Consider the following 72,089-nt stretch of genomic DNA (forward strand, 5'->3'; position numbering starts at 1 on the left):
TCACATCGAACTTTTGCTCAACCTGCGGGACCAAATTGTTAGCCATTATTCCCAAGTCAATATCATTAAATTCAAAGATTCTTTTTACCTGCTCGGCCAGCTCAGCTTGTTCTTTCCGGGATGCTTGTAGCCCAGCCTAAAGTTCTTTGACTTCTCCTTCTCTCTGCTCACTGAGAAGTTTGAAGGCATCTCTCTCCTCAGTAAGCCTTCAAACTTCGGCTTTGTAACGGCTCAGCTCCCCTCGGGATTGGAAAAACACCTCGTGATGAAGCACAGAAGCCTGCAAAAATAAAACAAAATGGATTATACAAGGAAAGAAAAGCACAAAGTATGAAAATTCGCAAAGAAAGTATGAACTTACTCGATTCAGGTCCTGTTGGGCTTCGTTTAAAAGGCAAGGCGCTCCCACCTCGCTCGAGCTCTTCTTCGGAGCCTCCAAGTCACTCGGACCGGTGACATATTCTACCCCGATAAAATAACCACGGAAAAGATCCCTCTCTCCGTGGATTCCCTCCCCGTGACAAGTCTTCACAGCTTGAGCGTCACGTATCATCGACTGGGAAAATGAAGGGAAAGAGGGGGAATCCCCTATCTCTATTGCCCCGAGTAGGTCTTTTCTAGCGCTGCCTCTGTCTCAGGGAACCTCAAGCTCGATTTGCACACCGGCATCCACAGCTTCTTCGACGGTCTCTTTGCCCCGAGGTAAACCATCCTCGGTCCCCCTCGGCTCGGGAACTTGGGTCAAAGTCTCCTCCTCGACCTCATCAAGCCTGGACGGAGCAGTATCAACTCCCACTGATACTGAAGTATTTTGAGTATCGGTGCTAGCCCGTGCACGGGCCACCAGCCCGGAATCACTTTCTTATTCTTCTTCATCCCTTAGACTCAGGACCGACTCCATAGTCACTCGAGCCGCTCTCTTCTTGGGTTTTTGATCCTCGGAGTCCGAGGCCCTTTTTATCTTAATCACCTTCTCCGATTTTGAGATAGGCGGTAAAGCTTCTTCATCACCTGATGGGGGTCTCATAACTGCATCTTTTTCGAGACCTACAAAGAAAGAAAAGTAAGTGAAACTTATATCCGAAAAAATGCTTGAACGGTAAGCAAATCGGTGAGCCAAGAGGAAGGTTTACCATGAGTATCCCACCGGCCCTTTGACAAATCGTGCCATGCGCGGTCGGCATATGTTGACGTCGAAACTAGGCTCCTGACCCAGTTCTCGAGATAGGGAACACCCGGCATCCAAGCAATGGTTGTGTCAAGAAAAACACTAATAAGAAAAGATAAAGAAGTAAAAAAACAACAAAAACTAAAAACGGAATCACACTTACGGTTCATATTCTATTTCTCGAAAAATGGCATACTCTCAGCCAGGATTAGGTCCGAGGTCTTCACTCGAACGAACCGGCTCATCCAACCCCGATCTTTGTCTTCATCTATGCTCGAGGTGAACGCCTTGGTGGCCCGGCATTGAAGCTTTATCAGCCCACCTAGGTAAAGACGAGGGCTATATAATCTTACGAGGTGGTCGAGGGCGAAGAGAAGCCCGTCGATTTTGCTCACAAAGAAACGAAGCAGTATCACAATCCTCCAGAAAGAAGGGTGAATTTGACCAAGGGTCATCTGGTACTTCTTGGCAAAATCGACGATGACTGAATCAAGGGGACCCAGCGTGAAAGGATAAGTGTAAACACTCAGGTACCCTTCCATGTAGGTAATGATCGCCCCATCCGGTGCCGGTATCACGACCTCTTTATTTTCCCAATTGCAATTGTTTTTCACTAGGTCAAGAAGACTTTTTGGAATCAAGCATATATATCTCGATACCGGCTCGCATCGACCAGCAACCGATGAGGGTTTCTCGACCTTAAAATCGGAATCAATAACGCACCTCCCAGGAACAAGTTCTTCAAGGCGTGGCTCCACCACTGTTTTCTCGCCGACCGGTCGAGATGAGGAAGCAAGCTCTTTCTGCGAAACAGTTTTAGATATTTTTGCCATCTAAATTGTTATGAACAAAGAAGAAGGGAGAGTGAAGTATTTGGTATTTTGAGAAGAACAAGCAAAGAAATTCCAAAATCTGAAAATAGAGAGCTTTGGGGAAGACGAAGAACCGTGAAGATTGGAATGAAATGAGATTTGAAGGTAAAAGTTTGAAATTATGAAGAAGAGGGCTATTTATAGATTTCACAGTGACGGTTCAAAATTGGCAGTGGCCGACTATCGACTAACGCGCATTTAATGCCTTGGTAACTGGACCGATGGGACATTTGTCACATACGTTACAATCGGGCTCGACGCAAACGTCAGTATGTATTTAGTCAGAGGTTGAAAAATCATATCGTTTCTCGCCACCTTCTTTTCGAGAAACGAGGGGACTATCTGTATACGGTCAAAACCGAGTTTGCCCTTCGTGTGATTAGTCAAGATTGGAGCATGATGGACTGAGGGTCGTTATTATACTATCGAGCTGTGATGTAAAGTTGGGTTATCGAGCTCAAGATCCAGGAACCGATCAAATACCGAGCTCGAGTCAATATCGAGATCGAGACCCAGAGACCGATTAATATCGAGCCCGAATCAATATCGAGCTCGAGTCAATATTGAGCTCGAGTCCCAGAGACCAATCGAGCTCAAGTCAATATCAAGCTCGAGACCCAGAGACCGACCAATGCCAAGACCAACCAAGATCGAGCCAAGAGACAAAGAGTCGTTGTAGCCGCAATAGGGAAGAGAAACTCGGTGGAAATCAAGGAAAAGCTAATTAACTAATCTATCATGGGATCCCCACTATGTATTTTTAATGATATCCAAAGTATGATTCCTCCACTATATTAAGAGTGGCTATCATGTGTAAGAGGGGGAGACATTCATACATTCTCACATTCAGAGATTATTGAGATTTACATAGCATATAGCAAATATTATCCTTTTTGGGCTTTTGATATTGATTCATCTTGTTCATTTATCAATCATTCTCTACTCAATTTGGGTTTGTATTCATTCCTTTTTACAGTTAATATTCGATATTTTTTTACTTATTTTTCCAATTCGTATTAAGTTATACACATACCCTTAGAACTACGTATAAATTTCACTCTATCCGTTTTTCGGGTAAAGAAGAACTCATTAGAGTCATGTGATTTATAGAATTCTAAAAGACTAGTTTGTCTAGAGAATCATCATAATCCGATTTGTGTAAAAATTAATCAATGATACTTTAAGGCGCGGGATAAGGATTAAAATGGTATTGCATTCAAAGACAGGATGATCGTTCTAATGCCTAATCACCAAGCATTATCCTATTCACCAAATTAATCAATTAGTGAAAAACCAGAAATTGGATGTTACTTTTCCTGTGACGAAGAAAATGGACAAAGAGAGCTGGAATTGGATTGTGTAGATGAAATAAATTGGTGGGGGGGACCTTCCAATCCAAATTACCCCGTCAATGCCAATTTCTAGGTAGAGTGAGATTTCATTTCACAACGTCCACGCAAAAGCTTTTCTGCTTCATCCTGTCTCCTCCCCCCCACATACACCCCTTCTCTCTATCTTTTTTGTTTCATCTCTCTCTTTTTAGAACTGTGTCTGTTCTTTTAACGTATTTCTTCTTTCTTCATTGATTGAGCTGCTATACCTAAAGTACAATACCCCAGATCTGAGTTCTGATCCCATGGGTCACCTCCCCCCTGAGGAATCCTATGTCTTTCCCTCTACGCTTTCTTCTTTCCTCTTCTCCCCTTTTCTATGTATTGAATAAATTGCCTCAATTTCCACAGATCTGAGTCTCTTCCATTGTCATTTTCCTTTCATGTCAAAATTCATCATTTTTTTATTCCCTTTTCCGGTCTCCAAGATATTTGTCACGAATCTCTATTACGAAGTTTCCAATCCCAAAATAAGAAGTTCCCCATTTCAGTTCCGTGCCAAAACTTCTTAATTGATTTTTGGTTTTGCCTGATATCTAACTGAACTTTAACTTTTGAATGGAAAGCGCCGCTGGTGGCAGCGGCAACAGTAGTAGTCTAAGAACATTGATGTTCAATGATAAAATCGATACTCCTAACCTCGGAGATTTCCTCAGAGTCAAAGAAAACAACAATAATATTACAGCAGGTCTTACGCTAGGCGCTGTGTTGAGCAACAAACCAGAATGTTCTTCTTCTTCTTCCCCTGTCCATTCCTCCAACAGAACTCTTCTTGATATCATTCAAGAGGATCCCAACAGTAGCAGAAAAACTCGAAAAACTTGGAAACATTTCAGGAGCAAACTCCGTCTTAAACGTGCTGCCGACACCTGGACTTCTAATATTTCCATTCAACAGGGTAATAGCAATCCGATAATAATGTCTCGTCGGTTGTCCCCTCGGTCACCTCCTCCCCTCGACGCTGTTGCTTACCCAGAGGACCTGCCCGTTGAAAATTTCGGTCAGCGGGAGGTTTCTGCATCTGGGTCACAGAGAATATTGCGAAGAAATTCGAGCAGAAATGAAACTGCAGAAGAGGAAGAAAGTGAAGGGGAAAATGCCGGAGGAGAAGAACCGGTGAGGATGTCATTAATGGCGTTGTTAGCAGAGAATGATGGAGATGGGTCAGCGTATATGATAGGAGATGGAGATGAAGAAGATGACGATGATGAGGAAGAGGTTGATGATAATGGAGTTTCCGTCGCCGGCGCCGGTGTCGGTGCCGGCGGAGAATATAACAATTGTTGTGTGTGTATGGTGAGACATAAGGGTGCTGCGTTTATACCATGTGGACATACATTTTGCAGGTTGTGTTGTAGGGAGCTCTGGGTTCAAAGGGGTAATTGTCCTCTCTGCAACAATTTCATTTTGGAAGTTCTCGACATTTTCTGATCAATTGGAAACCATTTCAACTTCCACAGCTTCAATGTTTAGCCTTCTCGTTAATTTTAATTTATTTTCTCTTCTTCTTGGTTCCCCCATCTTGTTTCAATGTTGCATTCTTACATTGGTCTCTATATCCTTTTCTGAGTTAGCCCAATTTAGTGTCTTTTGTGAATCAGTGATTACTAGCTAGTGAATATTTGTCAGGCATGAATAGGATTATGGTCCTTGGTATCCTTTGTGTATATTGTACCTCTGTCTTGTATGGACTAATATTCAAAGTTTGAATAGAAAATCAGAGAGAAGAAACAAAGGTCTTATTTTGGGTCACATGGACGTTTTTACTTTACCCTCATATATGAATATGAATTTCTGGAATTGTCTTTCTCTTTTGCTTTCTGGAAGTAGGAAAAAGTCGCGGGAGAATAGCTGTCAAGCTTGTGTTGAGAAGGACTTGACAACTTAGTCCAGATAGTGGGACATTTAATAATGTCTTACTCCTATTCCAATACGTGCAACCCAACATGTAATCATTTGTGACAAATCCCTCCACAGCTACCTTACGGTATCTTAAGATATTTTTCTTTTAACATTTAGGTCGATTGGGTGATTTTTGCTCTAACTTAAATTGGTGCAGGATGAAACTGTAATTCACTATATTGTTAACTTCCATCCCTCTGATTAGTTTAATGCTTATGAACATCAATAGGATTAACCATAAAACGGGAATTAAGCAGTTGTAACCATTAATCAGGTCTTTGCAACCTTAATTTGCATCTCACCTTAAATGAGGTTTTGGTAGTCACCTTAATGGTGAAAGGTGCCGGCCAATCATTAAGGATTGTTAAAGATCAAAATGTAAGACAAACTAGTTTTATCATCCAATGAAGCACTGCCAGATGATATGAAATACCAGATGCTTTAACATATTTTTTAATAGCTAATTAGGTATTGGATGAGGAGTTGGTCAACCATCATTAATGCCATCCTCCTATGGTTGGTTTGTTACATTTATGAAGTTACCAATTTTTTGTAAGTTTACTAACGCATGTGCTTTAAATTTGATACCAAGAGTTGTTGCAAAACCACGAAATATACTACAAATAAATACTTTTAACTTATGTCAAAAATATAATATTTATATTACATTTAAATAAAATAAAAGGCACTTCGTAACCTTGAATTCTTTCCCTCCCGTAAAGTCTCCAGAACCCTCCTCTTAGATAGCCCTAGTTTCAGCATTTGCAAGATGTTAATGTTTTATCATTACGACAGGCCTGAAATATAATTAGGCAAAGTGAGATGCAAGACACAATCTGAAACCATATTCAGAGTAAACTCTGATAATTGCTGATGGAAAGTGAAAACTATTTGGAAGCCATCGTCTAGTACTGAAAACTAATACTACTAACATTCATACACCACCATTTAGGCAGATGGGAGAGTAATAACCAACACTCCAAAGCGTTCACCCTAACAACCAACCTATAACCATATAACCACCAAGTAAACAATTAGCAGCATCCAGCATCATAGCCTCCAGTTTGATGTAGCATTGCATCGATTTCATCACCCTCCTCCATCTCCAGCTATTCAACAATTGTAGAAAAGAATGTGAGATAAATATAAGTTGGTTAAACAAGACAAGTTGTGTGAAGTGTTTCAGTACCTCATCAGGAGTTTGCTCTCCCTTAAGCCTGCGGCCATCAAATAAGAACGCAATCGAGTTCATGTCAACTGACTGACGGTCACAGTAAGCATTCATGAGCTTGCGCAACTGTGTGTTACGCTTGATCCTGAAAAACACTTCATGTCCATCCTGCATGCAAGAATTGATGGAAACTACGAATGAAAAAAACACACAATTCAATATGAAAATGACTCCTCAATTCCATCTTCTCATGTCCATCCTGCATGCAAGAATTGATGGAAACTACGAATGAAAAAAACACACAATTCAATATGAAAATGATTCCTCAATTCCATCTTCTCATACTCTCTTCCTCGTTTTTAGGTTGAGGGAGGACACAAACTATGGCAAAAGAATGCCAACCAACGCAATACAAAGAAGCAAATGTTTGGAAAAATGCACATTGGGGCCACATAACATACGACTCAACAAACTCACAACCACGCGATTTAATGAAAGGAAAAAAGAAAGGGAGAGAAATAGGTTAAGTGCAGTTTGCTGCTTCGGAGTCTACATTCCATGCAGCTACTATGAAATACATCTAACTAAACGATATTATCTGTCACATTCGAGCAAGGTAAGATTCAAGCAATCAATGATCCTGGCCCCCTGGCATGGAGGCCAGGTTAATCTAGACAAGTCACTTATTTCCCTCAAGAGTAAATGTGTTAAACTATTACCATTACCACAATATTAACAACCACAGAGTACAGCATGAGAAAGCGTTTAAGCAATTTATCCAGCACAAGAGGGTCTAGAAAAAGAGAAGGCTACATTATCCGACGTGATAAAAAAAAACATTGAATGTGCAATGCTCCAAAAAATATTGCCTATACCAATGACACTCATCATGAGGATAACAGAAGATTACTTTGAAGTTTGCAACAAAATACTAATACATGGAGGGTTTCTTTTTATTTTTCCTCTTGGTTTTATGGTAAGTAAAAGTATTAACTAATACATGTGGTTGTGTTAAGTGAATCTACTTTCCCTTAATTATGGTTTGAGCATTGGATGCATGTTTTCATCCATAGAGGGACTGACCCATCGCTGAGGTTTTCTAAACAGCGTTAGCAGTAGAAGGTAAACAACAAAATCAAATACCATTCCTGTCATCACAGAATAGACTGTGTCGGAAGATATGTCTGCCCCCACACTGAGTGCCCTCTTCCAAGTCCTATCTCTACAGCAAAAGATACTGTATTCCTCGTGGTCACACCCAAGCCCAGTACTCCCACACCTAGCATAGAATACTTCTATCCTCCAGCATCCTATTGACATGTCCAATTAATAACAAGAATCCTTCCATGTCTAAGGAAAAATTCTTATTATCCAGATTCCGGACAGACTATAGACTCAAATCATTTCTTACATGGAAATCAAAGAATGGTAGAGCTAACCTGGGCAATAAGACCTATATATTACTCAAGAACGCAGCTTAGCATGTATATTGAACAGAGCAGATATAAACAGAACAGATAAAATAATATTTGAGAATTTACTGGAACTTGCAATTTATGAGCATGAAATGGAACAGAATGAGACCCAAAAGGAAAGAAGAAAAAAGAAGGTGAGGGCAGAAAATTTAGTGGTGAGCAGAAAAACTGTACAATCAACAAACTAAACTGAGCAGAAACATATTTCTTTTATAAGTTTGTAGCTTACAGTTTTCAACTTGTAAAAATAATCATTATGATGGTTTCATTTAGGTTTTATGTAACTGCCCAATGTTAACCACACAGATTCATAACATACCACAGTAAAAAGAAAAAGAAGAGGGTCACTAAGCCAGCTAAGTTGAGGTTTGGATTACTTCCATCCCACTCATTATTCATTCCATGTCTTGCTTATGTACATGACAAACATTACCAAAGCGGGAAAAATAATGGTATAGGGGGTAAGAAGAGATCCAAACTGCATTTCTCCATTTATGTACAGTACGTTATGATCTACACTAACAGCTAAGAGTGTGGCCTAGTGGTTAATAAAGTGGAAGTAAAACCATAAGGCTTCAAGTTTATACCCCAACGGAGGCAAAAAAACACTGGATGATATTCATCTTTTAAGAATTGGTGGGCAAAATTGCCCGGTACCTATATTGGTGGGAGGTAACAGGTACCCGATAGAATACTCGAGGCGGGCGCAAACTAACCTGGACACTACCTTCACACAAAAACGATTGATTTGCAACAGGTATGAAATATTATAGTAAGAGCCCAGCGGAGCCAGAATTTTCATCAAGTGATGTCAAAAAATAAATAATTAGCTACATTGAAATGTCAAGGGGAGTCAAAGTATAGTAAATATACATAAAATATAAAAAATTATCTAGCAATATAGTGTAATTTTTCAGCGCTCGACACCCCCTTGGTTCAATGTGGCTCCGCCACTGGTAAGAGCTTTATTAAGTCATATTCAAAAAGTTTGGTCTCTTAACTGCTCACACTGCCCAGACCTTCTACCAACTCCCGAGTTTTCCAAACCAAACCTCAGCTTTACATGGTAAATAGTTGTTTTGGTTTTAAATTTATTTTTAAAAAAAATACAGCAAGATATGGCTCGGTTTTGGTTTCTCTGTAAACAAATCTACCCAAAACACCGTACGTACACTCGTACGGTAAATCACAGCTTACAGTGCACAACACCCTCACCAGTGCGTGCAGAAACATGAAATCCATCAGCCCGATTAACTTCATGATTATGTATCATCGAACCACATGCAGATTCAAAGGAATCATGGATTAATAGAATTGCATCCTTTATCAGTATAAAACTGCTTGACTACACGAGTTTTTTCATCATTGCCGAAAACAAAAATAATCACAAGAACTATCCTGAGAACGAAATCACAGCTGTATGCGAGCATATGTACATGAAAATCAACACAGATGGAAGTAAAGAGATAAAAATACATGTTAAACAATTAAAACGTCGACAATGAGTATACCTGACCCTTAACCTTCAGATTGATATGAACCGCCTGATCGTTAGGCTTCTTCTCTTCCTCTCCTGCGCCACCACTACCGCCGCCGCTAGCCGACATGATGATCGCGCTTCTACTATTGTTCTTCCGCCGAGGGTTTTCTTTTTACAGTGAGAATCAAAGCAAAAAAATCTCTTGAGTTGAGAAAATACCCAAAGGGCTCCTTTAATACGCTCAGCGCTTCCTTTTTGCCACGCGCAGAGAAACAACTGTCAAGGGTATTATGGAAAATAGATACACAAAACGGCGTCGCAATCTACTTAACTACACGTGGTAGACGCGAGTGAAGAATTTTGTTATAAACCTGAGAGTGGGAAAGCAAAATAAACTATATTCAATATATATTTGAATTCCGGGCTGTAATGGAAAAAACGAGGGAATCGATGATCTTGACCAGGAAAAGAGGAGAGCACCGAATTGACGGTCAGGATAGGTGCCAGAAAGAATCTGACGGCTCGGAAGGGAAATACGCTTGGAATTTTGTAGTCCCCTGCAGGTTGCCACTTGCAAAAAGGTTCAGATGGATTCTTATTTCTTCCTTATCCATGGTCGATGACGGACCATGGGCATTGTCATTAATTCAGAAAAAAATAAAAAATAAAATAAAAAGGAGAATGGAAGATTTTATGGCTCTAATTATGGGTAAAATCTTATCTGCTTCCTATGTTTATGATAAATTAATAAATACAAAAAAAATTACTATATTTTATATATATTCTTAACTTTAAATCAACTAAGATTAAATTACTTGATTTGATGTAAATATAGAGTGCGAGTAAGTATTTACGATAATCACGTGGCTAGAGCACATAAAAGTTGTATTTCCTGCTAAACATTTTTTTTCCTTCTCTATTGATAACATTTATATATTATTTACAAGGTAGTTGCTAAATTGTTTGTTTGAAATTTATTGTGATCGTTTATAGCCTGTTTGGCCAAGCTTCTAAATTAAGCTTATTTTGATAATTGTTTTTTTCTTATAAGTATTTTTTTCAAAAATACTTTCGGTGAGAAGCGATTTGTGTTTGATTAATTAATTTAAAAAATATTTCTGAATAGTAATTAGTGTTTGGTCAGACTTTTAAAAATTATTTCTAAGTATATTTTTCTCAAAAGTACTTTTCAAAAAGTATTTTTTGAGAGAAGCTACTTTTATGTTTTTCCAAAACTGCTTATGCTTCTACTCAAAAGATTTTTTTTTTTTAAAAGCACAACCAAACACTTCAGCTTTGGGAGAAAAAAAAACACTTAAAAAAAATATTTTTGGTCTTGGAGAAGCTTGGCCAAACAGGCTATTAGTTCACATAATAATTATACAAGAATTATAATACAGAAATTATTTATATGTAGATTATTAATGAAGAATTCAACATAAAGTGTTATATATGAATTACGAGTAAATAATATACACGCCTCACTTTCCGTAATTGATGCCAAAGCAAATAATACTTTTATTGAGGTAATCATGGCCACAGGAGCTCCTGCTTTTTGTCTGAAGTCTTTGGCTATTAATGTAGCTTTAAAGGTTTGCAGAGAATCATCGGTATTGACTTTCTTCTAAACACCCATTTACAAATTACAACCAATAGATTTAGTGTTAGGGAATAAATCTGACAATAGCCATGTACCATTTATTTACAACTTCTTTCTAGAAAACCTAATTCCGTGAAGCTATTGCCTCACAATAAGTTTTAGGATTCTCTTCTATATTTAAAATAGTAAGTATTTTTATTTAATACCTTATCTCTACTTCCTTCTACCAAAAAGACTAGTGCTTGAGAAGAAATAAAATTAGAACCTACATTCTTTCCTTTCTAGTTTTTTGACTTCTCCTTGATTCAACCGGAGGTTCAGTCGCCTTTATTTTATTGTTAGAAGACGAACTAGGATTTGTACTACTTTTTTGGGTTACTGCATCATCACCAAGACTTACTGCACTATCATCTTGATAAAAAAATTATGTATTTTTATTTGAATTATTAAAATCACCGAATAAACTTTATTTCCAAGAACACAACATCATTTGATTCAAAATATATATAGACTCAATGTCTAGTAACATGTATGCCTTTGAGTTTTCAGCATATCCTACAAATATGCTTTTAATTTCTCTAGGTCCTAACTTTGTCCTTTTAGGATCTGAAATTCTATGATAGGTTAAATGACTCTATACCCTTAAGCAATTTAAATTAGGCTTTCTTCCTTTTCATAATTCATATGGTGAGACCTTAAATTTCTTTGAAGGTACTCTAGTGTGCACAAAACAAGCCATTAGCAAAACTTTCACCCACAAATTCGTTGGTAGCTTTGCATGTAAAAGCGTGGCCTTAACCATATCTACCAACGTCTATTTTTCCTCTTAGCAAAACTATTTTGTTATGGGGTATACAGTGCACTAACTTGGTGAACCAAATTATTTTTTTCGCAAACAGAAAATTCATTGGAAAAGTATTCACCTCCTCGATCACTATATAGGATTTTAATCTTCTTTTTCAATTGATTTTCCACTAGTCCTTTGTAATTCTTAAAAATATCAAATGCTTGATCTTTTATTTTTATTAAATAAACATGTGTATATCTAAAATGATCATCTTTAAAAGTAATAAATTAGGCCAAATACCTATACGACCCTTTAAACTTGGCACTAGTTTTCATTTAGACACTTCAACTAAGGCCATTACATATTGTACACTTTAACTTAATAGTGTATGTACCTATTTAACAGCTCTCACTCACCCGGTTTAAAAAGTTAAGTGCGTGTTGTTCACTTTCGGATGACGTGGTGAAACATCGAATTAAAAAGTGACATGTGGTTGTTCCCATTTTCCTTTTTCTTTATTTAAGGCTAAATAATCCAAATTGAAAAAGATTTTAAAAAATTTAAAAACTCTACTCCCCCCTCCCCACACCAAACTCACCTTTTCCGGACGGCTATCTTTTTTCCCCTCTCTTTTCTCAAGCAATCAGCTTTTTCCCTGCCCATTTATGTTTCCATCTCTCTAGCCATGTCCAAACAAAAAATATATTGTATTCTTGGTTGGAAAATTTTCATGTTTGTAGATGTGCAACTTGGCCGTAAAATTTCATATCTGGACGAAAAATGTTGATGCAGACGAAACCGTTTGGTTAATCTCCATGTTCTTAGCTGCAAAATCAAGTCAATCTAAAATTGCTGGGTTTTTCTTGTTGGATTTTTCTATGTAAAATGGGTTCGATATTACAGGGTTGATGTTTGAAATTGCGCTTTTTCTTGTTGGGTTTCTCTTTGCAAAATCAAGTATTGCAAAATCGTTTGCTTGATTATTTTATGAAATTGCCGAGTTTTGTTGTTGTTGTTTTCTCTCAGCAAAATGAGTTTGAGCTATGTTTTGACTTGTAAATAATTCAAATTCAAAGTGAATTCTAAGGTGTCTCTCTGAAATGAAAAGGTAATTCAGAAGTAAAGTTTAACATTACTGCACATTCGAGTTTGAATTTCAAGATCAATCTCAGCCTCTTTTAAAATATCATTTCTGGGTTTTACTCTTTCTTTGGCGTGTACATAATTCTTTAAAGTGAATTGATGAGTTAATCAATAATGGAAGTGAGATAAATCTATAACTCTAGAAAAGAATCTTGTGGTATATGGAGGTAGCGATGGAGAAGATGAAGGATAAAGAAGAAGAATTAAAAAAATTATTTGAAGAAGAAAGCAGAAAAAATACAGGCCAAATATTTCTTCTTCATGTGCCGAATTTTGGGTACAAATCACACATCGTCCCACTTGTCATGAGGTATTTAATAGGTACATATTCTATTAAGTTAAAGCGTACAATAGGTACTGACCTTAGTTGAAGTGTCTAAATAGAAAGTGGAGCCAAGTTTAAGAGGCCGTAAATGACAATTCAATTCACATATATGAGAATGTACAAGTTCAATTAAATTACTTATTCTTTCTATTCTTGAAAAAAGATTTTCTTGGTCGTCTTAGCTTGTATGCATATTTCACATTTTTATCAATATTTTTTATCCACATAATCAATCCATTTTAGACATAAACATAGTTGATTTAAAATTAATATATGAAAGTTTACTCATGCCACAAATTAAATGATGACTCAATCATATAAGCAAAAATTTTAACTTTATTAATACTTAATTGAATATGCCCTTACAAGATTAGCCTTGTCCTATAAATAAACCATTCTTAGAGAAAAATAGTACTATTTTTCTGCCTCTATAATAGCTTTGGGACTTTTCTTACTTAATAAATCGGCAAACACTAAATTCTTCCGAACATCAAGGACATAACGAATATTCATTAAAATCAATTTCTTTTTCGAAGTAAATTGTAATTCGTTTGTTCCTTTTCCAAAGACCTTGGCAGTGTCATAATTTTTCATTGACATTTTGATCACTTGTTGCAAGTTCATTATGTTTGAAGAAACTCTTGTCATTGCACACATAAAATGTAACACCGAAATCATAACCACCACTATGCAGATTTCAGAGTCGTTGACATATTGCCTTCGGTCACCACACTCATATTCAAAGTAGTAAAAGCAGAAATCATAGCAACGATATCCCGAAGAAGAAGCTTGATGTTGTTCAACATTATTTACCCTCTTCTATCCAGCGTTCTCTCCATTTTTCTAATTCTCATGAAATCTGCAATATCTCTTAAAATGGACCATTTTACCATAAGTATAATATGGTCCTTTCTTATTGTAAGAATAATTTTTCCTCGGAGCAGCCTCAAATTTTCTCTTCTTTCTAGCCTTGTTTCTAGATTTTCCAGAATTATTTGCCTTACTAGACTTAACATAATTAACTTTTAAATAAGTTTCTATAGCATATTTATTTTTATGTTTTCGTTTCTCTTCTTCAATTCAAACATATGCTTTGTCAGCTGGTCCACATTAAAGTTTTAGTAAGAATGTAAGAGATTCAGAAATATCAACTTTAAAATCTTTGAGTCTAGAAATCAAGACAAACAACTCATCAACCTGTTCCATGACAGATTTTTCATCTACCATTTGAAATTCAAAAAAACTCATACTAAGGAATCTATCTGTTCCTTATTTCATAGTGGTATATTTATGTTCCAAGACTTTTCAGATTTCTTGTGGTGATTTGAGAGGACGAAACAAATCATATAGATGATCAGACAGTAAGTTTAAAATAAAGCATCTACAGTGCACCTCATCATCTTCATATTTTTTTGCGAGCTACCTTAATTTTGTCAGAATCCTGAATAGTAGATTCTGGTATTGCAAGAAGATCAGAACTCAGTAGATATGCGATTCCCAACTCCATTTGAAAGAACATTAACTTGGCATTCCAGTGGGTGACATTCGAACCATTAAATTGATCCAGTTTGAACATTTCAAACATCTTGTTGAAAATAGCATTACCTCCGGTAGCCTCCATTGTCGTTATTACATTCCTTAAGTTTGTTAGATGAATATTTGCAGAATGCGGGACAAAATAATTAGGCTTTGATAGTGTAGTAATTGTCCTTAAGGAATTTAAGCCTCCCACATTCGTTGTTGCGGGGATTATAACTGAATTCGTCCAAGATTCTACAAAGCCAATGAAATTCGAATATCAGCAAGTAAGTCAAATTTTCACAAGAACAAACTTTGATAGTTTTAGAAAGCAAAAAGAGAAAGAAGAAGAAAGAATTTTGTAGTTGTTGATATGTCTACTTTTTTGGAGAAACAACATATATTTATAATATCTTTAGGAGTCTATTGGAATCAGCAGACACAACTCTTACCAACAGGTTCTTTTTGAACCTTTAGGAGTCTGTTGAAAACAACAGACACAACTCTTATCAACAACCATCTTTTGAAACAAATAGTCACTTTTAAAAAAAAATAAAACTGTTAAAATGTTTTGAATAATTACAAGAAATATTTTAATTAATCGTAAAAGATAATAGGTAACTAAAATAAATTAATTTCGAACTTCTTAAATTGGACCAAGACCCATTGCCCCAAGTGCTCAATCTTGACTATTAATAATATTGTCAAACTGTAGTTTCCCTTCAAAATATCCCTCAAAATATTCAAACTGTATATCTTCAGTTTTTATTTTTCAATAAGGGACAAGCTTCCTCCTCTTAAAGGATAACTCATCAATACTAACTAATCTTAATAATCCCAACTTAGTTAGTGATTAATGTTTTTAGAAAGATTTATGCATATAGCAGGTCTCTTTCGAGTTGAATCTACCACTTGTATAAACTCTCAAGACCTTGTCAAAAATTGATGGTTAGATTATGTTCTATTGAACCACATTTCCTTAATGACAAGACCTTCATGGATCCTTTCTCCTTTTTTTGATTTTCAAAATTATCTGGCCCGCTTTAAATGGCATATGCGGTGACCTTTAAGGCTGCTTGCCTCACATTGTTTCTTTACTTTATGTCATTCTCAACTATTTTTTCAATCTTAATCGCTTTAGTAAAAGGTTTACCAATGGCCGCTAACATGTAATGGAGGTAATCAGGCTCTTAAGGTTGGAGAAAATAAGCATTCATTTCGGTCTCTTTCATTGGTGGTTTGACCCTTGCAGCTTGCTCTTTCCATTCGACTGTATATTTTCTAAAGCTTTTAGTCAATTTCTTCTTTATGTTGACGAGAGATGAGCGTTCTGCCATTATATCAATGTTATATTAGAATTGTTGGATAAAATAACATGCCATGTCTTGATCAATAATCACTCTGATGCAAATCTTGTCAAACTTTTCCCATAATAGTCCATGAGAAGTTCTTATTTGCCTCCTACTCCCCTCAATTGAGATCACTATGATCGTCATACTTGTCATACTTGTGGGTCTTAAAACCAGGTGGCAAATGAACATGAGAAAAATTCATAAATCATTAAATGAAACACTCTTATGGCCTCCTAAGACCTGTATATTTCTCATATTCTTTTCTAGGCTCTTTATTTTTCTGTCTATCTCATCTTGTTCCACATTTTTAATGGGCTTTTTAACCTCAACCGAAAATATGTTCTGAGGAGTATGCTTGTATGATTTAGGACCTTGAAGGTCAGGGAGAGTAATATTAGGCATGTTTGGTGGTGAATGGTGGTTCATTATTTGGTTTTTATACCAAGGTTGAATGTGGGACGGGGAAAGTAGATACAACAGGTGCAACAGTTGTGACAAATGGTTAGCTTTGATAGGTGAATTTTGAGAGTGCATAGTGGATATACCTGGGATGGTGGGAAAGTTAATGTTCGAACAAAATTCTAGCGGATATGACAAATTACTCGCTTCAGAGATTGGGTCCTGGGCTGTAGTTGGCATGGTAAGGTTAATGTTCGAAAAACCAGGGGGAATTGGATGGTGTTGATCTAGTGATCCAGGCTTAATACATGTCTACCAAGTATTGTTTTAGTATTATTTTCTCTTCAGCTGATCCCAAATCTTTCTCAACCAATTGTCCTCGGACATCACCATTATTTGACTCAGTCTCGCTGTTTGTCATTGACCTTTTTTTCGATCTTGTGTTATAGGAATGAGTCGCCAGCTTAAACGACAAACCAACTACCTCTGTCTAATATTATCTTTTAAAATGCCAAACAACAAACATGTTAGGTTCAAGCATTTTCCAGACTAAAATCACATATTTTATGCCATGCACATAACGTTAGTTTCATTTTTAATATGTGGAAGGCTTCATATTTCATCCCGACCTTTGGATAATCCATTTTTATTTATCACTTATCTTTCTTTATTTTTTCTCTTTCTCATTTGACCTCACTTTCTATGTTTTTAAAAAAAATATTTTGATCGAACCCTTTGGGGGTTGCATACGTATAATGTTAGCACATGAATCAGATCATTACGTATTTTAAGAAAATGATAATAATAGTTTTGATTTTTTTCCTAAAAAGCATAAAATATTTTTCATTCGTTTTCAGTTTTCCAAATTATAGTGACATAAAGGAAAATACATAGAAAATGACTCAACAGACTCCAAATACTAAACATGACTGAAATAAGATAAACTCTCATGAAATCAAAAGACTAAGACTAAATGGCTCAAACTAAAAATACAATTGCTACATGAAAAGTCCTAATAACTACAACTATATTCCAATTCCAAAGTCTTTTTGCTTTCAATCACTAGAACATATTCTCATAGCGTTGCTTGCCCCGACTGATCCCCCAATATATGGTGCATCATCTCTAACTTTTCTACAAGATGACGGAAAAAAGTAGGTGTTTGCTCCACAAACTACTCGTAATCCATCCATTGACAATTCGTAAAACTTTGAGCTTATATACAACCAAATCGTGGACCAGTTCTCTGAAGTACTGAAAATTTTGGTCTAGATCTTGTAACTGTTGCTGGCGAGTGGCAGTTGTCTCTCTTATTACCTCGGGAATCAACACAGACACTGATTCCCATGGGGATTGGCCACATGTCTCAAGCATTGAATAAATGTGACTTTTAATATGATGGACTTGAAGAGACGTCTGGCATAAAAGATGCGTTTTCCTGCCAAAAGATTTTAAAAAAAAATATTAGGTCATATCGAAAATATCTAGAAGGAGGGAACTCAGCCACACATGGCACTCGCATACATAGAAAGACCTTCTAGGACTAGGGTAAAGATGATTTAGGGGATATTGAACATCGTGATCGGCCTCCGAGATCGTGTGCCCAAACTCTGCATAAGGTCTTTCAAAAGCAAGGAGTCAAAAATACTAAACCTGCTTGAAGAAACATATATAAAGAAAGGATTCTTCATTTATGATAGAAAATTATTTAAGTAACTTTTCCCCAAAAAGAAACTCTTTCTACCTCGCGGTCAGCTACCGAGGAGACCGTTTCGCGTACAGTTGTCGAGGAACCAGTACTGGAACCCCCATTAAAGATGTTCGTCCCTGGAGGATGCTCAGTGACCGCCGATTTCAAGGTCGAAAAACCTTCCCCAGTACAAGGCCAGTGTGAGGAGGTCTCGAGATATATATGCTCGATTACTAAAGAGGTCCTCCCTATGGTCAAAAGGATTGCAACTAGGTCGACAATCACGTGGTGGTTCCCGGGCCCGATGAAGACATCACCACCCACGTTGTGGGATATTTAAGTGTTTACACTTATCCCTTTACACTGGGCTCATTGGATCCGGTCATCATTGACTTCTGCAAAAGATACGAGGTATGCCTCTGTCAAATTCACCCTTCAATTTAGAGGATCGTGATCCTTCTTCGGTTCTTCGTGAGCAAGATCGATGGATGCCCGTTCACCGTTGACCACCTCATGTGCCTATACAGTACCTGAATCTTTCGGGGGGGGGGGGAGGGCTGATCAAGCTCGCTCGTCGGGCTAGTAAAGCCTTATTCTCGAGCATCGATGAAGATCAGGATCGAGGTTGGCTAGGCCATTTTGTCCGAGTGAGGACCTCGGGCTTGATCCTAGCTGATCGAATGCCCTTCCCCGAGAAGTGGAATATATAACGTAAGTAATATTTTGCTTACGAAATCTTATTTTATGCTTTTTTCCTTTCTTCTTATCGGTGTTTTGTGGTGGTGCAACTGACGCTCGGGTCCCGAATGCAGTTCCTCGACTCAAGGAGTGGGTCGAGGGCATCGTGTCACAAAGGCCGTATTCTGAGTGTTCATGGCGCGAACTTTCAAAGGGCCAGTGGGAGGCCCGTTCTCATGGTGAGATTCCTTTCCCGTGTAAGTAACACCTGAGTTCCTCTCGTGTCGTTAAGTTTTCAATTGTTTCATGTCCTTTTGCAGGTTTATCCAAGGACGTCACACTAAGGCCTCCATCCAGTGGCGAGAACTTGCCCGCCAAGTTCCCTGTTCCGAGATAGGGTGGTGAGAAGAAAAGAAAGAGGGTCCCGAGTTCTACGAGCTCAGAGAAAAAGAAACCAAGGCGAAGGTTGGTGCGCAAATCCAAAGAAAGCACGAGCGCTCGAGCTCCATCTTCGGATTCACTCCATCGGTTGAGGAACTAATCTGAAGAAGAACAAGAAGAAGAAGCCTTCAATCTGGTGGCCCAAGTACCGTCACGACTCGAAGGGCAAGGGGCTTCCGAACCAGAGAGAGATGAGGCCGATCCGCCTCAAGTTAGGGAGGCCGACGAGGAGGCCATGGTCGAAGATTCTTGGGATGTGGGAAACGCCCCGAAGAAGGCACTTGGTTTGATAGACATCACCGAGTATCCTTCGTTCACTGAGTCCATATACAACGAGGCTCAGACGGTGAAAGAACGTCCCAACGAGGGGGCCCACGGAGCAGACGACCCCTTCCGCGACTTTTTTGATGGCGTGGATTCTACCGTCACGGAGGATGTCACCGGGTTGGGTGAGTTGGAGGTATGTATTTACTTATGCCTTTACTTGGCCAAAAAGAAAACCAAAAACAGCCAAAGAGAAAATGGAAAACAACCATAAAAGAAAGTCAAAACATCCACAAGGGGAAAAACATCCCAACAATACCAGATTCTGGTCATTGCAGTTATACTGGAACTTTACTGGCTTCTAGTCAAAAGCAAAGAAGATTGTTGACCCTGAAGTGCTGGGCTAGGGATGGAAAGTGATAGATCAGCTTGATTGTCAATGGCTGGGGGCGCGATTCAGCAGGTCCTTCCTTGGTACTCCCCTTGAGGAAGCAAAGAGACTCTTCACCCTTCGAAGGCTCTTCTCTAAGGGAAGCAGAATCTAGATATTAACGTGCTTCATATACTGCTTTCTCTAACTCCTTAATTTCTTCTTATAAATCGAGGACGCTGGCATTGACACTCTTCAATGTTGATAACTTAGATTCGAGGAAGATAACATTCTAAGGGAGCCTTATCAAGATCTCGGATTGCTTTGTCCCTATCGTTTCGCAACTGTTCCACTTCATCCTGGAGGGCATTAGTATCCTACCATCGTCTGAGGACCAGCTTAAGATGTGATGCCCGTATTTGGGCTCGAGAAAGACCATATGTCAACTGCGTATGCTCATCGGCTAATCGATTCGCATGTGCCTCCTTCTCAGCAAGAGCATCTTCTGAATGTTTGATTCTCCCTATATAACTTGTACCTTATAATATGGGCTCATTTTTCAATGTTTGCAGCTCGCCCTTGGACCATTCTACCAGAAGCTGATAGGTCTCCTTATCCGCCTGCATATCCTTGAACTAAGACTCCCAGTTTCTGATGCTTTTCTTCAAATCTGCCTTTGTTTGCTTGAATTGCAAAAGTCTATCTCTGATCTGGATTGAAAATAAGTTGGCCTTCAGATAAGACAAAGTGTGGTCACGCTCACGAGCCTACTACAACATCATGAAAATGGAGGAGTTAAGAATATGAAAATCATACCCGGAGGGTACAATGAAGGATATCATCTGCGAGATTGGTGCCAGGTTGGTCGTTCAAACTCTCCCTATAAAGGGACAATCAATCCCTTCAACCATGTCATATTTTCCTTCGCTCGATCAAGGAGATTAGCCTAATCCAGTACTATGATCATGACATGCCAAACACCAGCACGAGCCGAAGAGCTAACCAAAGGAGGTTGCAAAATTTGAGGGTTCGATGGAAGAATAGGAGCAGACCTAGGGACTTTAGGGGAAAGAGGCTCTATAGGATCATCTTACACCATGCTCTTCCACCAAAAAAGAAATCTCATCTTTCGTTGGCTCCTCGCTCGAGGACACTATCGCCTAGTCCTTGACCATTGTAAGAGCATTTTCCTTAGGGGGTCCGATCTGAACATGAACTCGGGGACTACCGTGAACATTATTAGGCACTATCCAAAAAAATGGACCGTGGAAGGCTCAAAACACCACTCATCAAAGCAGATACAGAAGAAACCGCCTTCCGCTTCAGAGTAGATAGATGCCTGATCCTTTCTTGAGCAGAATCGATAGAAGTAGGAAGGTCATATAGCACTTAAGGGGATACCTTCTTCAAAGCAATGCCTACGAGGAGTAAAAGAGCATAAGAATGTGGAATGACAGAAGCAAAGAGAGAACTTGCGATACACTCAGCATGATTCCTAGCTCTCGCTGATATCTCAGAGATATGTCTCTAGGATATTTAAATTATTGAGGAGGAAGATAGGATCTTCTCGATCTACTCTTTGATACCGGGCACTTTCACTAGGGCAGATGGGACATTTGTTATACAAAAGTTACTAAATTAGAAGATGAGAGCTAGGAATATGGTTGAAATTGGGAAGGGTATCCTTATTTTTGTCATTCCATCTCTATAAAATAGGGTTGTCTTCAATGGATACCATATCCTAAGTAGGCGTTGCTACGAATCGGTCAAACCAGTCCCTATCATGGTCATCTTCCACGTTCATAAGGGCCCTCGTGCCGCAGCTAATAACTACGATGAGGCCACCCCTGAACGGCTTCAAAACGTACAAATGGAGAAGATGCTAGATAGAAAAATCAACTTTGGCCAGTTTGGCCAAATATCAAAAACACGCCAACAACCTTCAAACATTTGGCCCGACCTGGCCCAAACACATATCAAAGTGTCGACAAAAATCTAGGATTATGGGGTCAAAGGGAGGTTGAAATTTAAAAGTGAAATGGTAAGTATATACAAAAAAACTCACCCGGTGGCTAATAATTCTTTTATATTCTCGAGGAACGTGAACAGCTACATGATTACCCCAATGGAATTCTCGACGAATAAGGAGGACATGGTCTTCGCAAACAAGCAAGCCAATACTGTTGTTACTCCAAAGCTTTGTTTCACAATTTCATGTATGCCTCAAAGTCCAAATGTTTAGGAAGGATATAGAAAACACCAAAGGAATCTCTTTTGAAGGGTTAACAACAGAAGTTCTTATAAAATCATAAAATATTAACTAAGGAATTCTATACACATAAGAAATTTATAACTTGGGTTTTCTATCAGTTCTGTAACTCAACCTCTCGAGCTCTGGAAGACTTTTCGTAGATTGAAGATCAATAAGAATTTTTTGCTCTTCATTTCTTTATTTTTTTGCTTTTATTTTCATTTCTTAATCACATATATTCGCTAACACCTTGGATCAATCGAATTGTTAGAGGCCCTAAAAATATAAATTTAATTATTTAATCTAAAATCAATTTTCGGGTCAAATAGTTCTAGCCCGTATGTCTCCTTTGGTACTCAAAATTATTATTCACCATTGGCGCACTTTAAACCTTTAGCCTTACGAAGCTTACGAGGCCTCGCAGTAGTGGTATGAAAAATTATCTCATGCTTTACAGTCTACATGGTACAATCATTCTTTTAATAATTATTCTTTGTTTACAAGGGGTTCAGGGGATTCATTGGTAATTTTGGCTATCTATGTAGATGACAAAGTCCTTACTGAGACTGATTTAGAAGAAATTTATACTTTAAAACGGTTTCTCCACAATCAATTTAAAATCAAGGAACTTGGGTTGCTGAACAATTTTCTTGGGATTGAAGTGTTGTATACTTCATTTGGGTGTTATTTCATCAAAGATAGTTTTATTCACGATCTTCTGAAAGAGTTTAATTGTGATACATGCACTCTTGTTGTTTGCTCTCTTGAGTTACATGAGAAGTTGAAGGCTAATGTGGGGATCCCTTGCCCAAGCCTGAGGCATATAGGAGTTTAATATAGAAATTTCCTCACTCACACCATACAAGATTTGTCCTTTGTTGTGTAGCATCTTAATTAATTCGTGCATGTAATGACCTGGTACATCGTTATATCTGTTCCCCTATTTGATATTTTCATATGTATATTTGGTGTTTGATGATGATTTTCGGGGATGGTTGGGTTGGTTTCGTAAAGGTTTCAGAGTGATTGGAATATTTAGTTTTATTTTTATAAGCTTAAGTTGTAAGAGTTGACCAAGGTTTGACTTTTGAGTAGACGACCTCAAATTGATATTTTGATGGTTTAAATAGGTTTGTATGGTAATTTTGGACTGAGGCGTATATTCGGATTTGATTTGGAGGTTCCTAGGAGGTTTTGGCTCTATTTGCCAAAAGTTGACAATTTAAAGGTTTGGAGAGTTTATAAGTTTGACAAGGAGTTGACTTTGATGATATCGGATTCAGATTGTTATTTCATAATTTGAAATAGGTTAAATTTTTTTTCATTTGGAACTTGTCTGCAAAGTTTGGATAAAATCCGGATTGGTTAGGCTTGAATCGGACACTCGGTTTGAAGTTTGGAAGTTCTTGAACTTAAGAGCAGCTCAATTTGTATTTTGATCTATGATTCATTAATGTGATGTTATCGCATGTGTTTGGAGGCTTTAGATAGATTCAGATAGTGTTTATAGACTTGATGGTATGATTGGACGGGGTCCGGGGGGCTCGGGTGTGTTTCCGATGGATTAAAGGTTCCTAGGAGGTTTTGGCTGTATTTGGCGAAAGTTGATAATTTGAAGGTTTGGAGAGTTTATAAGTTTGATCGGGAGTTGACTTTGATAATATCGGATTCAGAATGTTATTTTGGAATTTAAAATAGGTTCTTTTGTTTCATGTGGAACTTTTCTGCAAAGTTTGGATAAAATCCGGATTGGTTAGGCTTGAATCAGACACTCGGTTTGAAGTTTGGAAGTTCTTGAACTTAAGAGAAGCTTAAATTGTGTTTTGATCTATGATTCATTGATTTGATGTTACCACATGTGTTTGGAGACTTTAGATAGATTCAGATAGTATTTATAGACTTACTGGTATGATTGGACGAGGTCCGGGGGCTCGGGTGTGTTTCCGATGGGTTCCAAATCATTTTGGTGTTTAATGACGTTCTGATGTTGATGTTTCGTAGCTGCAAGATTTGGTATGTAGGTGTGGCATCGCACCTGCGGATGGATGGACACAGATGCGAAGAGGGTCTGGGAGCTGGAGGCCGCTTCTGTGAAGGTTATTGCGCAGAAGCGGAGCTAGAACCGCATGTGCGAGTGGTCGGCTATTTAAAGTGAAACTTGCAGATCTGAGGTTTTAACCGCATAAGTAGCATCACAAATGCGACATTTGGGTTCTCAGATGCAGAATCGTTGGCAACCTCTTTTGTTTTGAGGGTTTAGCTCATTTATAATTATTTGGAGTTTTGGAGCTCCGTTAGAGGCGATGTTTGGGGAAATTTTTATCACTAGTTTGTGAGTAAGTAATTCTCACTTGAATTTGACTATTTATATTGAATTCCCATCTATTTATTCACTTTAAATCATGATATTTTGGAGAAACAAATGAGGTTTTAGCCTACGACTTATGAAAATAAACTTTGCGGATTTGAAGGTAGATTTAGTCTTGATTTTGGAATCTAATCATATATTTGGATTCGTAGGGTTAAGGGTAGTCGGGATCTACCCTTTGACTATGGTTTTAACCATGTGGGCCTAGGTTGACTTTCGTTGACGTTTTGGGAATTGAGTAAATATTGAAGCTTTATTATTTGGAATTGATCCCTATATCTTTATTTGACGTTATTGAGTTGCTTTTGGCTAGATTCGAGCCGATTGGAGGTGATTTCCAAGAGAAAGGCATTTTTGGAGTATTGATTTGGGTCGTTTGAGGTAAGTTTCTTGCCTAATCTTGTGTGAAGGAATACCCCTTAGTATGTGACTTTATTTGGCTAATTGGGATGTGTGCAAAGCAATGTATATGCGAGTTGACGAGCGTATATGTTGGCGCTATATAGATTTTGACCGTATTGGACTTTAGGCTTCTAGTATGCTTTATGCAAAATACGTACTTCCTCTAATACATATTTTGATCATTTGTATGGTTACGTGAACTACTTAAATCATGTTAGAAATCATATATAACTTTTGATATCCTATTTGAGCATGAATCTTGTTGTTGTATGGCATACCCGCCTAATCTGAGTTGTGGTAGTGTATTTTGCACATGCCTACACCTTAGCATATTGCTTACCTCAGTCCTTGATATTTGTTGTTCATATACATGTATTCTTGTATATGTATATTCTGTGATATGGACTGGTTTGAGAGCATGTAAGTTATAAGTGCGGATGTTGTGATTATTGTACATGAGTTGTCCGTGTAGCGTGTGAATAAGGATTCATCCCCCTAGGGTCGTTCTCTCATGTTTCTCCTTGATAACGTACATGCAGATTATGGAAACTGATTAGTGTTTGGATTTTGTATATCTTCTTTATATGCAAACTTCTTGATGTATACATGCTTTTACTGCGTATCTTAGCCTCGAAATTGTATACATGCCTTTTCTGCATATCTTCTTTATATGCTGATTTAGTTGGTGCAAAGACTCACATTACATATCTTCTCTACATGTCGACTGTGAGCAACCGATTTTCTATTTTTGCATATCTTCTCTATTTGCCAAATTGTTAGATTAATTACCATTCTTAGACTCTAGTATTGCTGTTATACACTCATATATCCATGAACTGTACAGGTTGTTTAGTGATTATCATTGACCGTTCTCTCCACTACTTCACCGAGGTTAGTCATGATACTAACTGAGCACATGGGGTCAGTTGTACTCATACTACACTTTCCACTTAATTGTGCAGATTCAGGAGTTGGACCCAGCCGAGCATTTGGGATTTTTGGTTGTGGCTATGGAGACTCAAGGTAGAGCTGCACCTTGATCGCAATCCCTGGCGTCTCCTTCTATCATTTTACTATTGCATTTGATTCAGACAATGTATTGTATTGTAGTCATATGTTAGAGCTCATGACTTAGTGTTACTAGTTTTGGAGGGAATATTATATTGGTTATTATTTATGTATGATATTCGACTTTTAGACTCCTTTATTTCCATATTATTGTTGTTCTTTCGCTATTGTTTTATGATTGGCTTGCCTAGCAAGTGATGTAGGCGCCAACACGATCAATGGGGGTTTTGGATTGTGATAGCTTGGTATCAGAGACCTAGGTTCATAGGTTCTATGGGTCATCGGCAAGTTTAGTAGCGTCTTGAGGATCGGTACGAAGACGTCTCTGCTTATCTTCGTGAGGCTACCGGACTGTTAGAAAAACTTCTCTTTCTTTCATTCTCTACCGGTTGGCTTTGAATCTTTGTACTTATATTCTCTCACAGATAGTGAGGACAGATTTTTTTAGAGCAGCAGAGCAGGCACCAGTACCCCAGGCCAGGGCCGCGAGAGGCCGAGCTCGAGGCAGAGGTAGGGGTAGAGCACGGGCAGGGATTGCAGCCCCCACTAGAGCAGTAACTATATAGCCACCAGTAGCTCCCATTGATGAGCAAGTTCTAGATTATGTTGAGCTGGTGGGACCAACTCAGGCATAAGAGGGACCAACTGCTACACCTGGACTTCAAGTGGCTTTAGCTCAGATTTTGAGAATGTATACGAGTTTGGCTCAGGCGGGTATGACTCTAGTTGCAACAACTACCTCACAAGCTAGAGGATGAGCCTAGATTCCCATCGCACGCACACGAAAGCAGCTGGATCGTGGGCATTAACTACGGGGTGTTCTGCTGCTGTAGCTAGTCGTTGCAGTCCAGGGTTCTCGTCTATTGCAACCCCATTGACTAAATTGACTTAGAAAGGCCCTCCGTTTAGATGGTTTGACAAGTGTGAGGAGAGCTTTCAGGAGATCAAGACCGCTTTGACTACAACTCCAGTTTTGGTATTTCCTTCAGGATCAAGGTTGTATACTATCTATTGTGAGTCTTTGCATGTTGATCTTGGGTGTGTGTTGATGCAAGACGGTATGGTGAGTGCCTATGCATCGCGCCAGTTGAAGCCCCATGAGAAGAATTATTTGATTGATGTACAAAGTTGGCAAATATTGTGCACACGTTCAATATTTGAAGGCATTACTTGTATGGCATGTCTTGTGAGGTTTACACTGTTCATCGGAGTCTTCAGTATTTGTTCAAATGGAAGGATTTGAATTTGAGGCAGCGGAGGTAGTTAGAGTTGTTGAAGGATTATGATATCGCTATTTTGTATTATTCGGGGAAGGCTAGTGTGGTAGCAGATGCCTTGGGTAGAAAGGCATAGAGTATGGGAAGTTTGCCATTTATTCCAACTATGGAAAGGTCTTCGACTATGGATGTTCAGGCATTGGCCAATAGGATGGTAATATTGGATATTTCTTAGCCTAGCAGAGTCCTTGCTTGTGTTGTTTCATAGTAGTCCTTGTTTGAGCGCATTTAAGGCTCACTAATATGATGATCCCCATTTGTTTGTCCTTATGGACGTGGTGCAGCGAGGTGGTGCTAAGAAGGTGATTGTTGGTGATGATAGTGTATTGCAACTTCAGGGTCAAATTTGTGTTCCTAATGTCGATGGTGCTTTATGAGTTGTTTGGTTGAGTTTGATATGTTATCACATGTCCCGTTCTTACTGATATTTTGTTGGTAAAACGGATTATTCTATATTGAGTTGTTGTTACACGTCCTTTGAGACTGTTGATATTTGTTATGTTATGCTTTTTGTTGTCAGTTTTCTGTTGATATTTTGCACAGATTATTGACTAGTGAGTGTCATAAATTAAAACTCATCACTACACCACCGAGGTTAGTCTTGTTACTTACTAGGTACCGACTGTGATATACTCATACTATGCTTTTGCACATTCTTTGTGCAGATCCGGGTACTTCAGATCGAGCTGATCGATAGAGAGTTGAGCTAGAGTTGTTGGATACTTCAAGGTATTCCTGTTTCCAGTTCACGGGCCTCAGAGTCACCCTCTTACTTCAATTTCTATTGTTTATATATCTCAAAGAGTGATGTATTTTTGAGATTTCTTATGTATTCCATGTAGAGCTTATGACTCAGTATTATCCGATTTTGGGAAGATGATTGTTATATCTCTATTTTGGTTGTGTTATACATTTCTCAGTTTTTATTAAATTTTTAAGTTGTTATGTTCTGATTGATATCGTTATCTGATAGGCTTACCTAGTCTTGGGAACTAGGTGCCATCACGACCCTTATGGTTGAATTTTGGATCGTGACAAGTTGGTATCAGAGCGCTAGGTTCATAGGTTCTACGATTCATAAGCAAATTTAGTAGAGTCTTACGGATCGGTATGGAGACGTTTGTACTTATCTTCGAGAGGCTAATGAACTATTAGGAAATTTCACTTCTTTAATTCATTATCGTGCGAATTGACTGATTTCGGAATTTGAGCCATTGCCTTTCTATTCTCTCACAAATGTTGAGGACACGAGCTTTAGTTACAGATGATGATGCCCTCAAGACCGGTGTTGCTAGAGTACGAGAAAGAGGTAGAGGTGGGGCACGTGCCGCAACAAGGGGCCATGATAGGACCCCGACTGAGGAGCCACTAGTAGCTCCAGTTGGGAGCAGGCATCCGAGGCGTCTGTTGCTACCCCTATACTTCAAGAGACCTTAGCACACTTTTTGAGCATGTTTGGGACCTTGGTTCAGGCAGGGTTGATACCGGTTACACCAGCTACTTTTCATACTGGGGAAGGAGCTCAGACTCCCGTCGCCCATAAAGCACCAAACTCATGTTGATCAAGCTCTGGGTGTTATACCGGTGCAGCTCGTGGTTGCGGTTCAGCCCGAGATTAGGCCAGTTGTATCGGTTGAGGAGCAGAAGAGGTTAGAAAGGTTCCAGAACTATCATCTTCCTCATTTTAGTGGCATGACTTCTAAGGATGCACATGGTTTCTTAGACTAGTGTCACAGTATTCTGCGTGCTATGTGCATAGTGGAGTTGAGCGAGGTCGACCTTACTACTTTCCAACTGACGGGGCCGGCATATAGGTGGTGGCAGACTTATAAGGGGAGTAGGCCAGCTGACGCAACGCCACTCACTTGGTCCCAGTTCATGGATCTCTTCTTGAGGAAGTTCATTTCACAGGCCCGCAGAGATGAGTTGCGCATCGAGTTCGAGTAGTTGCGCTAAGGGAGTATGATTGTTTCTAAGTACGCTATGAGGTTTATAGAGTTATCTTGTCATGTACCTGCTTTAGTTTCCACTATTAGAGAGAGAGAGTTTGCAGATCTATTGAGAGACTCGATTATAGTCTCATATTTGGTATGACACGGGAGTTAGAGACTCAGACTTCATTCCACCAGGTTGTGGAGATCGCTAGGAGGTTGGAGCGTATCCACAGGCAGGAGAGATGGGAGAGGGAGGCCAAAAGGCCTCGAGGTTTTGGAGGATTTAGCAGTTCCCACTCTTTGTTTACCACTCGTCATGCTAAAGGCTTTGTCAGTCGACCGGTTCAGTCTGCACTTCAGGTTACTCGTAGTACTCCAACTAGTTAGAGACCTCAGGGTACTCATATCGGACAACCATCTTTTAGTGCATCTCCTACACGGGGTTCCTACAACGATTATTCTAGTCGTTCGGAGCAGACTCAGTACTAGCAGCTACGCCCGTAGAGGGGTTATTTTGAGTGTGGCTATACAAGGCATATTGCGAGAATTTGTCCTAGACTTCGGAGGGTTGGACCTCGGCAAGGTATTCAGGCTATGGTTCCCGCTCCAGTTACTACTACACCTGCACAACCAGCTAGAGAAGGAAGACATGTGGGTTGCTAACGCCCTAGAGGGTGAGGCCAGGACCGTTGTTATGTTTTCGCTGGTAGGACTGAGGTAGTGGCATCAAATACCATCATCACATGTATTGTTCCGGTCTATCAAAGAGATGCATCAGTTTTTTTATTCGGGTTCTACTTATTCATATGTGTCATCCTATTTTGCTTCATATTTGGATATGTCTCGTGATTTTTTAGGTACTCCTATTTATGTGTCTACACCCATTGGGGATTCTATTATGGTGGACCGTGTCTATCGTTCTTGTTTGGTCACTACTGGGGGCTATGAGACTAGGGTTGACCTTCAGTTACTTAATATGGTGGATTTTGATGTGATTTTGGACATGGATTGATTGTCATCATATCATGCTATTCTTGATTGTCACGCTAAGACCATAACGTTGGCCATGTAGGGGTTGACGAGGTTCGAGTGGAAAGGTTCATTAAGTCATGTTCCTAGTAAGGTGGTGTCTTTTCTGAAGGCTCAACGAATGGTTGAGAAGCGGTGCCTGGAATACTTATCCTTTATGAGGGATGTTAGTGCCGATACTCCTACTGTTGAGTCAGTTCCGGTAGTGAGAGAATTCCCAGATGTATTTCCAGTAGACCTACCGGGCATGCCACCCGATAGGGATATTAATTTTGGTATTGACTTGGTGTCGGGCACTCAACCCATATCTATTCAACCATATCGTATGGCACCAGTGGAGTTGAAGGAATTAAAGGAATAGCTTCAGGAGTTTCTAGATAAAGGTTTCATCAGACCGAGTGTCTCACCTTGAGGTGCTCCAGTTCTAGATAGCTTTATGAGGATTCCATTGACTACAGGCAGTTGAGCAAGGTTACTATCAAAAATAAGTACCTACTACCGCATATTGATGATTTATTTGATCAACTTTAGGGTGCCAGAGTATTCTCAAAGATTAACAAGAGATCGGGGTACCATAAGTTTAAGATCCGGGCTTCAGATATTCCTAAGATGGCTTTCAAGACCCTTTATGAGCATTGTGAGTTCTTGGTGATGTCGATTGGGCTGACCAATGCCCCAACAACTTTCATGCCCTTAATGAACTGCGTGTTTCAGTCGTATCTCGATTCCTTCGTCATTATGTTCATTGATGATATATTGGTGTATTATCGCAGTGGGGAGGAGCATGAGCAGCACTTGAGGATCATCCTCCAGACATTGAGGGAAAAGAAGATATATGCTAAATTCTCCAAGTACGGATTTTGGTTAAACTCGGTGGCATTATTGGGTCACGTGGTGTCCAGTGAGGGGATTAACGTAGATCCAAAGAAGATTGAGGCAGTTCAAAGTTGGCCCAGACCTTCTACCGCTATTGAGATCCGGAGTTTCCTTGACTTAGCTGGGATTATCACCGCTTCATGGAGGGTTTCTCTTTCATTACAACTCCTTTAACTATATTGACTCTGAACGGTGCCCCATTCAGGTGGTCGGACGAGTGTAAGGAGAGCTTTTAGGAGCTCAAGATTGCCTTAACTACAGCTCCAGTTCTGGTTTTGCCTTCAACATAGGGTTTATATACAGTCTACTATGATGCTTCACGAGTTGGCATTGGATGTGGGATGCAGGAGGGTAGAGTGATTGCTTATGCTTCGCGTCAGTTGAAGCCCCATGATAAGAACTACCTAGTGCACGATTTAGAGTTAGCCGCCATTGTTCACGCGCTTAAGATTTGGAGGCAATATCTTTACAGCGTGTCTTGTGAGGTGTTCACATATCACATGAGTCTTCAACACATATTCAAACAAAAGGATTTAAACTTGAGGCAACGAAGATGGTTAAATCTACTAAAGGACTATGATATCACCATTCTTTATCATCCCGGGAAGGCCAATGTGGTGGCCGATGCTTTGAGTAGAAAAGCAGAGAGCATGGGGAGTGTTGCTTTTATTCCAGTTGGGGAGAGACTGTTAGCTTTGGATGTTCAAACTTTGGCCAACAGGTTCGTGAGGTTGGATGTTTCTTAGCCTAGCAGGGTTCTTGCTTGCGTTGTATCTTAGTCGTCCTTGTTTAAACACAATAAGGTACATCAATATGATGATCCCCACTTGCTTGTCCTTAAGGACACAGTGCAACACGGTGATGCCAAGGAGGTTTCTATTAGAGATAATGGAGTATTGAGGCTTTATGGACGGATTGGTGTGCCCAATGTGGATGGGTTGTGGGAGCTGATTCTTGAGGAGGCCCATAGTTCGCGGTATTCCATTCATCCGGGCGCTGCAAAGATGTACCATGATTTAAAGCAGCACTACTGGTAGAGAAGAAAGAAGAAAGATATTGTTGAGTATGTGGTACGGTGTTTGAACTATCAGCAGGTTAAGTATGAGCATCAGAGGCCGGGTTATTTGCTTCAGAGGCTAGATATTCCCGGAGTGGAAGTAAGAGCGTATCACTATGGATTTTGTGGTTGGATTCCCACGGACCTTGAGGATATTCAATGTTGTGTGGGTCATTGTGGACAGACTGACCAAGTATGCATACTTCATTCTAGTCATGACTACCTACTCTTCAGAGTAGCTGGCTCAGATTTATCTTATAGAGATCATTCGCCTGCACGATATGCCAGTGTCTATTATCTCAGATCAAGGCACGCAGTTCACATCGTATTTTTGGAGAGCCGTGCAACGTGAGTTGGACACACAGGTTGAGTTGAGTACGATATTTCATCCCCAAACAAATGGACAGTCCGAGTGCACTATTCAGATCTTAGAGGACATGTTACGACCTAGTGTCATTAATTTTGGGGAACAATAGGATCAATTCCTATCGCTAGCAGATTCCGCCTACAATAACAACTACTAGTTGAGTATCCAAATGGCTTCGTACGAGGCCTTATATAGGAGGCAATGTCGTTCTCCGGTTGGTTGGTTTGAGTATGAGGAGGCTAGGTTGTTGGGCACTAATTTGGTTTGTGATGCTTTGGAGAATGTGAAATTGATTCAGGAGCGGCTTCGTACAATGCAGTTCAGGAAAAAGAGTTATGCTGATAGGAAGGCTCGTGATGTGGCATTCATGGTGGGTGAGAGGGTTCTACTTAGAGTTTCGTCCATGAAGAGTGTGATGAGGTTCAGGAAGAAGGGAAGGTTGAGCCCTTGGTATATTGGTCCTTTTGAGGTTCTTGAGAGAGTTGGTGAAGTGGCCTATAGACTTACTTTGCTACCCAGCTTATCAGGAGTTCATCTGGTATTCTATGACTTCATGCTCCGAAAGTACTATGATGATCCGTCACATATGTTAGATTTCAGCTCGGTGCAATTGGATAAGGATTTGTCTTATGCTGAGGAGCTGATGGCTATTTTGGATAGGCAGGTCCGAAAGTTGAGGTCGAAGAATATTGCATCGGTGAAGGTTCAAGGGAGAGGTCAACGAATCGAGGAGGAAACTTGGGAGACCGAGCATAATATACAGAACCGATATCCTCACCTTTTTGGCACTTTAGATATATTTCTATACTCGTTTGAAGGCGAACGATTTTTTAAGAGGGAGAGAATGTAACGATCCAGCCAGTCATTTTTGTATTTGAGTCTCGTTTCCCCTTTTGAAGCTCCCCTTATGTCTATTTGTTGTCTCCCCTTATGTCTATTTGTTGTTATGTGACTTGCGGGGATAATTAGTTTTGTTTCGGGGAGGTTTTGGATTGATTTGAAATATTTGGTTCTAAGTTTGGAAGCTTAGGTTGGAAGAGTTGACCAAGGTTTCACTCTTGTGAAAATGAACCCGGAATGAATGATGGTTCCAATAGGTTTGTATGGTATTTTTAGACTTAGTATATGCTCAGAATGGAATTCGGAGATTCCTAGGATTAATTGGCTCTTTTTGCCGGGAGTTAGCAATTTAAAGGTTTAAAAAAATTTCTAAGTTTGACCATGGGTTGACTTTGTAGCTATCAAGTTCGTATTTTGGTTTCGAGAATTGGAATAAGTCCATTTTGTCGTTTGGGACTAGTGTGCAAAGTTTGGAGTCATTCCGAGTTGGTTTGGTAGTATCAGACGCTTGATTGTGATTTTAAAAGTTCTTGAGTTTCATTGGGATTTCTATGTGTTTTGGTGTTCGTTTCTTGATCCCGGATGTTATTTTGGTATTTTTAGCTCGCGGGCGAGTTCATATGATATTTCTAGACTTGTGTGGATGTTTGGTGTGGAGCCCCGAAGGCTCGGGTGAGTTTCAGAGTGTTTTGAACTTGTTTTAGATTTGCTGGTTTTGGCTGGTGCTGCAAGTCTCGCAAATGCGAGCACGAGTTCGCATTTGCGATGGATATGTCGTAATTGCGAATGTGAGCTGAGAGTGACAGGCTTCGCATTTGCGAAGCCAACATCGCAATTGCGAAGTGGGACATGGGCAGGAAAGATCGCACTTGCGATAATTTGATCACTTTTGCAATAGAGGCAGACTTCGCATTTGCGAAGTGTTGGTCGCATTTGTGACACTGCCTGAGCTGGGCAGGCTTCACAATTACGATGCCTGTGTCGTATTTGCGACATCTGCAGCTGCGTTAATAAATGAGATTTCGGGATTTAGACTCATTATTTTATATTTTGAGATTGGGAGCTCGGTTTGAGCCAATTGTTGAGGCATTTTTCACCCACTTAAATTGAGTAAGTAATTTTTACCCGGGTTTGATTATTTCTTATTAATCTAGTCTTTGATTTAGCATTTAGTTGATAAATCCATGAATGAAATTGGGGGTTTTTATAAAACTTTTCTAAAAAAATGAAAATTTGAGATTTAAGAGTCGATTTGGACTCGATTTCAAAAACCAAGGACTCATGAGATTATGATTAGTCGAGATCTACCCCTTGACTTGGGTTCTGATCGGGCATGCCCGGGGTCAAATTTTGTTAGCTTTTTGAGAATTGGGAAAAAATCTCAACTTTATTAATTAAAATTGAATTCCTTTGCATTGTTTGATGTTATTGAGTCATTTTTGGTTAGATTTGGGCCGGACGGAGGTGAATTGTAAACGAAAAGTATTTTTTGAGTATTGATTTAGCCTAATTGAGGTAAGTATCTTGTCTAACCTTATGTGAGAGAATTACCCTTAGGATTTGGTCTAATCTGCATATTTGTATTATGTGAAATGACGTGTACACGAGGTGACGAGTGTGTACACGGGCGTATGTGTGGTTTGTCATCGGATTAGACCTTAGGCTATTAATATTCCTTGAACTAGAGTTTTTTGCTATTTGAAACATGCTTTATTGTTGAATACTCCCGCGCTCTTATCTTATTGTCATATTATTGTGCACCTTGTTGTTGAGTCGTTGGATACTTCTTGATGAGACTTTAGGTATTGTTGTTTTGTGGTATTGTGGCACATATTGACATGATATACAGGTTGATTTTTATTGTGTGGAGTATAAGGATGGCGAGATGCGCATGCAGCAACATAAGGGAGGCATTTCATTATGATGTGCATGAGGTGAGATAAGGGTGACTATTTATGTACATGTGACGACATAAGGAATACATTCCATTATTTATGCGCATGCGGCAATATAAGGTGGCTTTGTTGGGAATGTTATGAGATATATCGGGGTGTTCCTTTGTTATTGATCATATGTTGGAACCGAGGTTGATGTTGTGATTGCAAACGTGTTTCTTAAATGATTCGGTCTTGTGCTTTATGAGTTGTTTGGTTGAATTTGATATGTTATCACATGCCCCGTTTTCATTGATATTTTGTTGGTAAAAATGAATAATTCTACATTGAGTTGTTGTTACACTTTGTTGATATTTGTTCTGTTATGCTTTCTGCTATCAGTTTTCTGTTGATATTTCGCACATGTTATTGACTAGTGAGTGTCATGACTTGAACCTCGTCACTACTCCAGCGAGGTTAGTCTTGATACTTGTTGGGTACCAATTGTGGTGCATTTATACTACGCTTCTGCATATTCTTTGTGCAGATCCAAATACTTCAGATCGATAGAGAGTTGAGCTAGAGTTGTTGGAGATTTCAAGGTATCTCTGTTGTTCAGCTCGCAGGCTTCAAAGTCACCCTCTTACTTAATTTCCTACTATTTATGTATCTCAAATAGTGATGTATTTTTTAGACTTGTTATGTATTTTATGTAGAGCTTATGATTCAATATTATCGGATTTTCGGGAGATGACTGTTACATCTCTCTTTTAGTTGTGTTATGATATTTCTCAATTTTTATTAAATTTTTAAGTTGTTATATTCTGATTGATGTCATTATGTGATAGGTTTACCTAATTTTAGGAATTATGTGCCATCGACCGTAGATTTTTGGGTCGCTACCGGACTTAAAAGGGAGCGGAGTAAAACAAAATTTCCAATCTGCTTGACACGTGGTGTTAAGAGGACAGATTTTTAGAATTGATTTGCCTTCTCACGCGCTAAATGAACGTGCAGACACTGCTAATGCGTTACAGCTTAAGAATTAAGATGATACTTATTCCACTTCAATATAGTTCAGAGGTAATAGGGCCCCAAATTTGTAACAGCAAATCCAAGATAAATTTGAGGGATACTTATGTCTTTTCACGAAAAAGCGTAAGTTATACTAAAACATATATGTACTCTCAATTGCACATACATTTCATGTTACCTAAATCTAACACTCAACCTCCCTATATATTATGATTTCTACACAAATATACGAATAATTGTTATATTTGTGTAGAATTTTAATTTTTAAGAGGTTTAAGTGATTTGAAATATAAGTATGTATTCGCAACCAAGTTTTTAAAGGAGTGTCTAGTGTAATTTAATAAATCAAAAAGAAGAAGCTTCTGGGTAGTGTACAATGTACATCAGTATTAATATGAATCTTTGAAATGGCCTGGTAAAAATGGTTTTATCAAAAAGTAAAAAGAACTAATATATATACAAATGCCAAAAATAAAGGAGAAAATTATCTTTATAAAGCTCTGATTCGACTTTCAGATAGTCTTTTGGCGTGCAATACTCAGATATATATGTCATGGACTAAAAATTTAAAACTATGTCAGGTACTACTTTAATTTTGATTCTGTTTAGGATTTAAAAAAAATATTTATAGGAATATATTTAAGTGCAAAATCTATGGGGTAGAAAACATTCAAGCGTGAGTCCAATCCTTATGAGAAAATTGGTCCTTTATGTTTGGGGTAGGTCTAAATTGGTCCTTTATGTTTATCCTTGGGCACTTACATTCTTCTACAAATTTAATAGGTGGCGCAAAAGTGGATATCACAAGAAAATTATACAATTCAATTGACCATATATTTTATTGGGGAAGTTACATGATATATCCATCTGTAGAACTCACTTTCATGGTATACCTAAGTTTTAAAATTATATCATATATCCCAAAAGTATTACACGCTATACCTTCATATATTCTAAAACATATCACGATATTCTACTTTGGAATACAATCCAAACTTAACTTACCATAATATTCTAATTTATAATATAATATTCTAACTAAACAAACCATAATATTTTAATTTGGAATATAATATTCAATAATTTGGAATATAGTATCCGAACCAAACATACTACAACATTTTAACAGAAAGAGAAAAAGTTTAAGATTACAATCCCTTAAAACGTGGAATAATGAATAATTAAAATAAATTTATAAAGTAAGTATACATGGTAAAATAAATTCATAAAGTAGGTATAGAGGGTAAAATAAATATTTTAATTGTATATGATGTTAATTGGTGTTTCTAGTAGGCATACCGCGTAAATTACTCTAGTTATAGTACGAAATCCGTTAATTGTATATATAGGTTGTTGTCCCCTTATATAGTTATGATTATTTTTATTTTTTTATCTTGAGCCAACTTATGGAGATTGAGTTAGTTATTACAAGCTTTGAATAATATCCAGTTTATTAAGGAAATAATATAAATAAGTTCAGCAAATCTGTTGTTCATGATTCTTTTTAGAAAGTCACTAATTTTTATACTCTCCATAGTATGTATTTTGAATTCTTACTTAAATAAGCCATACCCTATAGAAATATAAAGTCGAAGTGCTTAGGAACACAATTGAGTAGTAATGTCATTATTTTTACGAATAGTTCTATTTCTTTATAAATGGCTTCTTTTCTGATGAATATTGTTACTAGTCTTATACTTCTCTTCATTGTAAGGCCTTCTAATGCTGATATTAGCTTCAACAACAGCTACGAACCATCATGGGGAGAAAACCATTTATCCATCATTAACCAAGGAACTGAAGTAACACTTCTTTTAGACAACTCCTCAGGTTTATTCTCTCTTCTTTTCTCTTTTGTTTTTTTTTTCTTTTCCTATGTCTTTAATCACTTTGAAATAGGTCAAACTCAACGGCCAAACAATTTACGATAGTGTCATGATAAAAACAAGCGATTAATGTTACGTGAAAAAACAAAACATAATGAATATATAGTATGAATTTATATAGGCGATCCCAATTGACTTGAAATGTTGTTGTGAATTGTGATTATTGTAATATTTCAACTTTGGCCGTGCATCTCATTTTAGTTGAACTTATACTAACGGCACGTATATATTTTGTGTGTATGTAGGAGTTGGTTTTAAGTCCAAATTACTATATGAATCTGGATTATTTGTAATCAGGATGAAGTTACCAGACAAGAAAACTGGAGGAGTTATCACATCTTTCTATGTAAAGAATTATAATACTCAATCTTTTCTTTCTACACTCAAAATTACATTAGAGTAATTATTACTTAGTAAATAAGAACAATCGCCTTTTTCTCTATTTCTGACTTGACAATTGGTTTATGGCAGCTAACCTCACAACTAGATGGTTCACCACCAGGGACCCACGATGAGATCGATTTCGAGTTTCTGGGTACAGAAGGGAAACTACAAACCAATGTATTTGCTAATGATTGGGGATTTAGAGAACAAATATTTCAACTTCCCTTTGATCCTTCACAAGATTTTCACACCTATCAAATTCTCTACAATCCATTCCAAATAGTGTAAGCACAAACTACATCCCTTTTTATTTAAGAATAAGTGGTATTCAAATCAGCTTAATGGTTTCATCAGTGACCTGCATCTTCCCACCAAGACATTGTTTGCGGGTACGGGTTGCCGTCTCTTTATATGGCCTAGGGCAGTATTCACTTCAATTGGGATCAAGGTCATTTTTCTTAACATGATATCAAAGGCTGACTCATCATATTCTTGGTTTACTCAATGTTAACGGCTTCCATGTTATTTCATGCTCAAACGTTCAGCCCTGGGCGTGAGGTGTTAAAATCTCACATTGTTTGAGAATATAAGATGTTATCTAGCTCCTTATATGTCTTTCGGCAATTTTCATCTTATGAGCTAGCTTTTACGACTTAGCTAAGTTGAAAAAGTCTATTTTCTTAACCTTGTATACCTAGGTAATTTTGCTCATCAAATTTAAAACAAATAAGAAAAAATCACCTGGTTGTTCGCCTCTTCTGGGATTCAACCGTTGGATCCCATGCATGATCCTTTGATCTGTTCCAACTTCATATCCTACATTCAGTAAGCTATTAAGACAATTTGTTGTGGTACGTTGTAATTAACAATCTATGTTAATGTGTTTTTTGCAGTTTCTTCATAGATGATATACCAATAAGGGAATTCATGAACCTCAAAGTCAAAGCAAATGTAAATTACCCGACAAGTGCAATGCAGATAGAGGCAAGCGTATGGTACTCAAACAGAAGTAGTTGGGCTGGAGGTATTGACTGGAGTTTAGCACCATTTATAGCTCACTATCAATACTTCAAAATTTCAGGTTGTTTTCCACAACCTGGGAATGATTGTTCTTCACCAGTTAACCAGCCATGGAACAGATTTAAGGTTCTCAGCCCTCAACAGAGACAAAAAATGGCCAATTTTAGAAAACAGTACATGACTTTTGATTATTGTGTCCCAGGCTTTGTTCAGTTCCCAGAATGTTCTTTTAATAATTCTTAGTTGTCTAATTTCATTGGATCAGTATTAAGAACCAACACAATAATGGAATAAAAAAGAAAGGAATTTGGACTTCTGATTGGTAACATATATATGTAGTAGAAATTAAATTTTCCTGAGTCAGTTATGAATATATATACAGTTAAACCTCTCTATAACAACATCCTTATATAACAACACTTCACCATAAAATTAAAGCCAAGTTTTTCCGGAACCAATTTTCATATTATGTTATAATATATGCTCTCTATAGCAACACTTCGCTATAATATCTAAAAATATTTGGAACAAACGAGATTGTTATAGAGAGGTTTGACCGTAGTATCTTAATACCGCAAGGATATCCCTCGGAGTACTAGAGGTTTCATCAAGTTGGATAATAATTTAGTGTCCATCTTTTTTGTCTTTGTTATATCTCAATATACTTGATTTCTGATCTATTGAAACACAATTTATGTCTTCAAGTGCAGAATGATTTTCTCGTTCTTCACTTAGGACTCATCACTCATGGAGGTATATGCATCACCCCTAATTTATAAATTCGCTCCTTTGATTTATATGTAAGGTGTATATTCTTTTAACCCGACCATTTTATAGTCTGCTTGACCAAGCTTCTCCAAATTTAGAAGTATTTTTTTTTTCAAAAAAATGTGTTTTTTTTTAAAGTTAAGTGTTTGGCCAAGCTTTTGGAAGAAAAAAAAAGTGTTTTTAAGGAGAAGTAGAAGCAGTTTTGGAAAAGTAGAAAAAATAGTTTCATTCCAAAAACACTTTTGAGAAAAATACACTTCGAACTAATTTTTAAAAATTTGACCAAACAATAATTGCTGCTCAGAAGTACTTTTCAAATTAATTAACCAAACACAAACTATTTCTTACTAAAAGTACTTTTGAGAAAAAATACTTCTCAAAATAAGCTGATTTTATAAGCTTGACCAAACATGCTATTAGGCAGTTTGTTACTAAAAAAGAGTAGATTCTACTAAAATATATCTTGTAATATGACTCAAATTGCAAATACATGCCATGTATATTTAAATTTAACGCTTAACCTATCATTAGGAATTCTTACACAACTATTAATTTGTTGGGATAATTTTGGAGACCTCCCTCCAAGTTTGGTTACGAAACACTAACTTCCTGGTTTACAATATTACACTAACCTCCCCGTTTTAATTTCATTGTAACAACTTATTGAAAACTAATTACAATTTGACTAATTTATCCCTTCTTTACTATTTGGCCAATTCTCCCATTAGTTTCAATTCTTTGCCTCTCTATATTCGTGAGTCTTAGCAGAATAGCCCTAAAATCTATTGTACACTTCTGACGTGAATGAAATTGAGGTCTGGAAGCACAAAGGATTGAATAATAATTGGGAGCTCTTTTAATTCTTAAAATAGTTTTTTTCTAAATTAGAATATGAACTTTCCATCCAACCATGGCCAAAATGACATTTTCAAAAATTAATGAAAGTTGAGTGATTTAGGCAGAAAAGTTAGTTTGATGACTCTCCAGCAATAATATTTATAGTTCGATGACTACCATGCAATTAACCCTTATTTCTTAGGTAAAAGAAATTGCTATAAATATATACTAATATAAATATTTTTTGAACAAGGTACTTTAAAAAATAAATTAAAAAATAGAAGCCAAACAAAAACAGATTAGAAAAAAGACGGGGAACATTTTAAATGGAAAAAGAAAAAAAGAAACCAAATGGGATCGGATCCAAGGGCATTCCAAGGTCTAAACGGGTCAACCAGCCAAAACCCCAAATGGATCCAAAATTCTTCAAACCATTGATCTAAGTTTTAACACACGTTGAAGCTCTTCTAATGGCGGAATTGCTCTTCGCATATCCCCAGTACCAATATCAGCGGTAACGCTCATTAGCAAGAGGCCCATTATTAATGGTTCGATTAAGATCAATTTTGCTATTTATTCTGCTCTTTAAGAGCTTCGGGTCTATTATTATTGCCGAACAAAGTGAAGAAGAGTTCTCAGAAGCACTGTTGTTGAGGCCATTACCAGATCGTAAAGTGTTGGCGCATTTTCACTTCGAAAGTAAAATCCCCCCAACTCGCACTCATGGCCCCCACCACAGTCTCTTCCCCAAATCCATTTATCAGCTGGTACTCTTTCAATTTGGGCTTCTTATTATCTCAATGAATATTGTTTGATTTTATTTAGTTTCGTATTGGCATTTTTTAGCTCTGTATATGGTAGGGCACGAGGAGGAAAAATCATATGCTTAGAAAGAATGCTAACATAGCACAATGAAAGTAAAGGGTCTATGTAGGAATACTAACTAGTCGAGATTAAGGTGTACTTGGTATTGTTATATTTGCGTTAGTTCCCGTATTTGTCAGTTTTGTTTAGTTCTTAGTATGCCGGTGTAGAGATAAGCGTGAGATTTAAGAACTTTTAACTTTAACGAAGCCTTCATTTACCTTGAAAGACGAAATTAGAATGAAAATGGGACCGAATAGAGCTGAATGGATACAGAGGATTCACATGGCCAGTCCCAATTAGTTAGGATTGAGGCGTAATTAATTGATTGATTGATATTCTAGAAGAGTTGTATATCTAGACAATTAATATGGAAGATGGGTACCCTTCCATAAGGGATATGATAAGTAATTAGATGAAATCTGACACCAAGGAAACATGCAATTCGTGTTTTATTTCTTTTTGATTCTGAAAAGTTTTATGTATAAGTGCTGAAGTGGGGTGAGTGTTGGACTGAGCTATGCGTGCTTGAGTAATTGAGCATGTACTCTAGTTTATTTTTCATTCAGGTCTAGCAGTTGATTGCATAAAAATATAATACTCATTGTGTGATTAGGTTCATAAATTTAGAGTTCGAGAAATGGAGCTGTCCTTCACACAAGGTCGCTGGAATTATGGACGCTGGGGTGGATACGACCCCATTTCAAGTAGAAATGCGAAGCCACCTGGAGTTGAACTGTGGGCTACTTTTGATGTTCCACAACATCAGGTCGACGCTTCTTGGAGAAATTTAACCCATGCTCTTTCAGGGCTCTTTTGTGCTTCCATTAACTTCCTAGAGTCATCAACTGCATATTCTGCTCCTCAGTGGAGCTTCAAGTCATTTGCTGCAAATGTCAGGTACGGCACATTGCCCCGTGAGGCTGTTTGCACAGAGAACCTCACTCCATGGCTAAAGTTGCTTCCTTGCCGAGACAAAGCTGGGCTTTCTGCATTGATGGACAGACCTTCTATCTACCGAGGATTTTATCACTCTCAGAGATTGCATTTGGTCTCGAATGAATTTGATCTAGCTGAAGCAAGTTCCGGAATGGTGCTTGAACAGACACTTACCGTTGTTCTTCAACCGGTTACTTTAGGAAGTGGCATGACATCATCTGTTGGCTCAATACGACAGCCAAGTTGGTCATTGAGCTCGTTGTTTGGACGAAAAGTTAGTGGAAGGTGTGTTCTTTCAAATACTAGTAATGTGTATGTCCAATTAGAGCCAAATTTGGTGTCAGAGTTGAAGAGTACTTCAGAGATGCAACAAGAATCTGATGTTAAGAATTTGATATCTCAAGCTTGGAGTGACATGAGCTTTGAAATGTCTGATTCCCCAGTTAGGGTAGTTAAAGAAGTTTATGGCTTTCACAAGGAGTCATCCCTTCTATATGAATATTCTCTAGCAAATAGCAGTGATTCAAGGCCATTTGACTTGGAGTTCAGGTGGAAGCATCCCGTGACATGGTCATCTCAACTGGCACCTTTGCAGGCTAGCAGGTTCCTTATGGGAAGTGGGAATGAAAGGGGTGCAATAGCCATCTCCTTGAAATCTGTAGGAAGAAGTGAGTATACCGATTCTTCTGAAGATGAGGAAGGAAGATGCTCGTTACGCGTTGATGTGTTCCAAGTTGTGCCTTGGTATGTCAAGGTTTATTTCCACACGCTCAAAGTGTATCTGGATGAACGTCTGCATAGTTTAGCAGATGTCGTAGAAAGGACAAATGTCTCGCCTTCTGAAGACAAGGTTTCTCCTGGGCTAATGGAAATAGCATTGCGATTTCCCTGTGATGTGAACTCGGTGATATTGACATTGGAGTTTGATAAGGTATGTATTGCCTTTTCCAGTTTATCTAGAATAAATTTGTTGATATGTAATTTTGGGTGTACTAAAGAACAATGGTCAGCTAGGATGGCTATCTAATTATCTCAATATATATATTTTTTATTTTCTTGATAAGGAGCTATCTAATCATCTCATTTTGGGACTTATTGTATAGGAGATTGGTAATTATAGAGTATAAACATGACTCATTTGGAGTATCTGTATGGAAAATTTGCAAGTATAGACATAATTCATTGTGGCAAATCTGGCTTCACATGAATATTTGTACTTGAAGTAAAGACAAACTACCTTATAAGTTGATTTGATGTCAGATGCTGTTCAGCCTTTCTGTAGTCTTAAATTTTTAAACTACTTTTTATCTGCTTGTGTGATTATCTTGTAAAGCTGTTTGGGCCAGGGATGGTTATTTGTAAACCGAAACGGTGCTATTTCCAATTTCTTGTTCTATATCTCTGTGGAATTGACCAAGGTATATGTGGGTCCTAGATTATTTTGAATCTAATGGAACAGGCAGAAAGCAAATTGATGTATATTAGCACCAGTGATCGACCGGTTTAACTTTACCTTTATTTCTTTGGATTTCTTCACAGGGTTTTCTTCACATCGATGAGTATCCTCCAGATGCTAATCAGGGTTTTGACATTCCATCAGCTTTAATCAGGTTTCCCGAGATCAAAACAAAGCTGCATTTATTTGAGGATAAATCTGCTTGCAAGTCACCTCTCATATCCAAGCTACAGGTACCAATTGGTATTGTTATGTAATATGATATTGTAATGAATATGCATTGCATCCTATTGAGCATCTATTTCTTTCCAGGAAGAAAGCCCTGTTCTATGGTACACAGAAGTATTGCTTGTACCCTTGACCACTCCTGATTTTAGCATGCCATACAATGTCATCACAATTACATGCACTGTATTTGCTCTATATTTTGGATCACTTCTTAACGCACTACGTAGGCGTGTCGAAGAGGAGGAGAGGCTTCTGAAAAGTAAAGGTAAATTTCTCTCTGGGAATATAACTATCATGTTGCTTTAATTCTGATAAGTAGAGTGCACAGCTCACTGGGATTCTACTGGATGGTGAAACCGTGAAAGTAGTCTTTCTCAGTTGGATTTGCATGGATGTATATTTTACTCCACTCAGTTGTCTTAATATCTTTAAAGTTTCTGGTAATGAAAGCAAAAGATATTTACCAACTTGCTACCTGATAAAAAAGGATATATTACCAACTTGCTGGAATTAAGGCTTATTGTTGTTGTTTCATTTACACCGTGCTGGTGTTTGCCAAGCTTATTCTTACTCTGGTCAATATTTATATGTCAGTGTAGGGCTAAAGGGTGGGATTGGAGAATCTGTAGTCCTAGAAAATCCTTATTTTCCTTAAATGACAAACTATGTATTACTGGAATGGATATGGATACAACATAATGAACGCAGCGAATTCACATAGCTTACCACTATTAATTTGATGTGGGAACGTTGTTGATATTGGTCGAGTTCAAGTTTCAGATATTGATCTTGATGTTTGTTTTATTTAGCAGCAGAATGAAATGAACAAGAAAGAGACAGATGCTCCATATAACTTACACCAACTAATTTAAATGAAGTTGGTTGATATAACAATTGGGCAATAAAGTGTGTTTCAGATGTTGATGTTTGTTTCTGCCTGGTTGCAGCTACCAAGGACAGTGGTCCAATAGGCGTGCTATTGTCCAAACTATCAGCTAAATTGAGGGGAAAACCGCTGGAACCACCGAAATCGTCCACATTGTCATCATCAAAAGTCAGTTATAAGCTGATTCTCAGAGTGATACTGGTGGCGGGTATTGCTGCTGCTTGGCAGTACTTTGGATAACCTCCAAATGAAGCTACATAAAGAGGTTTTGTACAATATGTTGCATGATTCCACGGGACTAATAGCATAGATTTTATGAATCAACCTCAAGCTTCCTTATGTAGGATTGAGCATTGTATCATTCAATTAATTGTCAACCGCATTTGTGTACGATTAGCTTTTAGCTTTTAGCTTTACATGTCCCTCTGAGTGATTGCTGAAGAACTGAAAACCGTAGTGCTAATGAGGTTAGGATAGGTCTACTATGTCGAGTTCCCTTTTTTTTTTTTTTTTTTTTTTTTTTTTATTTATGTATGTTCCCGTATCTCGCATCCCCTACTTTTTTATTATCAGGTACCAGTATCTTCTGACCCTTATAACTAGGGATGACAAATGGGCGGGGCCGGATGTTGGCGGATCGAAGACAGTAACACAGAAAATGGATAAAATATCCGGCCTGAGCCATATTTAAGATGGATAGAAAATGTGTTAACTGGTAGATAATATGAGTATTCATATTATCCATATCTTTTTGAATATGATTACTTTTGGGAGAATTTTTATTCTTTCAAATTTGAGTAATTCTCAATTTTAGTCTTTGTAAATATAAAAGTTAAAACCAATTGGTTATTCATTGGTTAAGTGGATAGTATCTTATCCTTATTTGACTCATTTTTAAAAAGTTTATTATACCATTCATTTCTTAACGGATAATATGAATGGATAATTATTTTTTTAATTCATTTTTCCACCACAACTTGTAACTAAGAAATGTTTCGAAAGGTAGGTTAAATAGACAAGTACCCTCTTGCTCTATTAAATAAATTTAAACTTTTGAAAAAAAAGATTTGCGTCTGAAATGTAGTGGCTAAATACCACAACGGCAGGTGGTAATGTGGTCTTCAAATACTACAAATTTAATTATATGGTGAATAATGTAGGCATCGAGAAAAGGAAAAAGCCATCTCACCTATCAGAAACTAGTGTTGTACATAAGTCGGGTTAGTTTAGATTTTTTAATTACCAAACCAAACCAATTGCGCCAGGTTATTAAATCTAAAGATCAAACCAAACCAATAAAAGTCGAATTTTTTAATCTCGATTTTTTCGAATTTTCGGATTTTTCCATTTTTTCCCTTCATAAAGTCTTCATAGCATAAAACATAAAATTTCTGCTCCAAATATTTCTTTAAATCCTAGTAAGACAGAACTAAATAAGGTATTTTTCGAGAAAATGACATAAAATATTCATGGCATTGTACTAAAATATTCAACAATAAAGATAATAAAATCGCATAAAATAAATATTATTAATAAACCATAATAAAAATGAACACAATCTAAAATTACTAAGTTGTTAAAATAAGTACGACTAATAAGTACTACTATTATTTACATGACTTAACACTAAAAAAAATAAGTTATTATACATTTTATCTAAACTATGAAAAAACCAAAAAATAGATATCCAACACTATTCTCATTTCTAGTACAATTAAATTGAATTTCTTTTGTTAGCATTAGTATTGATTTGATTTTAATTTGGGATTTCTTTGAGTTACTAATATTTATGGACTATAAAACTTATTTGAGTATTCAAAAATTATAATTCCAAGCTTGAAATAATACGTTAAAAGATAAAACTATGAAAAAGTTTAAGAAATATTTATAAACTACGCTACAATAAATATTTTTATATATTAAATATATTAAAAACTTCTATACATGTAATGTCAGGTTGGTTTGGTTTCGGTTTGACTTTTTTTAGTTAAAACCAAACCAATCCCAACACCAAACCAAATCAAACCGAACCATAGTCGGGTTTTTTTTCTCGGTTTGACTCGGATTATCGGTTTGATTCGGTTTGTCGGTTTCCTTTGTACACCCCTGTCAAAAACTACAAAGGACAAGTCATAATCTACGTTGACAAACTCAAGAAAGGCTTTTCCCACATTAAAATTTTGTCATCAACTACTTTAACCCACTAGCAAGGATTTACAGGTGTGAGTACAATGGTAACAATGCCTTCAATATACAACCTGCTAACACAGTCAGTATTTGGTTAAACTATCTTATTCTCTTGAAAAGGGCAGTTACAACCATCTCATCATCTCTAATCCTTTTCAGCTTTTCACTAGCCAAACTGCATACAAGTGGCTTATCTGAAATAGCCTTATGAAAATCAACTTCTCTCTCTCTTATACCTGAAGTTACACCAGAAACAATCATTCTGAGTAGAAATGAAGAGATAGGATACTACTGTCCACGGAATTGAGATACAAGACATAATTAAGCCTATTCCATTGTAGCAAATTACCTGAATCACATTCATATGTTTTTATTCTCTTCAACAGACCAGAATCTTCCAAACACAGCTTCCTTTTTAGGTTCAATGCCACTCCTGCACAACCAAAGTTATATAAGATGGCTAATATAGCTTACTTCATGGAGAGGAATGTCTAAATCTTTCATTACCTCTAGTGCTTTCCTTAAATTTCTTTCTACTGAGGGAGTTGATTTCCTCAAGATGTTTCTCTCTCTCACCATTGAGTTCCTTCTTGCATAGCACTCCCTTTTCAACTTCTGTTGGACTATGTGATCCTGCACGATAACATTCACATTCAACAACAGGAAATACTTTAATGTAACCTGAGGGAAAGCAGGAGAATGGTGGTGGGAGGTAAATAAGCACACACATGACTGCTCAATTCAACAGTTAAAGTTTTTGCTTCATATTACGAGAACAAGTTGCAGCAGGGCTCTCCATGATTGCAGCAGAACAGATGGCTCCATCCTTCAAAATGATATCAAGTCCCGAAATATATGCCCCTTGATAATCCTTTTTCTTTTTACATGCATTTACTCACCAATCAACCTTCAACTTTGAGGTAGTAGGTGACGGACTTATAGAGAAGTTCTGTTGACAGACTAATAGCTTGGAAGCAGCAATGCAGAAAAACATGCATCATTTATTCAATTCTGCAATTTACAGCATAACATGTACTAGCAGTGTTTCCTTTTCATAGCAGGTTCAAAAATATTCCCCTTGCGCACATTCAAGCCAAGGTAGGAGATGCTTATGGAGTAGCACACTTAGGAAACATCAACTTGAGTGACATTCAGTCAACCTAATAGCTTGAGTGGAACATAATATATTGTCATATTTTCTTAATGTCATCCATTAGTTATATTGATGAATAAAAAATGTTAAGGCATCATCGCCATCGATCCGCATTCCTTCAATCTAAAAGCTTATGGGAACTAATCAAATGCATCCTATGTTTTGAAGTCACAAATAAGAGAAAAGGCAAAATCAACACATCTGTATACAAGATTTATAAGGCTATGGACCAATGGATTAGAGTAAAAGAAAATCCATTTTTGATCCCGTTATCTACAAACCAATGAAGCTTGATAACTCATCTACAAAGCCCAGTAAAGTAATATTTTGCAAAACTTAAACCTTTTTGAATAATCAAACTGAACTTTTCAGCAATATGCATGCTATAAATTAAAGGTTTTACTTCTGCACAAAAGATCCAATACTATCAAAAAAGTATTGCCTGTATTTACCGGTAACATTAGTAGCCCTAAAAATCTACCGCTGTTTGTAGCTTTATCTTATTTGTGGTTTCTCCCAGCAAAACCTAAGATGTCTATGAACATTGAAACAGAATTTTCATCTACGGCAATCAATTTCTTGACGATTAAATAATCCAACCCTCCATATTCTCAACAATCACTACTTCCATAAAGCACAAGTAAACATATGTCTCTGTGTGTGCGCGCGCGTATGTTGTGTGTATCAACAACACAGACCTGCTGATAAGGAAGAGCCAATCAAACTTTCGGAACTCCCAATATTTTGCATGTTAACTATAGAACCCATCAAACCTATAAGACCAAATTTTTTACACGTGACATGAGGCTAAATCAAAGAAGCCCCGTCAAATTGTTTGATAAAATTGACGTTGTTATATATTGAAATGGAAAATATAACAACGCAAATTTTATCAAACAATTGGTGTTGTTATATATAGGACTTGCTATACTGTTTATAGCCTAAATATAAAGTAATAAGACATTCTCATGATTCCCATATAGACCCTATCCTGGTTCAGCCTAAAAATAGAACTCAATATTTGATTTTCCATTTATTATTTTTGCAGAATTAAACAATATGTGTTTCATCTATCCAACAATTTAAGCTTTTCAATGAAAAGTTCACTCAGTTTGATCTGTTACAGGAGCTGGTAAAGGTTTGAACTTACTGCTACCCATTGCCAAAAATATTTTGAACTCAACCAACCTCCCCCCCACCCCCCACCCATACCCCTACAAAAAAATCAAGTCTGAGTGATGAAGACCCAAATTAAAAAAATCGAAACTCGGTTCAAATTTTACATAGCCGAATTCAGGATTTGAACTCCATGAGTTTGAGTTCGAAATTCTACCATAGCTCATTTGATTATATTGTGTATTTATTTAATAAATTTTTAAACACAGACAAAATTTGAGTCAAAGTTACTAGGTCGGATGAACACACAACTTGTACGCTACGTCCGCCCTTGCTATTATATAAAGCTAAAGTTCAACAAAGAAGAAAGAAGTGAACATGAAAAGAAAAAAGAAGCAATGAGATAAGAAAAGGGGCTTACTTTTGGAACCAATTTTAGAGAGCTTTCCTTCAACAATGAGAGCGCGAGAATCAGAGTCACCAATGGACAACCCACGAGCAGAGAAGAACGAAAGAAGGGAATTCCACGTAACAGAGGAAGCAATAAGATCAACCCCTCTACTAATAAAGTGACCATTTAGCTTTATAGTTACTGGGTCAAGCCCAAAAACACGTGCAATGAAACCAAGATCAAGTCTTTGGTCTTCCCAAGCTATGATTGCTACTATCTTTGGTAGAGAAGGACAGAACAGCTTTATTACTCTCTTCTTATCAATATCATCCCCTCTACTCATCTTTCTTGGAATTTTTATCAGTTTTATAATAACCCTTGTTTTTCTGTATTCGTTTCTGTAGATAGCTAATCTTTGGTGGGTAGAATTCAACGTTTGTGAAAATTGTGAATGATGAATGTGTAGTGAGTGAACTCGTGCTTCTCTTTCACGTTCTAACGGACCTCTGGAAGTGTCTGAAACCTTTGTTAACCCGGATTCCGATCCGCGGGTCGGAGGGGTGTTTGCGGGTCTTCTTTTTTCCCTTTTCTTTTGTTTTTCTTCAAAATATTAAAATGAGAAAATGGCGAAATGGTCATTATGTTTCGGATAAGTCTACATTAGTCCCTTAAGTATTATCTCTAAGCTGTTCTAGTGCTTGAAGTTATGTAAAAATGAGCAGACAATTATCTAACAAACCTTGGATGTTGATTTAACAGGAACTATATAAAATAAAAATTTAATGGGAACTCACATTGTAACTTTTGCAGTTTCTCTTATTTTTGGCATATTTCTAATGTTTGGTTGCAGTTTTTCAATGGGTAATTTTTATTATTTTTGGTCTAATTCTAGTATCTGGTGTAGTTTTTGGTGTTGCAATTTCTAGGAGCACTTTCGTGATGTTTCATAAGGTGAGTTATTTATGGTAATTTTGGTAGATTTCAACTATTGAATGCATGTTATAATATTCCCAATTCATAAGATTTTCAGATTTTTAAGCGATTACTAAGCCAAAAGAGATAATCTCACAACTAAAGTTGTGTTTATGATAATTGAATAACCTTAATAGAAATTATGGTTTGAATATAATAATGAAGTAAGCCTAAAAATAAATTTTGTGGTAGGAAATAATGAATAATAACTTCAGGTTAGAGAATAAATTGGGTAATTAATCTAATGACGACCCTATGACTTGAAACATACCCTTGCAATCCATTAGATTGTTTATAACATATGGTCATTATGAGTTTTTTCTATTATCATGCGGTCCATATATGGCTCATCAATATCTTATTTCTTGATTGAGTTGATTTCTTAGAAGTTCATTAATATCTTCTTGACGCGAGTCACTAAGCATATCATTATCTGCAAAGTATTGTTAGTCACCTTTTGAAGTATTTTCTTCATTACTCTCATGTAAATACAATTTTATCCGAGTCATTATCTTTCTTGATTCAATTTGTCCTTCAATATTATCTTCTGTTGGTTTGTCTATCAGTAAAAATTTATCCGCACTCAATATTTATATATTAATATAATCATAATCACCCATCAACCACAGGTCATGGAGTTCTCTTCCCCAACAAGAACCATTACCAAATTTTGAGCTAACTAATGGTAGAGTTATTCTGACATACCTTATCCAAATCCGACTGCACTAATTCTAGGTCTAATAACCTTGCCTCATCCAGTACAAGTTGCTCGACCGATATGCCACATCAAATACTATCTAGAATCTCAAACGACGTGATTCATGCGCCAAACAAGCAATAACTTGAATATGACCAATAAATAAAAGGGAACCCAAGTACGAGAACTATCCAGCACGTATAACAAATATAACAATAAAATAAAATGCTATGAATCCTTCGCACAGAGGAAAAGCAAAACACACAAAATAAGTAGAAGGAATCGTATCCAACATCTCATTGTTGTAGCTTGCAACCCAATCCCATAACATCCTCGTGGGAATTCCCATCGAGCCATAAACCTCATATTCATCAAATACATGTGTATCAACAACATATGGGGGGAGGGGGGGGGGGGGTGACGGAAATCATAATGCGTTACAAAAAATAAAAGACAAGCACAACTACGGTGCAAAAGAGCAAATCAATATCTCGAGAGCCCTTTCACTCGCATATCGCCATAAGGCCTAAACAGTGCCACCACATATGTGTGAATAATCAAGTAGTCTCTAAATCTCAAAATACATGAATCCACATACTTGACATCTAGCTCTCCCACTTAAATGACTGATACGTCACACATACACAATCACCTCAAGAGAAACACCCCCATAAAATCTTCTACGTCAAGTAGCAAAAACCTGAATATCAGTAATTGTCAACCATGCTCTCTCTGTAGTACTAGTCAAGTATCTGCACATTAATACACAATGCATCTTCTATAACCATCCTTCTCAGGCGATACAAGATAGTTCTAGCATTCTTTTAAATATCTGAAATCACTCACGTTATCTTGAACTGATGATCTTCCTTCCGAGACTGAACCACAACCTTGTCCATCCAATCCCAATCTCACACGGCTCATCGCACTTATCATGCTATCATATAAAAATATGAGAATACCATTATCAACTCTGAATCGCAAGCAAGATAAACACTCCATCGACTAAAAACCCTTAACTTACTCAATTCAGGAGAAAATCACAGCAGGCAACAAACTTTCCCACACCGTAGAAGACATCAACCTCAAGTCATGGTCCAAATCATCACAAACTCCTCGAAATCCATTTTCACATAACTAAGCCATCAAAACTGAATCCCTCTAAATCAACCAAAGTCACGTAGAATGTTGAACTCATAAGTATTTCCACAAAACACATATAAAGCTCTATCATACCAAAGGAGTCGATCATATTCATTACCACGCTGGTCCGATCCACTTTAACCCATCTTCTTTAGATTCCTCTTAACTTGCCTTTAACATAACACTTCTCGTTCCCAATACACTATGGCCCTCCATCAAAATTCATCCCAAGTGATCCCAACATGAAATCATGTCATCCTAAGACCCATAGGCCACTTTATTCCCTCACATGCACTCAATAGTACCTCAAATCGAAATATCCGCTCTGAAGAGACCTTCTATGAATCCGAAGCTATTTTTTCCATCTCTAAAATACTGCATCACAAAACCAATAATAATATGGAAATATTCCAAGTCTCTTTCACAATCTGATGCAAATCTCAATCATTAGTCACACACGAATCCATAATCCTTAGATACCACATCTTAGATCTTGAACCCACTAGAACTATTCTCGAGGGTCACCCACTCTGACCTAGTCCCGAATACATATCCAAACATACCGAATGACTAGTGCTCCGTTAGCACATGAATACACCAAAAGAAGCAACCAAGTGAATTATTTCCCTTGCATACCACATCCATAAAGAAATATAAAATATGAGCCATCCCACGCTTTCATATATCAATAAGGCAAGCTATAACACACATCCAACAATTTCTTGCTCGAATCATCCTCGAAGTCATAACTAATCCACCAATGTTCCTTAATTTTAAAGCTACAATGACACATAACCATGTGACCCAATTGTCGATGGAGGCTCCCCCACTTGGCTTTAAGCCACAATCACATAACCCAAGAACCCACGATGACTACTCCTCCTTAGATACCATGATCTCACGTTGTTACTGTGATGAATTTCTCATAAGCTCATGTTGCACTAATCGTAACACATCACAAAATATCAGCCCCAAATGCACACTCAACCTCATGACAGTCGCTCCATCTTCCTCAAGAGATCCAGACCCACATCGTAGTACATGCATCCCACTAGATAGAAGGTAAAACTCTTCATAGGAACCTTATAAGAAATTGTACACCCTCCAACCATCTCATAGGAGATAGCCTACCTGTGTAGCCTCATCTATGCATCATTCTTTTGACTTTTTTGTGGGTACAACCACTATGTAATCAATTAATCCTCCTGAGTCCATATTCGTCCACCAGCTGCTTGAATCCATTCCATCCTACCAGCGACAACTGAAAGTCCCACTAACATGTTCAAAATGCGAGACTGTATTGCACACCCAAATTGATAATCAACATTCACATTCCTTTTGTATTCCAAACAACTCCTTTCATCACATTCGAACTTTCTAAGTATAGAAGCCACCATCCCAAAAATAAAATGCACAGACGTAGTCATTTGTACACAATGAACCAAATCGCATCAAGACTCCTCAAGTCCTGTGGCTACCCTGCCACAAAGTCGGTAACGATATGCTCCCACTTTTACTCCAGTATATCCGCTTCCAAATCAAACCACTCGATCTCTACTGCTCATATTTGACATGCTAACAATTCAACCACCGCGAGACATGTCCAACAATGTCTTTTTTCATCCTCCGCCACCAATAATGCTGAGTCAAATCCCGATACATCTCTATAGCATCTGGATGAATTAAATACCACAAAATCTGAGCCTTCTCAAGTATCATCTCCCTAGAACCATCAACACTGGAAACACAAATTCGACCCTGATGTTTCAACACACCATCATCACTAAGGACCACCTCCTTATCATTGCCTCGCAACACTGTGTACCTAAAGACAAACAAATGGAGACCATCATACCGACAAGCCTTAATGCGCTCAAACAAGGATGACTGCGCAACACACAAGTGAGAACTCTACTAAGCTAAAAGAAATACCCAAATCTCGCAAATCTGTCCTTCAAAGACTCCATTGCCCAAATGCCTCTCCTACATTGGAACAAATGACTCCCAATCATTAATCCAATATTCCTCCTCCCGAAGCATTCACTATCGCGACACATAAGTAAACTCTCTTCCATGTTGCACCAACACCGCATGAAGAACAATGCGTGAAACATTATAATATACTGTGTATAGTCCTGAACCCATGGGAACTACCAACACTGAGATGAAATGATTGAACACCCCTTCACAAGACGACAATAGTAATCTGCCCTCATAACATAGGGAAAACGACATCATGCACCATATCTGTAGCATCACCACGGTTCGTCGGTGCTCAACTGATATCAAGTACTCGACATCACTTATGAATGAGTATGAAATAAATAAATATATAAGATTCAACTGAAATAAAGTCACACGATAAGAAATAAAGAAAGGGAAGTTCTCCTAACAGTCCTGTAGTATCTCGAATATAGGTACAAACATTTCCATACCGATCAACAAGACTTTACTAGACTTGCTCATGGCTCGTGAGACCTAAGCAATCTAGTGCTCTGATACCAAGTGGTTACGACCCAATTCCTACCATAGGCTATGATAAAGCCCAACGCTTCCTCAAGGCAAGCCAAAGTAAATCAACACAACGATCGATAGTTTTGTAACACTTTTTAAAATAATTAATGAAATAAATAAACATAATCATTTTATTTTCATAGTAAAATACTGTGAATAACCTCTATCTTCTAAGGATCCACCTTTATGCCTTCTGCCGATACAACATGCACCAAAAAGGCAACTGAGTCCAACCAAAACTCACATTTTGAAAATTTGGCATATAACTGATTATTCCTCAAAGTATGAAGCACACTCCGAAGATGCTGCTCATGCTCCTCTCGACTGCTGGAGTAAATCAAGATATCATCAATGAATATAACCATAAAAGAATCTAAATAGGGCAGGAACACCCGATTCATCAAATCCATAAATGCTGCTGGAGCATTTGTCAACCCAAATGACATCCCTAGGAATTCGTAATGCCTATACTGAGTCCGAAAAGCTGTCTTAGGGACATCAAATGCCCTAATCTTCAACTAATGGTAACCAGACCTCAAATCAATCTTCAAAAATAACTTGGAACCTGAAGCTGATCAAACAAGTTATCAATTCTTGGCAACAGATATTTATTTTTGGTAGTGGCCTTATTCAACTACTGATAATCTATACACATCTGCATAGAACCATCTTTCTTCTTTACAAATAATATTGGTGCATCCCAGGGTGAGACACTGGGTCTAATGATTCCCTGATCAATCAAGCCTTGTAACTGCTCCTTCAATTCTTTCAACTCCGGCGGGGCCATACGGTATGGTGGAATAGAAATAGGCTGAGTGTCCGGAGCCAAATCAATGCAGAAGTCAATATCTCTGTCGGGTGGCATCCCCAGTAAATCTACAGGAAATACTTCTGGAAATTCAGGAACAACTGGTACTGAGTCCATAGAAGGAACATCTGCACTAGCATGCGAATATAAGCCAGATAGGCTAGACACCATTTCTCTACCATACGCCGAACTTTCATATAAGAAATAACCCTACTGGCAGAATGACCAGGAGTTCCTTTCCACTCTAACCGAGGTAACCCTGGCATGGATAAAGTCCCTTTCTAGGCATGACAATCCAATATAGCATGATAAGGTGATATCCAATCCATACCCAAGATGACATCAAAATCTACCATATCAAGAAGTAGAAGATCCACAATAGTCTCAAGGCTACCAATACTAACCAATTACAAAGGATAGACATGATCTACTATGACAGAGTCTCCCACCGGTGTAGATACACACACAGAAGCACTTAGAGAATCACAAGGCACAACCAAATATGAAGCAAAATAGGAGGACACATAAGAATAAGTAGATCCTGGATCAAATAGAACTAAAGTATCTCTATGGCAAACTGGAATAATACCTTTGATCACAGCATCAGATGACTCGGCGTCAGGCTTAGCTGGAAAAGCATAAAATCGGGGCTAAGCCCTACCACTCTAAACTGCGTCTCTGGGATGGCCTCTAACTGGCTGGCCTCTACCTCTAACGGTCTGACCTCCACCTCTAATGGCCTGACCTCCACCTCTAGCTTCCTGACCCCTACCTCTAGCTGGCTGAGCAGGCGGTGAAGCAACCGATGCCGGTATGATGGCACGAGAATCCTACCGAGATCTATTACTCGCCAAACTAGGGAAATACCTCATGATGTGAACAATGTTCCCACACTCATAACACCCATCCTGATGTCGTGGTTGCTGAAGATGAAGCTGACCCAAATGGGCAGGATAACCATAGTAGTAACTCTGGAGTAGTGGTGCACTGAGAGGAGCTGAATGTGTATTGAATGTTGGCTGCCCATAATAAGGCAGAATAGGACCGTGACTCCCTGAAGCGCCGTGAAATGCATGAAGTGGTGAATAAAATGGTCTGGGAGGATGACCCCTACCAAAATTACCCCAACCCCCTGACGAGGCACCACTGAAACCACCGAACTTACGAGGCCTTTTATGAGACCTCTGCCCTCTCTCCTGTGCAAGAACCATCTCGATCCTCCTCACGACATTAGCAGCCGCCTGAAAAGAAATCTCACTTCCGGTCTCCTTGGCCATCTGAAGCCTGATAGGGTGAGTGAGTCCCTCAATAAGCCTCCTCACTCTCTCTCCCTCAGTAGGTAGTAAAAAGAGAGCATGACGGGACAAATCCACAAAATAGGACTCATATTGAGTAACAGTCATACTGCCCTGCTGTAGACGCTCAAATTGTTTGCAGAAATCCTCTCTCAGTGTGATATGAAGGAACTTCTCCAGAAATAGCTGAGAGAACTGCTCTCAGGTAAGTGCAGGCGATCCAACTGGTCTGGCCAATATATAATATCTCCACCACCTCTTGGCGGAACCCGTCATCTGAAACACAGCAAAATCAACCCTATTGGTCTCAACTATACCCATGTTCCGCAGCACCTCATGCCAGCGTTCAAGATAATCATGTGGGTCCTCAGAAGGTGTGCCACTGAAGTGAACTGGAAAGAGCTTAGTAAACTTATCCAGTTCAATAAAGCTTTAAAAGACATGACGGGCCTATCACCGGTCTGTACCGCAAAAACTGGCTGAACTACCCCAACTGGCGGGGCTGCTGGAGCCTAATTCTGGGGAGCCATCTGCTCTGGAGCAGGAGTAGTGGGGTTTGTCCTCCTCCCCTAGCTTGTGAGACGGCTGGTGCCATCGAAAATGTACCATTCTGGACTATGCCTTCCATAAGACTTACCAAACGGACTAGAGCGTCCTGAAGTACTGGAGTGGCTATGAATCCTTCCGGGACCTGAACTGGTCCAACTGGTACATTCTGAACTGGAACCTCCTCCTGAAGGTCCGCCTGAGGTTCTATAACAGGTAGAGCTGCTCGAGCTCTGGATTGAGCTCTACCTCGGCCTCTGCCTTGGCCTCTACCCCTGTCCATAGTTGCCACAGGGGGCTCTGGTCCATGTCCATCAGTAGATATATTGCGTGTTCTCATTATCTGCGAGAGAAATAAGAGTAGAATGGTTCAATCATCGATGCTAGAATAAATTCGCACGACAGAATAAGAAATAAGTGATATTGTTCCTAAACTTCATAGCCTCCGAAAGATAAGTACATATGTCTCTATACCGATTCTTCAGACCCTACTAAGCTTGCGCATGACTCATGAGACCTATGTAACCTAGTACTCTGATACCAACTGTAACGACCCGAAATTCCAACCTTCGGTCCGTGGTGGCACCTAACATTTCACTTGTTAGGCAAGCCAATGTTAGAATAATATTATCCATTTTAAAAATAATTTTTAAATTTGTTAATAATAAAGAACAAATGCGAAAGTAAAGTTTGAAATGTAGTGAATAATCTATACAAATAACGGTGTCTAAATACCATCCCAGAATTGATGTCACAAGTGCACGAGCTTCTAGAATATTACAAATAAAGGTCTGAATAAAATAAAGTTGTCTGGAAACAAACACACATCTAAAGTAAAGTAGACGGGGACTTCAGAACTGCAGACACCGTGCTGTTATACCTCAAGTCTCCTCTGGGTAGCTGAAATCCGAGCAAGTCTATGGTACGCCGCTGTGACCAACTCCGAAATCTGCCAAGAAGTGCAGAGTGTAGTATCAGTACAACCGACCCCATCTACTTGGTAAGTGCTGAGCCTAACCTCGACGAAGTAGTGATGAGGCTAAGGCGGGTCATTTACATTAACCTGTATGCAATATTAATAACAACAACAAATAATAGAAATAAATCGGTTAACTCATTTATAATAATTGAAGCCAACTCAGCAGTCATAACCCATTATTATTTCAACCAATTCCCGTTGCAGCGTACAAAATGCCCCCACAATATATTCATTTTCAATCCTCTCATATAATTATTTTAATCAAGTATGTATAGACTTTTAAATAAGTCTGTTGCAGCGTGCAATCCGATCCCCAAATATTAACTTTTAAATAAGTCTATTGCGGCGTGCAATCTGATCCCCCAATATTAACTTTTAAATAAGTCTATTGCAGCATGCAATCCGATTCCCCAATATTGACTTTTAAATAAATCTATTGCGGCGTGCAATCCGATCCCCATATATATATATATATATATATATATATATATATATATATATATATATATATATATATATATATATTTGCAACAAAGTCTGTTGCGGCGTGCAACCCGATCCCCCAATATATATATATATATATATATATATATATATATATTTGCTTTTATTTCTGTGGCGGCGTGCAACCCGATCCCCCAATATATAATATATATATATATATATATATATATATATATATATATATATATATATATATATTTTGCTTTTATATCCGTTGCGGTGTGCAACCCGATCCCCCAATATATAATTCAATCAATTCTATTGCGGCGTGCAACCCGATCCTCCAATATATTCATTTACCAATTCTTATAGAAGAAATTGCAATCCGATCCCTCAATATATATATATTTGCTTTCATTTCCGTTGCGGTGTGCAACCCGATCCCCCAATATATAATTCAATCAATTCTATTGCGGCGTGCAACCCGATCCTCCAATATATTCATTTAATTCTATTGCGGCATGCAACCCGCTCCTCCAATATATCCATTTACCAATTCTTATAGAAGAAATTGCCCCAATAAATACAATAATTAATACAAAATTTTAAGACAACAAGCATATAATAATAATAATTTAATTATGAAACAAACAATGACAAATAACAATTTATTAAGGAAATCAGGGAGAAAATAGGCAGTTTAATATTTAATATACTAAATGTCAAGTAGCAATTAATACACATAAATCAAATCGCATGTAACAATTATTGCAGGAATTCAAGAATTAATATTTGACAAAGAATAGGAGAGAAACAATTATTATAACAATTAATTCATAATTTAAAATGATTTATGATTTTTCAAGTAATTATGCAAACAATTAATTTGTCGACATATAGACACTCGTCACCTCGCCTATACGCATGCATTTCATATAGCAAATAGTTTAAGGGTTCTATTCCCTCAAGTCAAGGTTAACCATGACACTTACCTCGCTTTGCAAATTCCAATCAATTACTTGACCTCAACTTTTCTTTTTAAATTTATCTCCAAAAGCTTCAAATCTATTCATAAACAATTCATTATACTCAATATGAATCATAGGAATTAATTCCATATGAATTTACTAATTTTCCGGATAAAAATCCGAAATTCAATAAAATATTCGATAGTGGGACCCATGTCTCAAATCTTGGAAAAACATACAATATCCGAACACCCATTCCGAGTCGAGTCCAACAATATAAAAATTATCCAATTCCGATATAAAATGGACCTTCAAATCTTTAATTTTTATTTTTGGAAGATTTTATAAATATCTGATTTTTCTTCCATAAATTCACGGATTCATGATATAAATGAGTATGGAATCATGAAATATAATCAATATAGGATAAGGAACACTTACCCCAATATTTCCCGTAAAAATTGCCGAAGAATCGCCTTACCCGAGCTCAAAAATTGGAAATGGTTGAAAATGGGTCGAAATCCCATTTTCAGAACATAAGTTTTGTTTTTCAGATTTTTACTCACCGCGATCGCGGAAATTCGTTCGCGATCCCATAGAACAACTTTTGCCCAGGTTCATTTTACTCTTCGTGATCGCGGGAATGGCTCCGAGATCGCGAAGCACATTTTGGCTGCCCAGCTTTTTGCTCTACGAGAATGCGTAAGGGCTTATGCGAATGCGAAGCACAGCTTCTCAGCCTTCTGCGATCGCGGACGACCTTGTGCGATTGCATAGCACAAAATTTGTGCTTCAGCTTCTGCCTCATTCTTTCTATGCGAATGCGACCTCACTCACGCGTTCACGAAGCATAGCCTCATTCACGTACGTGATCGCGTCTCTTTCTCTGCGATCGCATAGAAAAACATATCCCTACTCCAAATAAGCTTACGCGATTGCGGATGGACATATGCGATCGCGTATAAGGAAACTAGAAAAAGGCAGCAGCAGATATCAGCAATCTCACCAAGGCCAAAAATGATCCGTTAACCACACGAAATCACCCCGATCCCCCGGGGCTCCAAACCAAACATGCACCCAAGTCCTAAAATATTATACGAACTTTCTCGCATAATCAAATCGCCGAAATAACACATAGAACTACGAATCAAGCACCAAATCAAAGGAAACTTTTAAGAAAATTTTAAAACTTATATTTTCACAACCGGACGTCCGAATCACGTCAAATCAACTCCGTTTCTCACCAAATTCAGCAAAAAAGTTATAAATATTATAGTGGACCTACACCGAGCTCCGAAACCAAAAATACGGACCCGGTGTCAATAAATTCAATATCAGTAGATTCTTAAAAATCATTAAGCTTACAAACTTTTAATATTTTCATCAAAATTCCATATTTCGGGCTAGGGACCTCGGAAATCGATTACGGGCATATTCCCAAGTCCCAAATCACGATACGGACCTACCGGAACTGTCAAAATACTGATCTGAGTCCGTTTGCTCAAAATGTTGACCAAAGTCAACTCAAGTGAGTTTTAAGGCTCTATTTCACATCTTAATCCATTTTTTACATAAAAACTTTTCGGATAATTTTTCGGACTGCGCACACAAGTCGAGGAGTGATAAATAGTGCTTTTCGAGGTCATAGAACACATAATTAATTATCAAATTTAAATATGATATTTTGGGTCATCACATTCTCCACCTCTAAAACAAACGTTCGTCCTCGATCGAAGTTAGAAAAGAATACCTAAGCTGGTGAATAAGTGTGGATATTTACTCCGCCGAATCGGACTCTCAGGTAGATGCCTCTACCGGCTAACCTCTCCATTGCACTCGAACTGAAGGATAACTCTTAGACCTCAACTTTCGGACCTGCCGGGCTAGAATAGCCATCGGCTCCTCCTCATAAGTCAAATCTTTGTCCAATTGGACTGAGCTGAAATCTAACACATAGAACGGATCACCATGATATTTTCGGAGCATAGACACATGGAACACTGGATGAACCACTGATAAACTAGGTGGTAATGCAAGCCTGTAGGCTACTTCACCCACCCTTTCAAGAATTTCAAAGAATCTAATATATCTTGGGCTCAACTTGCCCTTCTTTCCGAACCTCATTATACCTTTCATAGGTGAAACCCGGAGCAATGTTCTTTCTCCAACCATGAATGCAATATCAAGAACTTTACGGTCGGCATAACCCTTTTGCCTAGACTGAACTGTGCGGCGTTGATCCTGAATAATCTTGACCTTATCCAAGGCATCCTGTACCAAATCGGTACCCAACAACCGAGCCTCTCGCGGTTCAAACCAACCAACTGGTAATCGACATCGCCTTCCGTATAATGCCTCATATGAAGCCATCTGAATGCTCGACTGGTAGCTATTATTATAAGCAAACTCAGCAAGTGGCAAGAATTGATCACAAGAACCTCCAAAGTCTATAACACAAGCACGAATCATATCTTCTAATATCTGAATGGTGCGCTCTGACTATCCGTCTGTCTATGGATGAAATGTTGTACTCAACTCAACCCGCGTGCCTAACTCACACTGTGAAGCCCTCCAGAAGTGTGAGGTAAACTGCGTACCTCGATCTGAAATAATAGACACAGGCACACCGTGAAGGCGGACAATCTCACGAATATAAATTTCAGCTAACCTCTCTGAAGAATAGGTAACTGCCACTGGAATGAAATTTGCTGACTTGGTCAACCTGTCCACAATGACCCAAACTGCATCAAATTTTCTCTGAGTCCGTGGGAGCCCAACAACAAAATCCATAGTGATTCTCTCCCATTTCCACTCAGGAATTTCTTACTTCTGAAGCAAACCACCAGGTCTCTGATGCTCGTACTTAACTTGCTAACAATTTACACACCGAGCTATATATGCAACTATATCCTTTTTCATTCTCCTCCACCAATAATGTTCCCGCAAATCTTGATATATTTTGGCGGTACCTGGATGAATAGAATACCTGAAACTTTGGGCCTCTTCCAGAATTAATTTGTGAAGCCCATCCACATTAGGTACATAAATATGACCTTGCATTCGCAGAACTCCATATTCCCCTATAAAAACCTATTTGGCATCAGCGTGCTGGACCGTGTCTTTAAGGACAAGTAAATGAGGATCATCATACTGCCTCTCTCTAATACGCTCATATAAAGAAGACCGAGCGACTGTGCAAGCCAGAACCCGACTGGGTTCTGAAACATCTAACCTCATGAACCGATTAGCCAAAGTCTGAACATCTGCAGCTAATGGCCTCTCACCACCCGGATTATACGCAAAACTACCCATACTCACAGCCTTTCTACTCAAAGCATCGGCCACCACATTGGCCTTTCCGGGGTGATACAAAATGGTGATATTATAGTCTTTCAACAACTCCAACCATCTTCTCTGCCTCAAATTAAGATCCTTTTGTTTGAACAGATACTAAAGGCTACGATGATCAGTAAATACCTCACACGAGACACCGTAGGTGTAATGCCTCCAAATCTTCAGCGCATGAACAATGGCTGCCAATTCTAAGTCATGAAATGATAATTCTTCTCGTGAACTTTCAACTGCCGCGATGCATATGCATTTACCTTGCCATCTTGCATTAATATTCCACCAAGCCCAATGTGAGATGTGTCACAATATACCGTATACGATCTTGAACCAGTGGGTAATACCAAAACTGGAGCCGTAGTCAAAGAAGTCTTGAGCTTCTGAAAGCTCAACTCACACTCGTCTGACCATCTGAACGGGACACCTTTCTGGGTCAGTATGGTCAATGGGCTTGCTATATATGAAAACCCTTCCACGAACCGACGATAATAACCTGCCAAACCCAAGAAACTCCGGATCTGTGTAACTGAAGTAGGTCTAGGCCAATTTTGAACAGCCTCTATCTTCTTAGGATCTACCTTTCTTCTGTCGATACAACATGCCCCAAAAAGGCAACTGAGTCCAACCAAAACTCACATTTTGAAAATTTGGCATATAACTGATTATTCCTCAAAGTATGAAGCACACTCCGAAGATGCTGCTCATGCTCCTCTCGACTGCTAGAGTAAATCAAGATATCATCAATGAATACAACCACAAAAGAATCCAAATAGGGCTTGAACACCTGATTCATTAAATCCATAAATGCTGCTGGAGCATTTGTCAACCCAAATGACATTACTAGGAATTCGTAATGCCCATAACGAGTCCAAAAAGTTGTCTTAGGGACATCAGATAGCCTAATCTTCAACTGATGGTAACCAGACCTCAAATCAATCTTCAAAAATACCTTGGCATCCTGAAGTTGATCAAACAAGTCATCAATTCTTGGCAGCGGATATTTGTTTTTGATAGTGGCCTTATTCAACTACCGATAATCTATACACATCTGCATAGAACCATCTTTCTTCTTTATAAATAATACTGGTGCACCCCAGGGCGAGACACTGGGTCTAATGAATCCCTGATCAAGCAAGCCTTGTAACTGCTCCTTCAATTCTTTCAACTCCGGCGGGGCCATACGGTATGGTGGAATAGAAATGGACTGAGTGCCCGGAGCCAAATCAATGTAGAAGTCAATTTCTCTGTCGGGTGGCATCCCCGGTAAATCTGCAGGAAATACTTCTGGAAATTCACGAACAATTGGTACTGAGTCCATAGAAGGAACATCCGCACTAGGATCGTGAATATAAGCCAAAAAGGCTTGACACCCTTTCTCTACCATATGCCGAACTTTCATATAAGAAATAACCCTGCTGGCAGAATGACCATGAGTTCCTTCCACTCTAACCGAGGTAACCCTAGCATGGATAAAGTCACTTTCTAGGCATGACAATCCAAAATAGCATGATAAGGTGACATCCAATCCATACCCAAGATGACATCAAAATCTACCATATCAAGAAGTAGAAGATCCACACTAGTCTCAAGGCTACCAATAGTAACCACACACAAAGGATAGACATGATTTACTATGACAGAGTCTCCCACCAGTGTAGATACACACATAGAAGCACTTAGAGAATCACAAGGCACAACCAAATATGAAGCAAAATAGGAGGACACATAGGAATAAGTAGATCCTGGATCAAATAGAACTAAAGCATCTCTATGGCAAACTGGAATAATACTTGTGATCACAGCATCAAATGACTCGGCATCATACCTAGCTGGAAAAGCATAAAATCGGGGTTGAGCCCCACCACTCTGAACTGCATCTCTGGGATGGCCTCTAACTGGCTGACCTCTACCTCTAACGGTCTTGCCTCTACCTCTAATGGCCTGACCTCCACCTATAATGACCTGACCTCTACCTCTAGCTGCCTGACCCCTACCTCTAGCTGGCTGAGCAGGCGGTGAAGTAACTGGCATCGGTATGATGGCACGAGAGTCCTGCCGAGATTTGTTACTCGCCAACCTATGGCAATACCTACTGATGTGACCAATGATCCCACACTCATAACACCCATCCTGATGTCGTGGTTGCTAAAGCTGAAGCTGAGCTAAATGGGCAGGATAACCGCTGTAGTAACTCTGGAGTGGTGGTGCCCTGATAGGAGCTGAATGTGCACTGAATGCTGGCTGCCCATAATAAGGCATAATAGGACCGTGACTCCCTGAAGCATCGTGAGATGCACGGAGTGATGAATAAAATGGTATAGGAGGATGACCCCAAATGAGGCACCACTGAAATCACTGAACTGACGAGGCCTCTTATCAGACCTCTGCCCTCTCTCATGTGCAAGAACCATCTCGATCCTCCTCGCGCCATTAGCAGCCGCCTGAAAAGAATTCTCACTTCCGGTCTCCTTGGCCATCTAAATCCTGATAGGGTGAGTGAGTCCCTCAATAAACCTCCTCACTATCTCTCCCTCAGTAGGTAGCAAAGGAAGAGCATGATGGGCCAAATCCACAAAACGGGACTCATACTGAGTAACAGTCATACTGCCCTAGTGTAGACGCTCAAATTGCTTGCGGAAATCCTCTCTCAGCGTGATAGGAAGGAAATTCTCGAGAAATAGCCAAGAGAATTGCTCCCAGGTAAGTACAAGCGATCCAACTGGTCTGGCCAATATATAATCTCTCCAACACCTCTTGGCGGAACCCGTCATCTGAAACACAGCAAAATCAACCCCATTAGTCTCAACTATACCCATGTTCCGCAGCACCTCATGGCAGCGTTCAAGATAATCATGTGGGTCCTCAGAAGGTGTGCCACTGAAGTGAACTGGAAAGATCTTAATAAACTTATCAAGTCTCAATAAATCCTGAAAAGACATGGCGGGCCTATCACCGGTCTGTACCGCAAAAACTGGCTGAACTACCCCAACTGGCGGGGCTGCTGGAGCCTGATTCTGAGGAGCCATCTGCTCTGGAGAAGGAGTAGTGGGGGTTTGTGCTCCTCCCCTAGCCTGTGAGACGGCTGGTGCCACCGAAAATGTACCATTCTGGGCTACGCCCTCCATAAGACTTACAAAACGGACTAAAGCGTCCTAAAGTACTGGAGTGGCTATGAATCCTTTCGGGACCAGAACTAGTCTAACTGGTACATTCTGAACTGGAACCTCCTCCTGAAGGTCCACCTGAGGTTCTACAACAGGTACAGCTGCTCGAGCTCTGGACTGAGCTCTACCTCGACCTCTAGCACGACCTCGGCCTCGACCTCTACCCCTGGCCATAGTTGCCACCGAGGTCTCTGGTCCCTGTCCATCAGTAGATGTATTACGTGTTCTCACCATCTGCGAGAGAAATAAGAGTAGAATGGTTCAATCATCGATGGTAGAATAAATTCGCACGGCAGAATAAGAAAGAAGTGATATTGTTCCTAAACTTCATAGCCTCTGAGAGATAAGTACAGACGTTTCCATACCGATTCTTCAGACCCTACTAAGCTTGCTCGTGACTCGTGAGACCTATGTAGCCTAGTGCTCTGATACCAACTATCACGATCCAAAATTCCCACCTTCGGTCCGTGATGGAGCCTAACATTTCACTTGCTAGGCAAGCCAACGTTAGAATAATATTATCCATTTTAAAAACAATTTTTAAATTTGTTAATAACAAAGAAACAAATGCGGAAGTAAAGTCTGAAATGTAGTGAATAATCCATACAAATAATGGTGTCTAGATACAATCCCAGAATTTGTGTCATAAGAGCACGAGCTTCTAGAATAATACAAATAAAGGTCTGAATAAAATAAAACTGCCTGGAAACAAACACACTTCTAAAGTAAAGTAGACGGGGACTTTAGAACTGCGGATGTCGTGCAATTATACCTCAAGTCTCCTCTGGGTAGCCGAAATCCGAGCAAGTCTATGGTATGCCACTGGGACCAACTTTGAAATCTGCACAAAAAGTGCAGAGTGTAGTATCAGTATAACCGACCCCATGTACCGGTAAGTGTTGAGCCTAACCTCGACGAAGTAGTGACGAGGCTAAGGCGGGTCACTTACATTAACCTGTATGCAATATTAATAACAACAACAAATAATAAAAATAAATCTGTTAACTCATTTATAATAATTGAAGCCAACTCAGCAGTCATAACCCATTATTATTTCAACCAATTCTCATTGCAGCGTACAGACCGCCTATTGCGGCGTGCAATCCGATCCTCCAATATTGATTTTTAAATAAGTCTATTGCGGCATGCAATCCGATTCCCCAATATTGACTTTTAAATAAGTCTATTGCGGCGTGCAATCCGATCCCCCAATATATATATATATATATATATATATATATATATATATATACTTTAATTTCCGTTGCGGCATGCAACCCGATCCCCGAATATAAAATTCAATCAATTCTATTGTGGCGTGCAACCCGCTCCTCCAATATATCCATTTACCAATTCTTATAGAAGAAATTGACCCAATAAATGCAATAATTAATACAAAATTTTAAGACAATAAGTATATAATAATTATGATTTAATTATGAAACAAACAATGATAAATAGCAATTTATTAAGGAAATCAGAGAGAAAATAGGCAGTTTAATATTTAATATGCTAAATATCAAATAGCAATTAATACACATAAATCAAATAACATGTAACAATTATTGCAGGAATTCAAGAATTAATATTTGACAAAGAATATGAGAGAAATAATTATTATAATAATTAATTCATGATTTAAAATGATTTATGATTTTTCAAGTTATAATGCAAACAATTAATTTGACGACGTATAGACACTCGTCACCTCGCCTATACGTCGTTCACATGCATTTCATATAGCAAATAGTTTAAGGGTTCTATTCCCTCAAGTCAAGGTTAACCACGGCACTTACCTCGCTTTGCCAATTCCAATCAATTGCTCGACCACAACTTTTCTTTTTAAATTTGTCTCAAAAAGCTTCAAATCTATTCATAAACAATTCAATATACTCAATATGAATCATAGGAATTAATTCCATATGAATGTACTAATTTTTCGGATAAAAATCTGAAATTCATTAAAATATTTGACAGTGGGACCCATGTCTCAAATCATAGAAAAACTTGCAAAATTCGAACACCCATTCCGAGACGAGTCCAACCATACAAAAATTTTCCAATTCCGATGTCAAATGGACCTTCAAATCTTAAATTTTTATTTTTGGAAGATTTTATAAAAATCTGATTTTTCTTCCATAAATTCACGGATTCATGATGTAAATGAGTATGGAATCATGAAATATAATCAATATATGATAAAGAACACTTACCCCAATATTTTCGCGTGAAAATCGCCCAAGAATCGCCTTACCCGAGCTCAAAAATTAAAAATGGTTGAAAATGGGTCGAAATCCCATTTCCAGAACTTAAGTTTTGTTTTTCAGATTTTTACTCATCGCGATCGCGGAAATTCGTTCGCGATAGCGTAGAACAACTTTTGCTCAGGTTCATTTTACTCTTCGCGATTGCGGGAATGGCTTCGCGATCGCGGAAATTCGTTTTGGCTGCCTAGCTTTTTGCTCTACGCGAACGCGTAAGGGCTTATGCGAAAGCAAGGCACAACTTCTCAGCCTTCCGCGATCGCGGACGACCTTGTGTGATCGCATAGCACAAATTTTGTGCTTCAGCTTCTGCCTCATTCCTTCTACGAGAACGTGACCTCAGTCACGCGTTCGCGAATCATAGCCTCATTCACGTACGCGATCACGTCTCTTCCTCTGCGATCACATAGAACAACATATCCCTTCCCCAAATAAGCTTACGCGATCGTGGATGGACCTATGCGATCGCGTATAAGGAAACTAAAAGAAGGCAGCAGCAGATATCAACAATCTCACCAAGGCCAAAAATGATCCGTTAACCACCCGAAATCACTCCGAGCCCTTGGGGCTCCAAACCAAACATGCACCAAAGTCCTAAAACATCATACGAATTTGCTCGTACGATCAAATTGCCAAACTAACATCTAGAACTACGAATCGAGCACCAAATCAAAAAAAAATTTTAAGAAAACTTTAAAACTTATATTTTCACAACCGGACGTCCGAATCACGTCAAATCAACTCCGTTTCTTATCAAATTTTGCAGACAAGTCATAAATATTATAGTGGACCTACAACGAGTTCTGGAACCAAAATACGGACCCGCTGTCAATAAATCCAACATCAGTAGATTCTTAAAAATTATTAATCTTTCAAACTTTTAATATTTTCATCAAAATTTCATATCTCGGGCTAGGGACCTCAGAATTCGATTCTGGGTATACGCCCAAGTCCCAAATCACGATACTGACCTACCGAAACTGTCAAAATACTAATCCGAGTCCGTTTGCTCAAAATATTGACCAAAGTCAACTCAGTCGAGTTTTAAGGCTCTATTTCACATCTTAATCCATTTTACACATAAAAACTTTTCGAAAATTTTTTCGGACTGTGCATGCAAGTCGAGGTGTGATAAATAGTATTTTTCGAGGTCATAGAATACAGAATTAATTATCAAATTTAAAAATGATATTTTGGGTCATCACATTTTTTATCCTTTTTAGCTAGATAAATTTCATAAAAGAGGGCTGTTATGTTTACGGTGCTCTTGAAGAGGACGTCTCTTGTTCATTCCGGCACTTACATTTTGGAGTGGCAATGGGGCGGGGCGGGGCGGGTGCGGGACGGGTTGAGCTTAACCTGCAAAATATTTGACCCGCCTCGCCTAGTATTTTTCAGTTTTTTGAACCCGCCCCGCATAAGTTTTCTGTTCTTTTATATTTGTTTTTCTTTTTTCACTTTGTTATTTATCAAAAACATGCAAATTTAACATGTTTCAAATTTAGTATCTCGGTTGAATTTTTCTGTTTCAAGCAAATTATTCAAGGTAATATTTAGTTTACAACAACATACCCAAAATAATTCCACATAGTGAGATCTGGAGAGGGTAGTGTGTACGCAATAATATTTAATTTACATGAATATAATAATTTTTACATTCTTCAGAGAAAATAATAATTTGAAATGACCAATCAAAACCAATGAAAATGCCAACAGTTACACTAAAAACTAAGAAAACAAACTAATAGAAAAATAGTACAACAGATTCCACTCATGTACATGATTGATTCTTTAAAGTTAATAAACCAAAGCAATTTTCTCTCGTATTCACTGCGTAGATTGGGAATACCGATTTCATTAAGGGTGATTATGATCAAGAGATTATGCGACAATATTATATTATACAAAATGTAAGGAACTAGAGATAAAATCAGTTTAATGGAGATAATATATGGCTGGCTTCATTAGGTACGAAAAATCAGCGAGCTCCCTGAATACCGAAAAAAGATTACAATCTTTGATCCCCCCCCCCCCACGCATTAGAGCTCCCCCGCCCCACATCAGCTTCAAACCCGCTCCGCCCCGCACCCGTCCCGCCACATTGCCATCCCTACTTACATTTGATGTTTAAGCAACATTCAAATAAAGGAAATACCACATCTTTTGGACAAGAAATAAAAGATAAAAACAAAAGGACTTTCCGTATATTTCTTCTATTTCTAAAAGCATATTTAGATAAGCAAAAAATTACGTTTGCCAAATAAATGAATTGCCAATACATGTGGCTAATTTGTACTTCTTATTTAGGACTTGAGGTGATCCATAACAACTGAACTTCTAAGTTCAAAACATGTTCTCTGATTTCAGCAGTCCCCGACATTACCAGATATTGCACTTGCTTTTACTTTTAAGCTAGCATTGACACTTT

General features: G+C 38.3%; 5 protein-coding genes across 7 annotated transcripts; 3 read left to right on the forward strand and 2 right to left on the reverse strand.

The window, feature by feature from the left end:
• Window positions 1–3,199: 3,199 nt before the first annotated feature.
• On the forward strand, window positions 3,200–5,183 carry LOC107788255 (uncharacterized). Its single transcript, XM_016609929.2, has one exon. The coding sequence runs from the start codon at window positions 3,990–3,992 to the stop codon at window positions 4,860–4,862; it is 873 nt and encodes a 290-aa protein (XP_016465415.1). The 5' UTR covers window positions 3,200–3,989; the 3' UTR covers window positions 4,863–5,183.
• Window positions 5,184–5,946: 763 nt separating this feature from the next.
• On the reverse strand, window positions 5,947–9,664 carry LOC107788254 (small ubiquitin-related modifier 1). Of its 3 annotated transcripts, none has more exons than XR_001648566.2 (4): window positions 9,491–9,664; window positions 6,523–6,672; window positions 6,266–6,442; window positions 5,947–6,130 (listed from the first exon to the last, which is right to left on the reverse strand). XR_001648566.2 is itself a non-coding variant. In XM_016609927.2 (4 exons), the coding sequence occupies exons 1-3, from the start codon at window positions 9,584–9,586 to the stop codon at window positions 6,368–6,370; spliced, it is 321 nt and encodes a 106-aa protein (XP_016465413.1). In that variant the 5' UTR covers window positions 9,587–9,664; the 3' UTR covers window positions 5,947–6,130; window positions 6,339–6,367. The 3 variants fall into 3 exon arrangements, 2 of the variants coding, with proteins under 2 accessions (XP_016465413.1, XP_016465412.1); XM_016609927.2 differs by having other exon boundaries at window positions 6,339–6,442; XM_016609926.2 differs by lacking the exon at window positions 5,947–6,130 and having other exon boundaries at window positions 6,171–6,442.
• Window positions 9,665–38,062: 28,398 nt separating this feature from the next.
• Window positions 38,063–39,937, forward strand: LOC142173450 (putative xyloglucan endotransglucosylase/hydrolase protein 1). Its single transcript, XM_075239043.1, has 4 exons — window positions 38,063–38,234; window positions 38,536–38,636; window positions 38,762–38,958; window positions 39,568–39,937. Exons 1-4 carry the CDS (start codon window positions 38,063–38,065, stop codon window positions 39,935–39,937), a joined length of 840 nt encoding a protein of 279 aa, XP_075095144.1.
• Window positions 39,938–41,609: 1,672 nt separating this feature from the next.
• LOC107788253 (uncharacterized) lies at window positions 41,610–46,062 on the forward strand. The gene is made up of 5 exons (XM_016609925.2): window positions 41,610–42,066; window positions 42,780–44,033; window positions 44,642–44,791; window positions 44,871–45,051; window positions 45,734–46,062. The coding sequence occupies exons 1-5, from the start codon at window positions 41,845–41,847 to the stop codon at window positions 45,910–45,912; spliced, it is 1,986 nt and encodes a 661-aa protein (XP_016465411.2). The 5' UTR covers window positions 41,610–41,844; the 3' UTR covers window positions 45,913–46,062.
• Window positions 46,063–47,800: 1,738 nt separating this feature from the next.
• LOC107788251 (uncharacterized) lies at window positions 47,801–51,100 on the reverse strand. Its single transcript, XM_075237681.1, has 4 exons — window positions 50,550–51,100; window positions 48,367–48,492; window positions 48,209–48,292; window positions 47,801–48,095 (listed from the first exon to the last, which is right to left on the reverse strand). The coding sequence occupies exons 1-4, from the start codon at window positions 50,860–50,862 to the stop codon at window positions 47,959–47,961; spliced, it is 660 nt and encodes a 219-aa protein (XP_075093782.1). The 5' UTR covers window positions 50,863–51,100; the 3' UTR covers window positions 47,801–47,958.
• Window positions 51,101–72,089: the final 20,989 nt, after the last annotated feature.

Source organism: Nicotiana tabacum, chromosome 19 (genome assembly GCF_000715075.1).
Source record: "Nicotiana tabacum cultivar K326 chromosome 19, ASM71507v2, whole genome shotgun sequence".
In the NCBI taxonomy this organism is placed as follows: Eukaryota; Viridiplantae; Streptophyta; class Magnoliopsida; order Solanales; family Solanaceae; genus Nicotiana; species Nicotiana tabacum.

What these genes read in the sequence shown, in the direction of transcription:
- LOC107788253 (XM_016609925.2), top strand. Translation starts at nt 41,845, where the DNA reads ATGGTTCGATTAAGATCAATTTTGCTATTTATTCTGCTCTTTAAGAGC. An exon ending in TGACATTGGAGTTTGATAAG is followed by an intron (nt 44,034 to 44,641) that starts GTATGTATTGCC and finishes ATTTCTTCACAG; the next exon opens with GGTTTTCTTCACATCGATGA. An exon ending in GAGGCTTCTGAAAAGTAAAG is followed by an intron (nt 45,052 to 45,733) that starts GTAAATTTCTCT and finishes GCCTGGTTGCAG; the next exon opens with CTACCAAGGACAGTGGTCCA.
- LOC107788251 (XM_075237681.1), bottom strand. Translation starts at nt 50,862, where the DNA reads ATGAGTAGAGGGGATGATATTGATAAGAAGAGAGTAATAAAGCTGTTC. An exon ending in CTCTAAAATTGGTTCCAAAA is followed by an intron (nt 48,493 to 50,549) that starts GTAAGCCCCTTT and finishes GTTATCGTGCAG; the next exon opens with GATCACATAGTCCAACAGAA. An exon ending in AACATATGAATGTGATTCAG is followed by an intron (nt 48,096 to 48,208) that starts GTAATTTGCTAC and finishes GTGTAACTTCAG; the next exon opens with GTATAAGAGAGAGAGAAGTT.
- LOC142173450 (XM_075239043.1), top strand. Translation starts at nt 38,063, where the DNA reads ATGGCTTCTTTTCTGATGAATATTGTTACTAGTCTTATACTTCTCTTC. An exon ending in TCTTTTAGACAACTCCTCAG is followed by an intron (nt 38,235 to 38,535) that starts GTTTATTCTCTC and finishes GTGTGTATGTAG; the next exon opens with GAGTTGGTTTTAAGTCCAAA. An exon ending in TACAATCCATTCCAAATAGT is followed by an intron (nt 38,959 to 39,567) that starts GTAAGCACAAAC and finishes TGTTTTTTGCAG; the next exon opens with TTTCTTCATAGATGATATAC.
- LOC107788255 (XM_016609929.2), top strand. Translation starts at nt 3,990, where the DNA reads ATGGAAAGCGCCGCTGGTGGCAGCGGCAACAGTAGTAGTCTAAGAACA.
- LOC107788254 (XM_016609927.2), bottom strand. Translation starts at nt 9,586, where the DNA reads ATGTCGGCTAGCGGCGGCGGTAGTGGTGGCGCAGGAGAGGAAGAGAAG. An exon ending in ATCTGAAGGTTAAGGGTCAG is followed by an intron (nt 6,673 to 9,490) that starts GTATACTCATTG and finishes TCTTGCATGCAG; the next exon opens with GATGGACATGAAGTGTTTTT. An exon ending in GAGAGCAAACTCCTGATGAG is followed by an intron (nt 6,443 to 6,522) that starts GTACTGAAACAC and finishes ATTGTTGAATAG; the next exon opens with CTGGAGATGGAGGAGGGTGA.